We start from the raw sequence: 72,089 nt of genomic DNA on the forward strand, positions 1-72,089 counted from the left end.
TAAATATAGATAGAAGTCACTATTAGAAATAATTATTTTACACACATGATGTAGCATCATCTAGATCACACATCTTCTAAATCTAAAATAAAAAAATAGAGAACTAAAAAGAGTCATGTAATGAATACAAAATATATACTGTTATAATAGTTTCTCTCTAACATTACTATGTTGCATTAAACGTCTTTGTTGATGTCTAGTCTTTTGCTTTCAATAAGAGAAATGGTATCATGCCTGCCTTTACTCTGCATTGAAAAGAAGTTTGTGGTGGTTGTGTTTAGCCTTTTTCTGAACTACTGGCCGGGCATCGGGCCAATACGTACAGGCGAGAAATGCCCTTTTCAGTGGCTGCCTTATTAATTTATTTGTTGTTTAATTTGGCAATGTCTTGTTACCAAAACTTAATATCGTTTGGTACCACAAATATCCGAGTATGAAAGTAATATCGTTTGGTACCACAAATGATTTAGAGCTAGCATGCCCCAAGCGTACGTTTCTTTGGTCAAACAATACTAAAAGCTATATTATATGCATGAATGACCAAGTTTGTTAAGTACTTACTACTTGAGTCGTGGCGCCACTAGTGTTGCTAGCTCCAAATTTGAGAGAGAGAGAGAGAGAGAGAGAGAGAGAGAGAGAGAGATCAGTAGAATCCTGAAATATCAATCATCTTTATAGAACAAACGGACATAGCTAGCTAGGTTCCAGTCGGTTCGACCCTCGACCTCACCTTTTCTCCAGATTAGAATATTCACGATGGATTATACCTCTTTTCTTACCATATGGAAAAGAGCGTTTTGTATGCTTTATTCTGTTCCAAATTCTCCATCCAAAATGGAAACCCTATTCCTAACTCCCTAGCTAGCTAGGACCATACCTCACCAACTTGCAGAGCCAAGAGCATCATCTTTTTTTCAAAATCTGGAAAGCTCGATTGGTTTTGATGCAAGGACTGGTCAAAGATTGATTGTTACACATGCAGCATGGTTACTGCAATCATTCATCAGCATATATGGTTGCTGCAATCATTGAGTAGCATATGAAAGATCAGCATGAATCGATTCACTTATCTTACTTAATAATAAACTCCAACATAATAATTAAAAGATGTCCTCACTTATGTACCCTTTAGATGCCACGTATGTACCCTTTAGATGCAAAGGTTGAATGATGTGATTTCTTGGGTCGCTCTTTGTTGGGTTTGCATTTATAGAATCTAGAAAACACCTGTCTTTTTTTCCCATACGGAAGTATCCAGGCTTTACTTTTAAACTAGTTCCCGTAGTCTTATTCCAAAGAAAAATTATATTTGTAAATTTGTATAAAGGGTATTCTTGTTCGAGAAGTTGTACAATTATAAAGAAATTTTATAAAAGTAAAATTATAAATTGATATAAATACGTTAAATTTATTTTACAATAAAAATATGAATTTGATTATATCATAAAGAATATCTCTTTAATACCGAGTTATAAATAGAAGTATTTTAAGCAAAAATACCCAAGCTGGCAATGCCCTTCATTCTCTAATCTACATGCATGCTTTCAGAACCCGGCCTGATCCCTAGTTCAGCACTGGTTTTACACCCACGGAATGCAACTTTTTGGTTGTGCTAGAAATATTCAGAAATTACAGAAAATTAAGTCTAGCTCTGGATCATGGATCATCAGATGCATGCAGGCCAGTCTCCTAATTAATTTTGCTGATATATAGAGACAAACACAAAAGATCGATCATGCATGACTCACAAAAAAAATTGTAGATATTTTGAGATTCATGTTGTCGATGTTCGTCATGAAGTGAAATGAATCGGGACGCCATATGTTGTACTATCCATTATAATGAAAAGATTGATAAAAAAGAGAATCTTACTCCAAAAGCAAAATGCATCTCATAATATGTTAAGTCTGTGCATGACCCCTCATGATCTAACAATTGTAAAGGGTTTTGTCATGATATCTATTTGAATAATTATTGCATGGTACGTACGGTCATCCTAAATAATGGAATTTCTTGAAACTTCTTCCACAAAGATCAATGATCAGATTACATGATCAGAGGATTTAATTTATATACATGATTCTGATCAGTAAGCTGGGCTTCCGTAAGCTTGTTTCCTTTCATTGCCTTGAATTATGTGAAGTATAAAATCTTTTCCCCCTGACATCAATTAACATGCATGATCAGTGATCAAAATAATTTTCACCAATGCTTTAAAAAAGAACAATATATATCATGATAACTTTTATATATATATATATACACTATAATAATGATTGTTGTTGCATGGGTACGTGAAAGCATAAGATAAAGATAATGATAGAGCAACATTAATTTAACATATATATATAGAGCGAGGAAGCAAAAAATATAAAATCTTGCTAGCTATATATGTTTGGCAGATGATCAATATTAATATTGGCACCCAATCATCTGTCACCCAACTGATCTTTCGGTTTCTCTTCATTTTTTGGCAAGCTTTCAGGCTAAGGTAGCTAGGACATGCATGCTTCAACGATCGATCAATGGTGGTGGTGGGGGACCCCTTAATTGGTTCTTATCATAGATGGCCACAGGCGGGCTATCTATCTACTACTTCTGCACCACTTGAATACAATCAGCCACCGCCCATAAAGTACGTACCCAACAATTGACCAACATAATTTGTTAGCAATATGTGTACATGTCTGCATGTGTATATATATAAATACTATATATAAGTTTTATACCGTATATTTCTATTTAATTAATATGTGATTTGTGATTTTTATTTTTTTATTTAAATATACACATATTTAAGTATTAAAATATAAGAGTAAAAATGACAAATCAAGTGAAGGTATATGATATAAGATTTTTACATAAAATTTATATATATATATATATATATATCTGCATATACATCTATAAAATATTGTTAGATCTGTCACTGGATTTTTGCCGAGGAGATATTATTTGAGAGTTTCCAATCAAATGCAACCAAACTGCTGTTGAAAGTTGTTTGGAATGACACTTGGGAAAAGGAACAACGCGAACATAATAGTACTGAAATATATTCACCAGCTTGTACCCTATCTGTCATAAAATGATTCCAAAGTAGAGGCTCTTTTGGTCTTTTTTTTTTTCTTTTTTCTTTTAATTAATAAAAAGATAGGTTTCCAATGGACCACCTCAATCGGTGCAAATGCATAAAATAGTAGGTCATGTGAGTGCCTAGAGATGAGAGTTAATAATCAAGTCTCTATTTGTTACACAGTTCACTGAAATGAGATAAAAAAAAATTAGGTATATGAATAGTAATGAAATAATGTGTAAATAGTATTGAAATAGTTTGAGTTAAAATTTTTATGGAGTTTTAGAAAATGAGAGAAAAAAAGTTGAATAAAAAAATCATAAAGTTAAAAGAAAATTATAATATAATTTTTGTTTTGAAATTTGAAAAAGTTGAATTATATTCTGTATTTTGTTTAGAAGTTTGGAAAAGTTATAATAATTAGTTAATAATTAGATGATAAAGTTGAAAATTGAAAATTTTAAAATTGAAAAATATTTGTATTTAAATAGTATTTGAATATTGAGATGAGATAGTTTAAAATGATTGTAAAACCAAACCAGACCTTAGTCTGATTTGAGGAAATATGACATGTGTAAGAAGAAATTGGTTGAATTCGATTGAAGGGAATTCTTAAGGTATTGATCTATATATCACGTCCTAACATGCCAACTACTGTCTCCAGCACAAGACTTATCACCTCTGCAACTCACTGAAGGGAATTCCTAAGGTATTCATGCTAGAAGACGCACTGAAGTTGAGCCCGACTTTAGTCAATATATCATGTCCCAATATGCCAGCTACTGTCTCCAGCATAAGTCCTATCACCTCTACAAGTCATTGAAGGGAATTCCTAAGGTATTCATGCCAGAAGATGCATTAAAGTTGATCCCGACTTTAGTCTCTCACGTACATCACCCTCAATCAGCACATTTACTGGACGACTCACATATCCCACTGCACTGGAATATCCAGTCTTGAATCGACCCTGGGAAACATTATAGAATTTATTGTTGACGTCCACTTCTCTAATCTGGGCAACTAATCCCATCTCTTATTGCTAACATGTTCTGTCTTCAGTTGATGTGCCCATCTCTTGTGTAGTCTCTACTTCCTCCCTAGAAGTCCAATTAGATTCCTCTCAGCTAACTCTCACTTGCTCGATCATCTCGCAAGATTTTACCTTTGTACGGTGGTTCACTACCTTCAGTCAGCAAGATATAATTCAAGGTGGGTGACCACTGTGGAGGTCTAGTCTTCCTAGTAGCTCTGCAAGCATCACTGTAGGTGTAGACATTCCCGTAACACTAGACGCTCTGTCCTAGTCTCTCATACCTCTACTTCGCACCTTGGTCTCTGGACCAAGCCTGACTCCCTTTCACTTCCCCATCTGAGACGCGCGACCAAGCTTACTCTACTGCAACCCTGTATTTTTATACACATTACTGGACCCTGTTGTCAAATACAAAGTATCAGTTCTATTATCACGCACTAAAACCAATGCACTCTTCGTGACTTTCCACGCTTTTCTAGAAAACGTCGTTGTATGATCGATATCGTCAAGTTGTCCTATAGAGATCAAGATTTTCTTCAGATTTGGAACATGTATGACTTAATGGAAAGTCCACACACTCATCTTCGGGAGTGCAATGCGCACATCATCCATTCCCATTGCATCTAATGCCTCTCCATCAGCCATTTACATCTTTTCAAAATCACCAACAACATAGTTGTAAATGATCTCTTGATGTGAGGAGCCATAAAACGAAGCCCATGTATCTAACACCCAATCGTCAATCAAACTATGCACTGCAAGAAATAGAGCGTCCTATATTTTTTCAGCAGTTGCGTTCACACCATCATCCTTGATACTTTTTTGATTCTGAAAATCTCTTTAGATGTGGCCTAACTTGCCACAATTCCAGCAAGTGATTTGCCGCTTAGATCTTGACTTGCTCTTGCCTATGTTCCTGAAACTTGACCTATCATGTCCCTTGTCCTGATTGCCAATGTTCAGGAACAAATTGATACCAGAAAACTCCCAAGAGCCTTTCCTACATACCTCCTCAACAAGAATCACATCACTTACATTATCGCAATTCAATTTCATATTGCTAGTTGAATTACTTACCACTATTTTCATGGTCTCCCAACTATTTGGCAATGATGCTAACAAAATCAACAGTCTAATCTCATCATCAAATTCAATTTCTAAAAATGACAATTCACTTGTGATTGTATTGAACTCATTCAAATGTTGGGTCACAGACATACCTTTTGTCATTTTTAGATTGAACAGTTTATTTATCAAATGCACCTTGTTATTTCTCGACGACTTTTCATACATACCTGACAAAGCCGTTATGAGATTCTTCATGGTTCTCTCCTTAATACTATTGTGCACCACTGATCTAAATAGGGTGAGCCGAATAACCTCGAGAACCTGTCGATCCAACAGATTCCAATTAGCATCATCCATAATTTTTGAATTCTTTCCCAACAGAGGAAGGTAAAATCTCTCCCCATAGAGATAATTCTCGATCGGCATTCTCTAATAGTCAAAATATGTGTCATCTAACTTCTCCATTCCAACCTTGATGTTTTCTCTTTCCATCATTCAACCCTGAACTCTAGAACCTTAGAGCTCTGATCCAGTTGTAGGGGAAAAAACATCACACCCACAAACTATGATAACAAGACAAACAATGAAATAAATGTAGAAACACAAGAATCAAGCGCACACACACGACACATAATTTAATGTGGTTTGGCAACTTGCCTAGGTCCACAGAGCTACAGTGAGTTTTATTCTAAAGGAGATTACAATCACACACAATAAGTTACAAGAGATTTCTTCTACTCACAAATCTCAACTCTCTCTCTCTCTCTTTAGGGCTTTTTCTCACTCTTTTGTGATCAACATGCTGTTCAGTCTCTCTGTTCACAATTTGATGGTATCAAACAAATAACATATATATATATTGCACAATGTCAGAAACCCTAAGGCGGCAAAATAAGGTTATTCACTTAAGCGAAGTGTCGAGTGCGCCTTGAGCGAATAGCCTATCCAACATTGGCCCAAGCCAATTATTGAGCGAACACTAGACTAGTTGTGCTTCACTCAAGCCTACTGTTGTGCGTGCCTCGAACGAACAATTTATTTGAGTTTTGCCCGAGTCAACTGTCGAGCGCACCTCGAACGAACTCTTTGTCTGAGCTTTAATTGAATGCCTTGTCGAGTGAGAGTCGAGCGAACTCTCGGCTTGATGTCTTCTCAATTGAAAACCAGACTCTAGGTGTAACCGGTCCAGTTCGGTCTGGTTTTGAAGAAATTTTGGAACCAAATTGGTATATGCCGATTTTGGAAATCTAAAAACCGATATGGACCAATTCATTACTAAAATCGAAACTTTTAGTTTTTCCAATTTTAGTTTGGTCCGGTCCGATTTTTCGGTTTACTATTTACACGTGTGACATTATATATGTTTAATATTATAATTTTTTAATACTCAACCTAATTGTGAAAATTTAGTATTTATTATTAACAATTACTAATTCTTTAATGTTCAATTATAGTATTATAATATAAGTAGTGTCTAACTTATTAGTGAGATTAATAAACTTGAATAATAAGATTAAAATAGTATAATCAATGTGTAATTTTAATAGTATATTATAAGATTAATAGACTTGAATAATAAGATTAGAATTTCATGTTATATTAATTAGAAATGTAGCTTATAATATATATAATAATAATATAAAAATATATATAATATAAAAACTTAAAAATATATATGTACCGGTTTGGTTCGGTTTAAATCGGTTTTTAAAATATGAAAACCGATATCGCATCGATTTAGAACCGTTTTTCATTTTTAAAAATTGGTACTGCATCGGACCCGTTACAAGCCAGACCAAACCCACCAGCTCAGTTAGGTCCGGTCCAATTCAACCAATTTTTTGATTTTTTTCTTACACCCCTACCAGACTCCATAACCCAATAGTGACAGCTTCCATCAACATATATTAGTTGATAGAAGTAATAGGTGTTGAAGTGATAGAGATATTGGTAGTTCCGATTTTCTAAAAGGCTTGGGCGTATTGATCTAATTGCAGAACTCATAGCCTGATCATTGGGCTGGGATTAAAATCGTGAGAGTATTCTTTATAGGGACAATGCTAGTGTGCACTCCAAATTTGCATACCAATATAAATCATTTTTATTTTTATTTTTTTAAATATTTTTTAAACATCTTTAATCATTAAAAAAATAAAAAAATACAAATCCATGCATGCATCACTAATAGTCACTTTCTTAATCATTAATAAAAAAAATTAAAATATATTAACAGGCATATTTGATAATCATACTATCATTTTCCTTCTCTACAATATGCTAATCCTCGACTCACCTTTTTTTAACCCAATGAGGCGTCCATAAAGTCAAATTTCTTGTTTTTAACTTCGAAACCAAGGTCGGTTTGTTGCTTGGAACAAGTTAAGATTGTCTCAAAATATGACTTAAAAAAGGGTATTAAATTGAATATTAATTGTATTTTGTTAAAACAAACGTTTTAAAATGCAGATAAAAATAGATCCTAAGTATGGTTATAAAGTGTCAAAATAAATAAATAAATAAATTCGTGATTGCTTTCAAAAGCCCAATAATGCCAGAATTTAGTGAGCCGCGCAATGATTTTAAGCCCACAACTGTGTACAATGGATTGATCCATGTGTGCAAATTAGTTCTTTTAGCTTTGATTAATGGAAGGCCCACGAGCGATTTAGTTATGTTATATATTATAGTTCTGAAGTACTATTGTTCACTAATCATTGAATTTCATAAAAAAAAAAAAATTATACATCCATGATATTTTTAAAATTTTATTTCAAATAAAGGACGTTTATATAAATTTGAAATTAAAATCATATGGAAAACTCAAAATTTGATGAAGTGACGTCATCACATTAATTGGTATACGTAAGACGAAGAATAAAATAAGAGTAATGCTAAGTACAAGTTTCAAATAGATAAGTTTTATATATACAAGTGCTTTATAAAAGGGTATATCCCACTAATAAATAATAGTTTTTTCTTTTATTTTTTTAAGGTGGAGTTTATTTTTTTATAAGGACTTACATGTGACTTTTCTATTTAAAATTTATACAGATCATTTCTCGAGAAATAGTTATGTCCATATCGATATTAGAATATAATATATAATATTTTTTCGAGAGACTACAGGAAATGATAAATTATTTACAAAGATGTAATTAGATTATGAGAAACAGTAGTACAGTGGTACTCTTTGTTGGATTGATCGTATTTACATAGCCGAGCAGTCTTATCAGCAACAATTACAAACAAGAATATTATGCCCAGCATCTCGATCTATACAGTTGATTAAAGGTGATGGACGTGCCATATGATATGTGTATGCCAGCCATCGACATTTGTCAAGTTGTGACATATGGAATCTATTTAAGTGTACTAATTAAAAGTAAAGTCGAATATGAATTAATGGAAGTGGGTATCCTATGATAAGAAAATTATAAGCACGTGACAAATAATCTGTACACATTTGCAGTCCTTTCAGAATTATGGAGCACTATTTTCATCAACTTCTACAATTAATTTTTATTCGAGTTTTGTTGGAATTTTTTATCTATCGATTTTATATTGAATAATACTTAGATAATTGTGTAAATATTGTGTATTTATTTTTTTAAAAAATAAAATTAATTATAAAAAAATAAATATTTCATATAGATTTCATAATTATTTATTTTTTTTAAAACATTTACTCACTTAATGACTATAAATATAATTTATCTTCTACTTTATAAGAGAAGAAAAACACTACTCCCAGGAGTAGTGTCATCGATTTTTTGTACCAATTTTTTTTTTTAACGGAAATATTTTTTTAATAAATTTGTAATATTTTATAAATATTTCAAGTGTTTGAAAAATGTTTAAAAGAAAAGCAAAAAATAAACACTTTTTTGACCATTCGATGCGGTGAGAATCCTATGTGAGTGTAGCATCACTCGAACGGTGGAATCTAATATTTTAAAAATTATTTATAATTTTAAAAATAATGACTGATTGACTGATTGATGAACGGTATCACGTTAACAGTACGATATATATGAATATTTAACAATTTATAGGTTAGAATTTGTTTGATTAAGATTTGAATTTATATTCGGGCAATGGGTTGTATCCAAGAGTTGGGCTGCTCTGCTGCCCAAGCAGCCCGCTCAAATTGACTGCATATTTTTTTTTTAATATATTTAAATATTTTTAAAAAAAAAAATCTTAATATAAAATCATTATTGCTATATATATATATATATATATATATTCCATGATGCTTATGAATAAAGCAATCTGGAAGCCATGAACTATTCATTTCATGTCAAATTTCGATCATAAATCTTTAAAATTAAAGAAAATAAACTTATGTTATTTTCTTACAATATATTTCAAAAAAGAATAAACAGATTATTAACAAGAAGATCGGATCGAGAAACTGACAAATGGAAAATTATTAAAAAGACATTAGGAATCATTCGTACACAAGTTGGTCCACGCCATCAACTATTCAGCTTCGTTGTCATCCACAAAAATCTGGAATCAACCCAATCTTAAAGAACATGTGGGTCCCAACACTCATAGCATCTTCCCATGTCATCAGACCCATACCATCCCAAGATGATACTTTCTATGCTTCTATATATAGATGGCCTCACAACGTCTCTCCTCTTCAACTCTATTATATATCTTAGCTTAAAACACAATCACCATTGTTAAAAAGGCCGAGTATGAAACCTTCAGTACAGATCTCCGGCGATGGTTCTCTGGCTGAAGAACCAAAGAGAACTACTGTCGGAGAAAAGCTCAGGCAGGCTAGAGAGGTGGCTGTAACAGCCATAGCCAAGTCCAGGGCTAATTGGGAGGCACGTAGTGTTCCAATTTCCAAAGAACTTGAGAGACGAAAGTGGAGCTACAGAGCTGAAGATCCAATAAGAACTCTGATGTTCTTGGGAGCATGGAGTCACACTTAAACAAATTATTTTTAATCGCAGCTTGCATGAATTCGAGTAGTATTGACTTGGAAGATCAAGTAAAAAGATTTATGAGAAAAATCTCTACATTATGTATGATATATGGAGGTTAGTACTGCAGGGCGGCTCATGTAGAAAGAAATTAATTAATGCACATAATGTATTAATTGAATTCAATATATATAGTTGTATCAACCAGAAATCAAGAGCTAGCTAGCTATGTATAAAATGGGGCCAAAAAAAAAAAAAAAAAAATGAATTGTTGTTGTGTCTTTAATAAAACCTATATCTCATGTGCTTTCATGATGTGTAAAGTGGTTGATGTTTTGGTTAGATCGAATTTCATTTACAAATACAAGAATATATATATATATTATATATACAAAGCTGTCTAGATTTTCAGTGTATATATATATATATATATATATATATACATATTTTTTTTTCCTTTTATAATCAAAACTGAGCCAATTATTAAATGGGAATTATTGGTTCCAAAACGAATTAGTGAAGAAATTACAATAAGAAGAACATAGATCACTCTTCCAAATAAAAAATAGTATCACTTCTCGAACGTACAGGGGAGAAAAAGATATTGCCAGTTACTGGGCCAAAGTCTGCTGCATTATTTGCTTTAACCAAACAGCTGTAAAACCTAAACAGTTCTCAATGACTGTTGCAATTCTACTGATCAAGGATACTTTGGATGCTGCTAAACGAGTGATTAAAGTCATTATCTCTTTATTCACTTCATGATAACATGTTGCTCGTCATGTCTTCCCGATCGAGGGTGATCTAATGTTCCAACTTTTGAGTGCATATAATATTTAGTTAATTAAAGGTCACATCCTAAAATAAAATATTCATGAATTTTATGTTCTCTTTCTTGACACAATGTCTATGGTGGGGCTTCAATTCTATTGAAAGGGCCTAACGACATCTAGTGTAAAAATCTCATAACACAATGTATGATGAGACTCCGTGGGATAATTAGAAGGGTTTTAATACCATCATAAGGGCTTGCAGGGTGCTACCATGGGTCTGAGTCATGGTGGTCCGACGAATCACTCCACTCAAACCTCAAAACCCTCTGGCACGATAGGGCTCATGCCAGTTTGTTAAGGATATGAACGCCCACCCGCTTATCCTGAAACAGGTGGGATATTCACTCATTCAAAGTGAGTCAATAGCCCGAATGTTCTGGAGTTCAAATTTCAAATAGTGGGCAAAACAGTTAGTCTAGGTGATCCTAAGAAGTCCGAAGCTCTATTTAAAAAATTCAGATACGCTAATGAAAGCTCTCGAAGAATTTGGCTCTAAGAAGATTCTTATCATTACTGACTTACGCATCAGAGGCACCCTATCAAACCCCCCAAGCCACCTTACTCTTTGGTTGCAGAAGATCGGGAGTGCATAGTAGTGAAACACGTCTTTAATAGTCTGCTTGTATGAATTTTATGAATTGCAAATATTTTTAAGTGCAAGTAACTATATATATTTTAATCACGATAAATAAAATGTCATAAAGGATGAGAGTGAGGATTACATGACCTGAATTAATCTTGATGATTGAAAAGGGAGTTAGATTTATGCCCTGTTTGGATTTATAGATGGTTTCATCTCATCATTACAACTTTCTCTCAAATTTTCACATAAAATATAATAAATAATTCAACTTTTTCAAATTTCAAAACAATAATAATATTAAAAAGTAATATTCTAATAATATTTAATTCAACTCATCTAAAACTATCTCATCTCATCTCATCTCATCTCACTATCCAAACTGGCTCTTAAAATTTTACAATGAATTTGGGCTTATCTATTGAGTGGAAGCTATATATGATAGTATGAGTGCATGCATGCCCTTAGACTCCAAGGTGGATTGGAAAAATCATGGAAACCCTAACTCAAAGATAGATATTTAATGTTATTAATGTGTGGGAGAATTGCTTGGGATGTTTTACCAGTTGGAGAGGGTACCGCATCATGTAGATTGTGGCGCCCTCGACACCGGGATGATGACCACACGGATCACGCACCCCAATAACTCTCAGTGCTCAAAGTGTGTACAACATACATAAAATGTACAGTAATTTTCGTAACGGTGAAAATAAAAGGGTCTTTCTTTATTAAGTACCAGAATTGTTCATAAAACAGCAAAATAACTTTACAAATATTTTACAGTCTTCCGTCAGATAATTTAAAGAAAGCAAATAACATAATGGAAACAAGTCCCAAAACGCTGAACATAACAGCGACTTAAGCTTTTGGCAGAGTCGGTCTTTCAGGTTCATACTCGGGCTCTGCGTCAAACTCTACGGTACCATAAAACGGAACCGTAGGGTAAACACCACTATGAGATTATAACATCTCAGCAAGTAATTAACTAAAATAACATCCAAGAGATTTAAAACATATTTATACAAACACGTGTTCCTATGCAGACAAATAACAACTTACATTTCTTTCCCAAAAATATCATTTGTATTATTTTACCCCAAAAATCCCATTTTTGTCCCATTCATATTTATTATGAATTCACGCATGCACCATGGTCTCCCCTATGGACCGTCCGCACACCCTGGCTCTCTTCGTCACATCACGGGTAACGTCCGTGCATGAGACTTCGTAACGAGCGATGCTCAGTTTCGCACCTAGCGCGTACATGGCCAAGCATCCTCTAACCTCGCCAGCCAAAGGTCACGGAATCGGTACGAGAGCGTTACCGTCTCGTCTGTTCCCGTCGTCGCCCTGCGACAACTCAGAGGATGTCACGTCAGTCTGTTACGCTTCCGAGTGACCAGAGAAGCTCCACTGAGATAATGCCCCATCTCGGCTTGGGGTCGTGAAACACACGCATCCACACAACAGTATCAATAACCAACAGACTTCGTGACATTACCGCATAATTTAACAAAATGATAATTTATGCATTTCAACAGTTTTATTAGAAAACGCATTTAAATATTTCATTTTACAAGTTCTCAATAAACGCCGAAACACGATTTCATAAATACACCATAGTCCCATCCACTAATCCGGCCCAAGGCCCAATTACATTTAAAATCCCAACAACTTTGACGGCCCAAGACCCATTTTTCACAATACCATTAAAGCCCAACACTTCAACAAATACAATACATTTTCATCAAACCAATAATGTACAAATAAACAACAGTTTATAAAGCCAATAAATATAACAATTTATTTATAAATTTGAGAAATTACAATTAATATTTAAATAAAGAGAAAATTACATACACACGATGAAATTGATAAAAATCTGGAAGATCACGTGAAAGGAAGTGCTGCCAACAGTGGCGACGGCGTCTCACGGCTGAAAACCGTTTCTCTCAACTCACGGGTTGAACAAAACAGATGAAAACTCAACAACAATCCCAACCAAAATACAAGATTTTTGAAAGCACAAAGAGCTCGGCAAACATCACAACACCTCACGGATTTACAAACCAAAAACCCAGAAATTTCAAGAGAAAATTGTTCTCGGATCACACCAAAAATTCCGATTAATTTAACCCAAGCAAAACCAAACACACTCCAATGGAGATCCCCAACCCATGAGAAGCCGTGGTCTACTTATAGGCCAAAAATGGCGGTTCGCATGGCGTGCGTGTCGCACGGTGGAGGAAGGAAATAACGGCAGCATGCCGTGGAGAAAAAGAAATCCTCTTGCGGACGCGTGGCACGGCGGCACTCACGGAAGCCATGCCCATCGCCACCGAGGAGCTTGCGGAAGAGCTAGTGATCGTGCGATGCCACGGGTTGACAGCAAACCTTCAGGGTGCATGCCGAACGACACGAGAGAGTGAGACGTAGGTGGAGGTGGCTCTCGGCTGGGATTTATTTCGGCAGTAGCTGCGTGGAGATCCGGTGGGAGAAGTAGAAATGAAGAAGAAAAAGGAAGAAGAAGAATCGGGAAGAAGATTGCAGAGTGCGGCGCGAGAGAAGGGAAATAAGATGGAGCTAGGGCTCCATCAAAACGACGCCGTTCCACAAATGAGAGACTGGGCTCTCACGGGCCGCACGGCTGGGCCGTGATCCGCACAAGGCCTGGGCCCCCTTGCTGGGCTGGGCCGGATTTCGGGTCACCAAAAAAAATACACACACACACCCACGGCCCACAGAGAAAAACACACACACACACAGCCCAATAAATAATCAAGCAAATAAAAAGCCCAAAAATAAACACAAGTCCAAAAATAAAAACAATACAAATAATAAAAATAACATTCTCTAAATTAAATTAAAATAAAATACCAAAACAAATAACATATTTAATTAATACAATAAAATAACACCTTAAAATAATATGGATAAAAATCAAGTGAAACTAGAGATCTCACATAGATGGTGCAGTTTCTTGCAAAGTGGGCAACGTACACGAGATTAGAGAGAACAGCGTTTTTTGTCCCAGCTCCCGAACCGGCGACTCTAGATCTCCCAAGACCGACCGTCGATTTTTCCTTCCGAGGCGTTTTTTGTGCACTGTTTTTCTCTTTTTACAGTGTTTTCTCTATGTAATTTATTTATGCATTGTCTTTATTTTCAAGAAAACAAAAAAATCCAAAAACATTAGTCCCTTCGGACCTAAGTCCGAAGGGTGTTGTCCCCCCTCCGCTTAGTCGGTGATGTTGGGGTTTGGTTTCTCCATACCCAACCTAGTTGGGTTTGGAGTTTTATGTTTGGTTACTGTGAACTCTGTTGGGAACAGAGGTGTGCTATCTCTTAGACTTCGGTCTTTAGAGATAAGTCGTCTGGACTAGACCATGTCAGTCACAATAGTGTACTGAGATTCTACTAACGTTTGTAATTGACTTGTTGTTTGAAGTCAAAGTTATATGTCCTCTTAAATGAATGGAATGAGATCCTTTTTATCAAAAAAAAGAGAGAACAACACTAATGGTTCGTTACATTATTTCAGTTTGGCATATTCCAAAGGATATTATGAATTCTTACCATACGGCTAAAAGACAAAATTAATTCTAGACGCAGACAACATTTCATCTCGAACCGCACTTTCCAACAAGGGTGGGTCCACTTCGCCCCGCACCATGCAGGTTTCATCCCTATTTTTCATTTAGGCCTTATCATCCTACGAGATACAGATATTTCCAAAACCCAGATTCTTTTGGGTATTGGCCCTGGTTATAACCCAAGTTAATTCGAGATGCACTACACATCGAGCTCTAAGTATAGTCGAGTACCTAGATCTATACTCGAGTGAATAGTCTCACTCTAAAAGACACAAAATTAGAAAGAGTTACTTCAAATGATCTAGCATGTTTAGATGCTCATGATATCTTCAAAGTATCTCAAAATTTTGTAATAATAAAATAGTTTGAGTGAAAATATCTTATTGGGTAAGGAGGAAGAAAAGATCCAATAAAAATATTTCTAAGAATAGGTATTGTATTGGAGTTTGTGAAAGTTAATAGATAAAATTAAAAAGTTGTTTGAATAATATTTTTTAATATTATTTTTATTTTAAAATTTGTAAAAATTGTATTGATTTTTTATGTTTTATTTTGAAGTTTGTAAAAGTTATATTGGTTTTTTTGTTTGAATAATGCAGATTAGATAATGATTAAATAAAAATGCCGAAATTTTGAAAATGAAAAATGATGTATTTGAGTGATGTTTAAGAATGAAATAATGAGAAATTTTGAAAATTTTGATAATTTTAAAAATTTTATAAAGTGAGATAAGATATAGAATACGTTATTTCATATTGTATCTGTGAGGAGATACGATAAGGAGTAATTATTATATACACTTGTAATATTGACATATGGTACGTACTCTCATCTTATTATAAAAGGCATTGTCATTAATAAATAGTGTTTATATTAATAATCTTAATAGCATAGTATCCTAAGAACTTAGGATGAGAATACAAAATTACGCGTGCTTCAAGTTGCGTCCTATCCTACGACACTTGCCCATGCCGCGTCCTAGCCTATCACACTTGCCCAAGGTGCGTCCTATCGTACGACACTTGCCCTTTAATTTGTTTTAGGGTCGATATGAGTTTATTTGTAAATAGTAATAAGTTAAGATATTTGAGTGAGTTTTGTGTAATAGTGTGGTGTTGCGAAAAACGATGACAATAAAGAAAGTATAAACAAGAAATAATCAATCAATCAATCACATGACACAGATTTTATGTGGTTCGACTACGTGCCTCGTCCACAGAGTTATAGATAATTTTATTAACTTGAGAAATCACAAGGTACAATATTTGGGGCGTATTACTGTGCATATCGTACGATCACAGTGTTTAAAACACATATTTATAGGGTTACACGGCAGAAACCCTAATTTCCATTTCCTAGGATATTCGCTTGAGTATCGTATCGAGCACACATCGAGTAAACTCTCTGTTTAGTCTTTTGCTCGAGCCATATATCAAGCGGCTAACGAGCAAACTCTCTGCTTAGACTCCATTCGAGCCATCTGTCAAGTGAGTAACGAGCAAACTCTCTGCTTGGACTGTGCTAGGCTCGAGTGGACTGAGCCAGGCTGCATAAACCCAATATGTGGGTCCCATTTAAAGTAATTTCAAACATGTTACATTTATTTGGAAACAATACAAAAAAAGAAATGATATTTGTAATTTTAGGGCACTCTTTTGAAAAAATGGATAAATCTGAGACCTGCATGAAAAAATTATTTTTTAATGGTGGACCGCACTTTTTTTTAAAGGGAGTGCATAAAGAGTTGCACACCTTAAGACTGTATCTAGTATTATTCATATAAAAAAATATTTTTTGAGGTAAAAATGACATAAAAGGTCATTTGAGGTAGTGTCGTGTCTATGATATATAAGATCAAAGGACAAGGCTATAATTATCTAAAAGTTATATGTATATTTTTACTTTTTTTAAAATTGAAACTACGTTTCACATTATTCGAAAAAGACTAATCTTTTTCCTTAAACAAACTTTTTAGTTTTTTTTTTAAAATTAAAAAGTACTTTAATATATAACAATCAAACAACATAATTTTATCATTAAAATGCTTTTGATCAGATTATTTAAACATTTTTTACTACCCTAATGCAACTCCAAACAGGCCATGCATCCAGGAGGAAACTCATGGCTCGCCTTGGCCTTTTTCAATATTGGCCGTATAATTTGTGGCGCCCCCAATCCCCCTTATATAAATACACAGGGATCGAGACGCCAGGATGGTGACAACACGGTCACACATCCTAACGAAGTGCCAGTGTGTGTACATGCAACAGTGTACAAATAAAATAACGCAGCGGATAGTCAACTAAGTACCAGAATTTATTTACAATCAAACATCAGTAAAGATTTAAATAGCAGTTATACAGTCATCCATAAAATAATTTACAATAGTTCCAGATATACAAACGAGTGATCCCAGATCACTCCTTAGGCAGAGCCGTCTCCTCAGGCTCGCCCTCCTCCTCCTCAGCATCAAAATCTGCGTTACCACAAAATGGTATCGCAGGTAAGTATGACCTCAAATAACAACGTAATATAAAATGCATTAAATGCAACTAACATGCATGCACATGATGAAATATGCAATTTTCTACAAACATCATTTTCCCCGAAAATGATAATTTTCCAACACACGCCAAAATCCCATTTTGACCCAAAATATCCGTAAAACATTTTCCCAGAAAATGATTTACCCAGAAATCCAACTCGCACTATTTTCCCAGAAAATAGTGAAATAATTCCAAATGCACCATGCATTATTTCCATATGCACCATGGCCTCCCCTATGGACCATCCGCACGTCCTGGCTTCGCAGCGGTGCTCAGTTCCGCGCCCAGCGCGTACATGGCCAAGCACCCACACTACGCAACGAGCGATGCCCAGTTCCGCGCCCAGCGCGTACGTGGCCAGACATCCTCTAGTCCCCGCAAGCAGAAGGACCACGGAGTCGGCACGAGACCATCTCGTCCGATCCCATTGTCGCCCGGCGACAATCTAGGGGACGTTACTCAGTATATTCCGCTCCCGAGTAACCAGAGGAGCTCCACCGAGTTAATGCCCCATCTCGGCTTGGGGTCGTGATACACACGCACCAAAAATCCATTCTCACATAAAAACCCAGTTTTCATAAACACATGAACATGAATGCAATACACGAAAACCCAGTTTTCTTTCACAAACATGATCATGCATGAAATAATGAAATGCACATGTACCAACACAATATCCAAACCAACAATTACCAATCCAGTCAAATCCAACCAAACAACTCCAATCACAAATCCATCCGACCCCCGAACTCCTCGGACTCAGTCCGGCATGCCAAAAAATACAGTGAAATGGGTTAGTGCAAAAATACATTTAAATTACGAAAGTTCTTTGGAGAAATACTTACAGTGCAATATAATAATTTCCGGAGGATCACGAAGCTGCAAGTGGTGATGTCTGAGCAACACCACAGTGTAAAATACACTGTGGCCGTGGGTCACAGATACCCACTTTTCAACGAGGACAAACAAAGACCCAAAAATAGTAGGGTATGGCCTAGAGAGGTCGGTGAAGCTAGTGGTGGTGGTGGTTTGCCGTGGGTGGCGGCGCAAGGGCTGGTTTTAGGCCAAAAATGCACAAATCGGAAATGGGCTTGGTGGGGCTTCACCGGTGACGGATCGGAGCTGGGGTTGGGTCCAATGGATTGCCAAGAGGTCGGGGATGAAGTGGTAGAAAGATGGTGGCCGGAGGTGGCGCGACGGCGGCGCAGTGGTGCATGGAACGCCGCGGCTTCAATGGGTTCGTGGTGGTTAACAGCGGCGATGGAGGAGCTGGAAATGGAGGGGGGTGATCGCCGGCGGCAGGGGGAGCGGAGGAGCCGGGCGGTGTTGACCACCGTCGGCGCATGGCGGCGGGCTGGGGGAGAGAGGAATGCACGGCGAGAGAGAGAGAGAGAGAGAGAGAGAGAGAGAGAGAGAGAGAGTCGCGCACCGGGTAGGAAACCGGGAAGAAGAAGAAAAAAAAAAAGAAAAAAAAGAAAAGAAAAGAAGAAAAGAAAAAGAAAAGGAAAAAAAAATAGAGGGAAAAGAAATGAGGTCCAATCCTCATAACTTGGGTCACAAAAATGATCCAACGGAAACGATTTCAAAACCTCAAGTTAAATAAAATAATTTAAACGTAATGGTAAAGTCAAATTGAAATAATTAAATCCCACAGTAATTAAATAAATATTAAAAGCAATTTAAATGCATAACAATAAATAAATATTAAGAAAGCACATAAAAATAATTTTCACCAAATTAAAATCATAGAAATAAACTCATTAAAAATTCAACCAATTTTAAAATACGAGAATAAAATTTAAATAAATAAAAATAATCCTTTAGTAAAAATACACTAAAATGCGGGGTGTTACATCCTCCCCCCATTAAATAAAATTTCGTCCTCGAAATTGGCAAGGTCAACATTAAGACTAAGACAGGAATAACATTCAACTAAGAGCAGACTAAGAACATACCACCAAAATAGTCTGGCAAGGCCACTCTATAAGCAACAAACCCAACCTTCTCTACGATCTGAAAATGGCCAACATATCTTGGACTAAGCTTTCCTTTCTTACCAAAGCGCTTAACGCCTTTCATAGGAGAGACTTTAAGATAAACCCAATCACCTACTTCAAAGGATAAGTCTCTTCTTTTTGTATCTGCGTAACTTTTCTGGCGACTTTGCGCTTCAGCCATCTTCTTCCTGATAAACTGAACTTGATCCTTCATGGAATTCTACTATTGAAAACCTAATAGCCACTTCCAATGTTAACCATCAATAACAAATTGCACAACTAAATGATTAATCTCCAATTACAAGTATCTTCTCAAAATTCAAGTCACTATTAATTCTTCAAATCAGCACAATTTGAACTCCTGACTACAACAAAAATACCACGCTTCTGCTGCGCACTCTGATATTCGCCACATGCATAAAACTTACGTCCTCATGAAACTAACACCAAGAGTACAAGGTGGCTCCATTCCTACTAACCAAAACTCTTATCACAATTTGGTAGAAAAAATACTCTCTCCCAAAACCACGAGTTCTAACTCAAATTCCTCAATTAATTTCTACTGCCTTGATCAAAATCAAATTCTATAAAATACATCCATGATCATTGACAGAAAACCAATATCAACCAACCTCAGCATCCCAAATTAAAAAATAAGCAACCTCAACCCAAAATACATCCGTCTCATCTACGATAAGGAACATACTTTGAAAGACTCAATTCCAACCTAGCGAATCAAAAAGAGTGCCTAGAGACTTCTACCTAACAACCTAAACCCAAAAGCTCATCATCTACATTCTAAACAACATCTAATCTAACGGTGACTAAACTCACAACGAACCACCATTGACTTCACCAAAACATTAACAAAACCTCCTTGGTAACTCGCCCACCTATTTCTACTCCAATAAGCTAGTATTAACACAACTAGTTCCTTCAATAGCACATCACTATTAAACCTCAGGGCAAACCATACTGATCAAATCTTCAATCTACCAAAAGCCATTGCAAAGCACCCAAGGATCCTAATGCTTTATTACCCCCACATACTTGATCATATTATCCACTGTTGATGCCTAAGCTTCAATTTCGAATATCTTTTCATACACCATACATGACATCCCATCAATCTCTCTTCAAGTTAAATAACAATGTCCTTCATTCAACCAACTAGATGCTCAAACTCCAAAAGAAAGTATAGCCTCAAAAATTTAAATTCCTAGGTAACCTCAAGTCACAATTAATTCCTGAAGATAATCACAATAACTATTCCCAACCATGATTCATTGAGTAACCCACTTCAATTGCACACTTCGATCGACTCACCAAAAACTCCAAGCCAAGGTCTCTTGAATTACTACTATTGTGTTGACTCCTCTTCCACACCAACCAAAACTACTTCTTCCAAACCAAATGAGACTAGGACCTATACTCTCCGAAATCCATAACCACTCACCACTACTATACATCAATCTTACGCACCCTTAGCCAAAACCAATAATCCTCCAAACGTGCATGTGATCATCATTACCATTTCCATCACTAAACCTATATCCTCGAAATCAATAAGAATCATTTCTTAAATCATCACCATCTATTATCCTTAAAATTGATATAGATTAAATCATTAACCTGTCACTGTAACCTCAAGCTAAAAACAATTATTAACCGAACTAGATCAACATCCTCCATCTCCAAAGAAATTCTCCCCTAAAAAAATTCTCATATCAGTAACTCAACTCAGATCAATCCTATTTTAATTCAGCCATTCAACTCTGCAATTCTAAAACCTTAACCCAGATATAAATCATTTCCTGAAATCCTCAAGATCGATGAACTCAAATCTAAAACATTCGCCTTATAAAACTTGTAAATTCTAAAACCCCAAATGTTATCAAATTGCTTATCGAGGTCGGCAAGATCAAAAACTTCTAGTCTAAGTAATCTCTTAATTGCTTGTTGAACCTACCAGCTTAAATCCCATTAACTTATTTTCTAAAAAACTATGGGGCCACAAACCTTAGATGAACTTCTCATAAATCTAACATTGACATTCGTTGAACTTACAACCTCCTACCCCAAAGACTCATTACCTAAATTCTACGGAACCTAAATCCTCAATTATCCTAAGCAATTAAAAATTATTCCCCTCCTTAGCAGCAACTTGAGTACCTAATCCAAAGAGTCCACCCAGACCCTGATGTTCAAGCCTTGATATTAAAACAACCAATCACCAAGAGTTCAGGCCTACTATACCAATGTTTAAGCCTAACAATGGCCTTCTCAGTCGTACCATCTTCCTGTCATAACATAACCCTTAACCCGCCTTTCAATTTCGAACAAAACAAAATAAAATAAAATTCCATAAATAAAATAACATACGACAAAATGCATAAAACCAATGAAGTAGTTCACCATAAAATAAATATAACAATAAAATAATCCGCCATAAAATAAAACAATTAAATTAAAATGACATACAAATAAATAAATAAACAACAGAATTATTATACAATAAAATAAATAAAGCCAATAAAACCATACTCAACCAAAGGTAAACACTAATTAAAGCAATAAAATCAAATAAATCAAATAACATCAGTTAACATAAAATAAAATAGCAATAAACTCATAATATAAAATAAATAACTTAACTTACACCACTTAAACAAAAATTTTATTATTTTAAAATAATAATAAAAATAATTTTCTGGTACAATCCTAAGGGACATGTGGTTTTACCCAGAGCCGAACTGCTCTGATACCACCTGTGGCGCCCCCAATCCCCCTTATATAAATACACAGGGATCGAGATGCCAGGATGGTGACAACACGGTCACACATCCCAACGAAGTGCCAGTGTGTGTACATGCAACAGTGTACAAATAAAATAACGCAACGGATAGTCAACTAAGTACCAGAATTTATTTACAATCAAACATCAGTAAAGATTTAAATAGCAGTTATACAATCATCCATAAAATAATTTACAATAGTTCCAGATATACAAACGAGTGATCCCAGATCACTCCTCAGGCAGAGCCGTCTCCTCAGGCTCGCCCTCCTCCTCCTCAGCATCAAAATCTGCGTTACCACAAAATGGTATCGCAGGTAAGTATGACCTCAAATAACAACGTAATATAAAATGCATTAAATGCAACTAACATGCATGCACATGATTTTCCACAAACATCATTTTCCCCGAAAATGATAATTTTCCAACACACGCCAAAATCCCATTTTGACCCAAAATATCCGTAAAACATTTTCCCAGAAAATGATTTATCCAGAAATCCAACTCGCACTATTTTCCCAGAAAATAGTGAAATAATTCCAAATGCACCATGCATTATTTCCATATGCACCATGGCCTCCCCTATGGACCATCCGCACGTCCTGGCTTCGCAGCGGTGCTCAGTTCTGCGCCCAGCGCGTACATGGCCAAGCACCCACACTACGCAACGAGCGATGCCCAGTTCCGCGCCCAGCACGTACGTGGCCAGACATCCTCTAGTCCCCGCCAGCAGAAGGACCACGGAGTCGGCACGAGACCATCTCGTCCGATCCCATTGTCGCCCGGCGACAATCCAGGGGACGTTACTCAGTATATTCCGCTCCCGAGTAACCAGAGGAGCTCCACCGAGTTAATGCCCCATCTCGGCTTGGGGTCGTGATACACACGCACCAAAAATCCATTCTCACATAAAAACCCAGTTTTCATAAACACATGAACATGAATGCAATACACAAAAACCCAGTTTTCTTTTACAAACATGATCATGCATGAAATAATGAAATGCACATGTACCAACACAATATCCAAACCAACAATTACCAATCCAGTCAAATCCAACCAAACAACTCCAATCACAAATCCATCCGACCCCCGAACTCCTCGGACTCAGTCCGGCATTCCAAAAAATACAGTGAAATGGGTTAGTGTAAAAATACATTTAAATTACGAAAGTTCTTTGGAGAAATACTTACAGTGCAATATAATAATTTCCGGAGGATCACGAAGCTGCAAGTGGTGATGTCTGAGCAACACCACAGTGTAAAATACACTGTGGCCGTGGGTCACAGATACCCACTTTTCAACGAGGACAAACGAAGACCCAAAAATGGTAGGGTATGGCCTAGAGAGGTCGGTGAAACTAGTGGTGGTGGTGGTTTGCCGTGGGTGGCGGCGCAAGGGGTGGTTTTAGGCCAAAAATGCACAAATCGGAAATGGGCTTGGTGGGGCTTCACCGGTGACGGATCGGAGCTGGGGTTGGGTCCAATGGGTTGCCAAGAGGTCGGGGATGAAGTGGTAGAAAGATGGTGGCCGGAGGTGGCGCGACGGCGGCGCAGTGGTGCATGGAACGCCGCGGCTTCAATGGGTTCGTGGTGGTTAACAGCGGCGATGGAGGAGCTGGAAATGGAGGGGGGTGATCGCCGGCGGCAGGGGGAGCGGAGGAGCCGGGCGGTGTTGACCACCGTCGGCGCATGGCGGCGGGCTGGGGGAGAGAGGAATGCACGGCGAGAGAGAGAGAGAGAGAGAGAGAGAGAGAGAGAGAGTCGCGCACCGGGTAGGAAACCGGGAAGAAGAAGAAAAAAAAAACAAAAAAAAGAAAAGAAAAGAAGAAAAGAAAAAGAAAAGGAAAAGAAAAATAGAGGGAAAAGAAATGAGGTCCAATCCTCATAACTTGGGTCACAAAAATGATCCAACGGAAACGATTTCAAAACCTCAAGTTAAATAAAATAATTTAAACGTAATGTTAAAGTCAAATTGAAATAATTAAATTCCACAGTAATTAAATAAATATTAAAAGCAATTTAAATGCATAACAATAAATAAATATTAAGAAAGCACATAAAAATAATTTTCACCAAATTAAAATCATAGAAATAAACTCATTAAAAATCCAACCAATTTTAAAATACGAGAATAAAATTTAAATAAATAAAAATAATCCTTTAGTAAAAATACACTAAAATGCAGGATGTTACATAATTAATTAACTTGGATCTCAAGTCTTGAAAATTAAAAACTAGTACTTGAGTCTCAATATATAATGTCTTCAAGAAGTCAAAAGATACAAACTACAAGTAGTGTGTCCTGATCATCCATTGTTTAAAAAGTTTGAAAGGAAATCAATTTTATGGTATCTTGTCAATATGGATATTAATTGGCAAATAAATTTGTGCGGAGATAAAATCAGCAATTATTTTGTGGACCTCAATGCATGAATCCATAAGTGAAAATGTACATTTTTTTAGACTTTTCTAAAGTCACAAATTAATAAATTAAGGGGTTGAAAAATAGAGGAATGTAATTTATTACTAAAATTTGCTTATATGTATTAATTAAGTATGAAAAGCAAGTGGGGTTTTGGTTTTGTAATAAGTACAACATTTGAAAAAGAGATAAAAAAATAAATATACAAGTCGCTCATCCCATTTATATCAAACGAGTTAAACGAGTTGAAGATGGTTGAAATGGGTTAAATGAGTTATCTCTAGGTTAACTCAATAAAAATTACTAAATGGATTCAGTGGGTCGTGTCGTGTTATCTGTTAATTAAAATAGGTTAGATTCGGATTTTAAAGTCTGATCCGTTTAATTAAACAGATCAAGTTCGGATTGATCCATATAATATAATATTTATGACTTAACATGACACGAATACAATCTGCAAATATGAATTATTGTACCTCTATATAGCGTAAATCAAATCTTACCATATAAACAACATATGAAGATGTATTTTTCTCTCTGATTGACAAGTTTAACTGTCGATATATTAATATCATTTGAATTTTTCTATACAATCTTAATAACCAGGCTTTGGTAATTAGACAGTACATTACTTCACCCAAATGGGTGGAACGATTACTTCCACGTAATCAGTTGACTTTAAACTCTTTATTGGCAGTTCGACATATACTATTTCTACTGATCTAGCTAGTACCTTAATCTCGACGAAACAGTTTGGTTTATTTAGCTAGTACAACCACTTTTATAACAAGCAGATAATATTCTCCGTTACCAGGCATGCACTAATGTCGTCCATATTATATAATATCGATCGCACCATCTTTTTCTTTTAGTTTTTGTTTAATTCCTGAAAGAGTAAAGTTATTAGATAAAGTCTTAGGTTGTGTAAGATTTACACATTTTATTTTAAAAAAATATGAAATTCGTCACTAAATTTACTTTTTTTTCTCACAGAATGCGTAAGAGTTGCATATTTAAAAACTATAAAAATAATTTCTCTTACTAAAAATAGAAAAATAGATAATACTATTTAGCCATATAATTTTATCCCCTAACTTTGATCTCTCGTATATTTTATTTTATTTATTTTTATTAATTAAGAAAGTGATTATTAATGAATTTATATATATTTTTTAAATATTTAAAGATAATTTAAAAAATATTTAAAAGAAAAAATAATATAATTTCGATGACAATTTTGAAAACGTAAATTCATGGAGCTTACTAGAGCACTTTGGACAAATTCCACATGACACGTAAGCGTCAGACTCGCATGTCGAACGCATATTGATGTCTGCAGGTGTAGCACGAGACGGTCGAGCAAAAAAGTTTTTATTTTTATTTTTTTCATTCAATTTTTTTATATTTTTAAATTTTATTTTTAAAAAAATTTACAACGTCATTAATTTTTTTTAATTACTAAATAAAAAAAAAATTGTCGTAACTGATCCAACTGTCGGTATATTAGCATTTTTGGATGCCTATATAAGCCCGTATCTTGCCAAACATGTACTACCCAACTCATTATTAAGATATCGATAAACAATGGCCAGACGTACTACTGCTTTCCTTATCTTTCTGGTTTCAGCTCTGAAACTCAGCCTGGTGGTCATGGCCACTACTGCTGGTGATCACAATTGTCAACCAATCGTCGCCGGTGATACTGACCGGATTCAGTTTGCTCTTAATCTGGAGTTCCTCGAAGCAGAGTTTTTCCTGAATGGTGCAATTGGTAGAGGACTTGACAGCATCGCTCCATCTCTGGCTAGGGGTGGTCCTCCTCCGATCGGTGCTAGGAAGGCCAATCTCGAACCTTTAGTCGCTAAAATAATCGAGGAGTTCGGTTATCAAGAAGTTGGTCATCTCAGGTACTATTTATATATACCGATACCACATGATACTTGTTAAGTTTTAAAAGTATTCTCAGATTTATCGTGGTGCCTTTTTCCGATTTGCTGGAAACTTAAACCCTTTATGAACAGTGCATGAAGGGGTATCCGTTTCTTCCATCATGTAATTGTCGGTTTTTCCATGCATTCATGAAATTATTGTTGTTGTTCGTTGATTAGAATGTCTCTTAATTTAACAGATTGATGATGATTTTTCAGGGCTATAATTACTAGTAGAATAGGAGGGATTCCAAGGCCGCTGCTGAACCTCAGCGTTCAGAATTTTGCAAACGTATTTGACAATGCAGTCGGTTTCAAATTGATCCCTCCATTTGACCCTTACGCTGACACAACCCGCTATCTCTTAGCATCGTATGTGATTCCCTATGTAGGATTAGTGGGTTATGTTGGCACCATTCCAAGTCTTGTCAGAGCAACTTCTCGAAGTGTAAGAGTCTTATCTATCACTATCCGGGATCTCTGCAACATGCATGAATCCTTTAAATTCTAAGTATATGTATTTTTGGTACGCAGTTGGTTGCTTCGCTTCTGGGCGTGGAGGCAGGACAGGACGCGGTCATAAGAACACTACTGTACGAGAGAGCCAACCAAACTGTGCGGCCATACAACCTTACGGTGGCCGAATTCACAAACCGTATCTCAGGGCTTAGGAACAAGCTGGCCGCATGTGGCATCAAAGACGAAGGCATCCTGGTTCCTCTATCTCTTGGAGCAGAGAATCGTACGAACAGTAACATCCTGTCTGCTGATCCTAATTCTCTTTCATATGCTCGGACGCCACCGGAGATATTAAGGATAGTGTACGGAAGTGGCAGTGAGCGTATACCTGGTGGGTTTTTCCCTAATGGTGGAGGTGGGGACATCGCAAGGAGGTATCTTCCCAGAGCTTAATTAGGAGCTTCCTATAGTTCTGGCCGGGATGGGATGCTTTCTAATTGGTAGTTTTATTGCATGGTATGGAACCAGCTGAAATTTACAATAAAGATCAATCAATAAATTGATGGTTAAAAGGAATAAATCATTAAATTAATGTTTGTAGTTTCTACAATATTGCAATTACGAGCCATGATCAAGAAATCCCAATATATTATATTTTGCTGAGTAAATTAAGCACTCCCTACTATATATATATATATATATGTCAATTATATTAATGTTGCTGCCGTTGCGTATATACATATTGGAAATGGTTAAAGAAAAAGTTGCCCACCAAACGGCGCCCGTTACTTAAAATGATCAAATTTTTAAAATTAACCATTTGTTGGAAGTTTTATGTTATATATTAATTTGAGTAACAATACGTATCGATTTGTGTAATAATACGTATCGATCTCATAATGGATTAAAGAGTATGGGTCGACTCATAACATTTAATGTTGTCCAAAATAAAGTAACAATAAATAATCTCTAATTCAAAAGTTATATTTTATGATCTATCTCCGATCAACTCTTACCTAAAAAATCAGATTAATGAATATTTTAAGGAATCTCAGATTTTCAAATTCAGTCTTTGTCACAAAGTACATATGACTTGAGTGTAAGTACTACAGATGAAGTTGATCATCAGTCGGGGGAGATCAAGTTGGTTTTCACGGAAAACAACATGTCGTCGTGAGATAAACCGCTGATTAGTGGCAATATCTAAGAGCTTGTAATCTTTGATACCAAAAAGGTTTCTAAGGAATATACATTTGCAAGTTTTAGGGTCAAATTTGGTTTGAGACCTATATATGTAATATGTAAAAGAAAAGCACATACGACCAAAGGTTCTCAAATGGACATAAGAAGGAGAAGGCCGAAATAACATCATGTCGAAAGGAGACTTGTGTTTCAAGACAGGAGCTGGTAGCCTATTAATGATATGAGTGGTTATTAGGACAACATCACCCCAAAATTTGAGAGGCATATGTGACTGAGACTGAAACAGTAGGGCTCGAGCTATATTCATAATGTGTTGATGTTTTCTTTACACAACAGAATTTTGTTGTGGAGTTTCAACACAACTATGTTGATGAATGACCCCTTTAGAATTTTGAAATGGGGTCGAAGAAATTTCACACTACAAGAAATTAGGTCTTTTCCAGCTATTTTAAAATCGCCGCAACAAAAATCGCCGCAAATAGACCTTATTCATGGCGATTTCCAAGTCATTGCTGAATTGCAATGCGAATTTGGAAAATGAATTTAGTCTTTATTTTTTGCGGCGATCTTTTTACTTTTTGCGGCGATTTTTGTCGCCGCCAAAAACTTTTTTAAACTTTATTTTCGTCGATTAGGAAAATCGCCGTAATATATACCATTTGCGGCGAATATTGTCATGCGTCGAGGCTGTAATATATACCATTTGCGGCGAATTTGTTTCCCTCCAGTTGCTACCCACTCCCCCCATCTTTCCCCAATCCCTCTTCTCCCTCTAGCCTTTGCCATGCACAACTCGTCGCCAATGACCCTACCACGCCACCGCCACCTCACCTGGACGTCCACCCCCTCTTCTCCCCCAGTCCCGACTCTAATCTATTTCTGGCCTCACCTCTCTCTCTCTCTCTCTCTCTCTCTCTCTCTCTCTCTCTCGGATTTCTCTAAATCGCCGCCTCTAGGGGCCTCGTTCGCCAGTACCCACACCTTTGTTGCCGTCGCTAGTCTAGCAACCCGAGGCCCTCCCTCTCTCCCTTGCTCTGTTCGCAATCCACGGCCTCGACGCGATTTACTAGTCTACCACTCCCTTGTGAGTTTCGCTTCTTCTTGTAGTATGTCAAGGTCGCACAGGCATGGAAGAATTTAAGAAACCGTTCTTTACATGTATTTGTCACAAATTTTTAAAGCATATTTTCAGAAAAACAATGTGGTTTCAATTTCTTGGAAAGGCTAGAGAGGTGGCTGTAACAGCCATAGCCAAGTCCAGGGCTAATTGGGAGGCACGTAGTGTTCCAATTTCCAAAGAACTTGAGAGACGAAAGTGGAGCTACAGAGCCGAAGATCCAATAAGAACTCTGATGTTCTTGGGAGCATGGAGTCACACTTAAAACAAATTATTTTTAATCGCAGCTTGCATGAATTCGAGTAGTATTGACTTGGAAGATCAAGTAAAAAGATTTATGAGAAAAATCTCTACATTATGTATGATATATGGAGGTTAGTACTGCAGGGCGGCTCATGTAGCAAGAAATTAATTAATGCACATAATGTATTAATTGAATTCAATATATATAGTTGTATCAACCAGAAATCAAGAGCTAGCTAGCTATGTATAAAATGGGGCCAAAAAAAAAACAAAAAATGAAATGTTGTCGTCTCTTTAATAAAACCTATATCTCATGTGTTTTGATGATGTGTAAAGTGGTTGATGTTTTGGTTAGATCGAATTTCATTTACAAATACAAGAATATATATATATATATATATTATATATAAAGCTGTCTAGATTTTCAGTGTGTGTGTATATATATATATATTTTCCCTTTCTAATCAAAACTGAGCCAATTATTCAATGGGAATTACAGGTTCCAAAACGAATTAGTGAAGAAATGACAATAAGAAGAACATAGATCACTCTTCCAAATAAAAAATAGTATCACTTCTCGAACGTACAGGGGAAAAATAGATATTGCCAGTTACTAGGCCAAAGTCTGCTGCATTATTTGCTTTAACCAAACAACTGTAAAACCTAAACGAGTGATTAAACTCTTCCAAATAAAAAATAGTATCACTTCTCAATGACTGTTGCAATTCTACTGATCAAGGATACTTTGGATGCTGCTAAACGAGTGATTAAAGTCATCTCTAATGTTCCAACTTTTGATCGAGTGCATATAATATTTAATTAATTAAAGGTCACTCCCTAAGTAAAATATCGATGAATTTTATGTTTTCTTTCTTGACACATTAATAATGTATGCTAGCTTATATGAATTTTATGAATTGGAAATGTTTTTAAGTGTAAGTAACTATATATATATATATATATATAATATTTTAACCACGTACGATGAATAAAATTAATGTCATAAAGGATGAGTAGGGTGAGGATTACATGAGCTGAATTAATCCTGATCATTGAAAAGGGAATTAGATTTAGAATTTTAAAGTGAATTTTGGCTTATGCTATGATAGTATGAGTAGTGCATGCATGCATGCCCTTAAGACTCCAATTAGGTGGATTGGAAAAATCATGGAAAGCCTAAGTACTCAAAGCTGACGTACAGATATTTAATTTTATTAATGTGTGGGAGAATTAATGCTTGGGATGTGTTACCATGCATGTAGAAAACTAAGGATATTATGATAACATCCCAAGACAAAACTAATTCTAAACGCAGACAACATTTCATCCCGAATCGCACTTTCCAATCCGCCCTTCCCGTCGTACGAGGTACACAGCTAGATTTCAAAAACCCAGATTCTTTCAATCCGGGATGCATTACACGTCGGGCTCTAGGTATATTCCGGGGTAGTGATGGGGTTATACTACTCTATTACTACTCATTTATTATTCTAATACATTTTAATTTTTTTTATCATTTTCTTTTAAATATTTTTTAACGTCCTTAATCACCAAGAAAAAATTAAAAAAATATATAACTTTACTGATACTCACTTCCTTAATCATTAAGTAAAATAAAAAATTAAAAAAAATCAAATACAAATTGGATAGTAGATGAGTAGTAATAGGGTAGTAACCCTATCATTTTTTATAGTCGGGTACCATACTTTGGTGAATAGTCTTACTCTAAAAGACATAAAATTAGAAAGAGTTAGTTAAGGTGATCTAGCATGTTTAGATGCTTATGATATCTTCAAAGTATTTCAAAATCACTACAAGAATTATGGCATTTTTCCATGAGGGGGTGCGGTCGAAAAAAGTTCATATTTCGTGGGAAAAGATCTATTTCCCACCAATTTTTGTCGTGGGAGGCTCGTGGAATAAAACAGGTGACGAAAGATACTTTCTCCACCAAACTTTGATTTCATGGGTACAACCACACTTTTTTCCACCACATAAACGGTGGATAAAATATTTTAACTTCGTGGCAAATAAGTTTACTAACATCAACTCGTGGTCAGTAATAACGTCATATACTATGGCAGTAGTTCGTGGAAAATCTACTATATCCATAAATTTACTTCGTGGCAAAAGTCATGTATTTTAAATTTTCCTCACCAATTCATTCATGGGAAAAAAATACTCCGCATGGTGACTTCTCGTGGAAATAGGATATTCCAACCACAATCTAATTGGTGGGAAAAGACCACTTGCTATGAACTGAAGTGATTATAAATGGTTATTGCCGGTTAAGCTCATTTCATAGCAAAAGCGATCATTACAATATTCCACGGGTATTATTTTATGGCAAAAGAGGTTTTCTCATTACAATTATTGGTGAGAATAAAATTTTTTACTCAGTTTTGTTAAATATTTTCCATCAACGTCATCGGTCGAAAAAGAGGATTACCCATGAATAATAGTCATGGGAAATACAATTGTTTCATTAACCTGTTTTCCCACCAAATCAACTCTTCTTAAAAAGTTTACTAATTAATGTCTGCCACTATGAAAAAAATCAGTTTTCTGTCAATCAATCCCACAAACAATCCAACCAAAAATCACCTATTCCTATATTTATTCCACAAATAGGCCTGTATTGAACCTTTCTCAACACAATAATCCATCAACAAATGTAACCAACACCCAAAAAACTAATCCAACCAAAAATTCATATTACCAACATATATTATACATAATTAATATTGTACTTTACAACTCTGTCCACTGGGTTAACCAATCAATTAAGACCATCAAAATACAATTATGTCTGCAAATATAACCAAAGTACAGCCTAAAAGCATGGATGATATGTTTGGGACTAAAAGACGTCACTGTAGTAAACCTCTCATGTGATAGTAATGCTGATTCACTGAGACAGTCTTCATTCTTGAAAACATTATTAATATTCCCCTATTGATCCACAAAGCACTTGTGTCCTAAAATCCACCTGAAAAATTTTTTATCCATGCTTGACTGTATTAGCCAATAGAAAATATTTATTTAAGGCAAAGGTAGTAGCTAGAACATTACAATAGCCATTACCAAAGGCAAATTACAGCAAATAGTTAACAATTATATTAAAGAACTGGCCAAATAAAAGCTGACGGTTTTCTTCTGAATCCCCCTTCATTTCATACACCAATTGCTAAGTCTGTACATTCATGTTGGGAGTGGATGGGAAATGTTTCTGATGAGAACTATGTCCATTGATATTAATACTTATATGGCCAAGGAAGTGACATGGGCTAGGAAGCTTACTAGTACTAATGATATCAAGAGTTGAATCATAAATAATGAGGCTTAATTATCCATATAAATTTTGTTGTAACATAATAATTGTTGTAACATGTTGTACACAGGTTTAATTATTTTCATAGTGCATTAATCACAAATCATGAGGCTACCCAAAAAGAATATCCTAGGGTCATGCATGGAAAATGCCAAATCTGTGCGAGTTGAATCTCAAAATAATTTCGAGCAAGTTGGTAGATATATTTGCTTTTTTTGATAAGTAATAAGTCATTGTATTCATATAAAGCATGAAAGTATATATATATATATATATATATACATATATATATATATCTACCAACTTTTATGCTATTTTAAATACTGCAGTGACGTATACATGATGATTTCTTCAATTTATTCTACTATAGCAGAATACTTGGTCCTGCCCGTCACTACATATTTCTTGTCAATTAGTTATGGTTCTCATGGCTGACAAGTCATCAAGCATGGACCAAATTAGAAAAAATAGATCATCATGCATGGCTAATCTAGGTGACTTAATGCAGGTAATTAAAGCATGCATGGAATAGTCTTTGAGCTTGGTGCCCCCACAAACCAACTAGTTTAAACCAACGAAACTACCCAATGGCTTACAAATTATTTCAGTTAAGTATTTGTAAATGTCAATAACAACCAATCATGAATTTTCTAACACCTACCACATCAACATAACAACCACAAGTCTCTCTGGGATAATAGAATAAAGTTATGAAACTATATCTTTTTTACATGGCCATTAGTCTCATGTAACTTTGGCTCAACTATCAATATATATACACATCTATATATAATGTAAACTTTATTGATGACCATGTCTGAGATGTATATATGAATTATATGTAACACCCCGTATTTTAGTGTATTTTTACTGAAGGATTATTTTTGATTGTTCAAAAATTTATCATCTTATTTTAAAATTGGTTGGATTTTTAGTAAGTTTATTTCTATGATTTTAATTTAGTGAAAATTATTTTTATGTGCTTTCCAAATATTTATTTATTGTTATGCATTTAAATTGCTTTTAATATTTAAATTAATTACTGTGGGATTTAATTATTTCAATTTGACTTTATCATTTCGTTTAAATTATTTTATTTAACTTGTGGTTTTCAAATCATCTCCGTTGGATCATTTTTGTGACCCAAGTTATGAGGATTGAACCTCATTTCTTTTCCCTCCATTTTTCTTTCCTTCCTTTTCTTTTCTTTCTTTTCTTTTTTCTTCTTTATTTTTCCCCTTCCCGTGTGCGCGAACCTGCCCTCTCCCTCTCTCTTCCATCCGTCACCTTCACCCAGCCCGCCGCCGTCCCGACGCCGTGCGTGACACCGCCCGGCCGACCAGCTCCCCCTGCCGCCGGTGACCTCACCCCCCAAATCCCAGCCCCTACCTCGCCGCCGGTAGCCTGCAAGCACCCCACGAAGCCGCGGGCCACTTTCACGCCAGCGCCGCCGTGAGCCAGCGGTGGCCTTCACCGCCCACCCCATTGTGTTCCCCTGCCGCCGGCGACCTCACCCCACCAACCTCACCTCCATTCGTGCCGACGTTAACCACCAGTAGCCCTGCAAGCCGCGGCGTCATTTTCTTTCCAGCGCCGCCGTCGCGCCACCTCCGGCCACCATCTTCACACCACATCATCCTCGACCTCTTGGCAACCCATTGGACCCAACCCCAGCTCCGATCCGCCACCGGTGAAGCTCCACCATCTACATTTTCGATTTGGATATTTTGGTCTTCTACCGCCCATTCCGCCGCTACCCAAGGCAAACCACCACCACCATTGGCTTCACCGACCTCCCTAGGCCCTACTCTATCGATCTTGGTTCTTCGTTTGCCTCCGTTTGAAAGTTGGTATTTGTGACCCACGGCCACAGTGTATTTTACACTGTGGTGTTGCTCAAACGTCGCCTTTTTCAACTTCGTGATCCTTCGGAAATTGTTATATTGCACTATAAGTATTTTCCTTAAAGAACTTTCGTGATTTAAATATATTTTTGCACTAACACATATTATCTGTGAATTGGTTTGTTTTGCCGGACTGAGTCCGAGGAGTTTCGGGGGTCGGATGGATTGTGGACGGAGTTGTTGTGTGTTTTTGCATTGTGAATTGTGGTTGTTGGTTATGGCTTGTTCATGTACATCGCATATTGCACGCATGATCATGTTTGTAAAGAAAACTGGGTTTTCGCATGATTGCATACATGTTCATGTGTTTATTGAAAATTGGATTCTCATGTGAGTAAAAGGAAAAGAGATTGTAGGGATGGTGGTAAGCAGGGATGGTGGTAGAGTCCCGCCTGCGATTCCCGCCTACGGTGCACGCGATAGGGATGGTGGTAAGCAGAGATGGTGGTTGTGTCCCGCCTGCGATTCCCGCCTACGGTGCACGCGATAGGGATGGTGGTAAGCAGGGACGGTGGTAGAGTCCCGCCTGTGATTCCCGCCTACAGTACATTGTTAAGTATTCATTGTGTGGAAAGGAACTGTAGGGATAGTGGTAAGCAGGGATGGTGGTAGAGTTCCGCCTGCGATTCCCGCCTACGGTGCACGCGATAGGGATGGTGGTAAGCAGGGATGGTGGTTGTGTCCCGCCTGTGATTCCCGCCTACGGTGCACGCGGTAGGGATGGTGGTAAGCAGGGACGGTGGTAGAATCCCGCCTACAGTGTCCGATAAATGGGTTGTTTGTGTGAATCATTTTCTGGGAAAATGACAAACTATATTTTTGGGCCAAAATGAAATTTTTGGTGTGTTAGAAATAATCATTTTTCAGGGAAAAATGGTATTTTATGACTAAATGTATTTTGTCATATTGTTGGTAGCATTAATGCATTTTTATCCCGAGAGTTGTTTGGTTTATACTTACCTGTGGTACCATTTTATGGTATCGCAGATTTTAATGCAGATGATGATGACGAGCCTTAGCTTGGCTCCGTTGGTGGAGTGATCTGGGATTGCTCCTGTTTAGCGAGTTATGTTTTTATCAATTTATGTATTTACCTTTTGTATTATATTTGGGATGACTGTATAACTTTTAAAGATAAATTATTTTGGACACCTGTATTTAAATTTCTGGTACTTAGTTGACTTATTTATATTATCCGCTGCGACTTTTATTGTGCACCTTTGCATGTTGCACACACATTTGAGCACATCTCGTTGGGATGCGTGACCGTGTTGTCACCATCCTGACGTCACGATTCCTTTGTTTTTGTATGTGGGAGTCGGGGCGTCACATTATAACCTGAATGTAACATGTGAACATTATATCTACTGAGAGAGAGACCAAAATGGAGTTATATTCTGACCAGATTGCATATCCAACTAGTTTGAAGTTGGTCTAAGCTACTTGAGTCTTATAATAAGATGGGAATAACACTAACCAAATTCCATTCTGCACCTTAACACCTTCAGATATGTGCCAACCAAGGATGTAGTATGAAAAGTCATCCATCATGTAGACAAACATGATTAACTTGAATCAAAAATAGGAAATGGGCTGAAAAATTGATACTTACTGCTATCAAATCCTTCCAATGCGAATGTTGCCAGCAACCTTAACTTACTGTATCTCCACCAACTATTGTTGTATCATTCCATCAATTTTCCAGTTAAGTTATACTTGAGACAGCTTAAACCTGCAAATGAAAGTAAAAATCATATTAGCCTACGTGGTCTGGTTTAATATATACACAGATGCAAAACTGAGAATAATATGCACAAATTATAGCCAGGAATTACCCATTCATAACCACATGTCTCTCTGAAGCAGCAAGACATTCAAAATGTCAGAAACTTACATTTCATAACCCAATACAAAACGTTAGCAAAAAATATACCGAAACTGTAGTTAATTTTCCTGCACTGGTTCTAACATACCCAACCTAACAAATAACAATATCCACTGCAAATAGGAAAATATTTGCATTTCTACAAACCCCAATGGCCATTGGACTGTTTTCATCCATAACAAAGATATACTAGACTTGGGACGCCTAAGCATCTTGCTGAGTCTCTCTATGAGACTCAATATTTTGCTCCAACTCCGATACCCAAAAGTTCATCTCTTTCTCGTATTTAGAAAAATTCCTCCTTAAAGCCACAAGATCAGCCATCATCTGGTCTAGTTTGGCCTTATACATTTCCGCATCACTCTTATTCCGTTCATTTTCCTCCGCTAGACGCATAAAAGCTTTATTCTTCTTTATTGAATGAGAGGGGTTAGGAATGACCATGTGCCCCATCCCCTGTGCGTACCCTGATTTGAACCCTAATACGTCTTTGAAAATGTCAGCCGCTGCTTCATCATAGTCCTCCTTGGGATCTTATTCATTCAATCTCTCCACCATGATATTCTGAAAATAATATGAAAGAAAATCAAATATCCTGTTAATTTTGATCTAATTTACAGTCTAACAAAAGTTAATTCAAACACAAGTATTTTCCACATAATTGTGTTCAGTTGTGACATTCAAGAATTTGCCCTTCCGTGCTGACCAATGTGTTTGTTTATAGAAATCGACCATATTTGGTGTTGTCTTCCGCTGCCACACATCATTAACCATATATGTTAATATTCAAGTCTCTTCATATTTATAATACTCACTAAATACATCATAAAAGGCACAAACCGAGCTTCCAAAATCCTTACAAAGGATTTCCTCCTGCCGGTATGATTCACCTTTAATTTTTGCCTATTTGACGTGTTTCTTCTTCGTGACTTCTCCTGCATTTTTTATCCAGAAAATGTATAAACATTTTCCACATTAGGGGTTGTAATTTAAAAAAGGCAGCACTTTATATATCTATACGTATATGTATGTATATATATATATATACATATGACACAAACCAAAAAAATGGAGGGTAACATCGATAGTCATACTTGCTGAAATTTAAGGCATATATACATTGAATCTTTTGCTTGCCCACCTCTCACAAAGCAACTTCCAAACAGGTTTCTTCACCATGGGTGTCCCACCACGCAGGGCCTCCTCATGCGATCCATATTTTTGGTAGATTTTGTGCATTTTATAATGATATGCATTATACTTTTCGGATAAATGCAACACAACCATTTCTCGATGGTTGTCTTTCCCCCAATCCAATACAAAATCAGCCTGCAAGTTCAATATGATTGTTGTTACATATTTTCATCAAACTCACTATAAGCGAAATTAGTCAACAACTACATTTTAACAAGTTACAATAAAATAACTCTCCTACCCTAACCCGGTCAACCAACTCTTGTCTCTCTTCCTCAAGTACAAAACTCTAACTTTCATGTCTCATGTCGGCATATACTTTAACAATCCACGTAATTCGACCAGTGAAGATGGAGGCATTCTCGCACGAAGGACCTTGGTGGCCATCCTTTATATCCAAAGGAACCTTACCCACCTTCTAGAGGCGTTCAAATAATGTGCCCCGCGCAGTCCCTCGACCCCGTTTCTGAATAGGTGGATCTATATCTTCAAAATGTATGGAGTTAAATCAAGAATTAAAATACGATCCCACTTTCCAGAATAAATGCTCCAATTTGACTCGTCTATAAATTGATCACAAAAGATGCATAAGTTATGAATACTATGAAAGGCTTACCTGTATTAATATTCCCCTCTCCACCCTGTGCTGCTTCCATGCACTCTTGTACGCCTGCACCTCCTACTACCTGAGTCAATTTATTTGGGTCCACCTCGTCTCATCAAATATTTCTCGGAGGTAATGCTTCTGAATCTGGAGTGCTACATATGATTGGTCTTGAGTGTCGGAGTCGCCCCCTCCTTCCCCTCTTTACAGATCTCCACATCTTTGCCTTTACTTGAATTCAATTGAAGAACGCTGTGTTGGCTTGTTGCCAACAAAACACTAGTAAGCACTTATTAATATACCTTTTACATACTAAACCCAGATAAATCATTCATTCAGCCTCTGTATATAGAGTAAATCATTATAAATAGACCACTAGAGAGCATGCCTTTATAGATGACTAGATTTGGCTATGTTTGATGTTCACTGCTACACATATATGTATCTAGCTTATTACTAATATTGCAAGTAATATTCACCCACCTTAGATCATACATTTATTAACTAAGAAGCTTTAATGGATATAATTCCTGTTGTAATTCATTTTGTGGGGTTCATAGATAAATCAATAGTAATGAAAATGTGCAAATGTTGCCCCCTTGTAGACTTCTGAAGTGCCTTTCAGGTTATTGTCAAATCGATAAAAGTTAGAGGCAACTTCCACATGTGTTGCATTTTTTATTAAACCTTGAAAAATATAGTTGTTATTTTTTTTTTCTTGCTCATTGAACATGTTTTAAGCTGAAGCTCTTAATCTACCCAAAGGCTAATTCTGCTGGATGTATGACTTTATATACTTGTGGTTTTTCCATCCATTTAGAATGTTTATTAGGTTTTAACTTTTTTTTTTATTAGTAGATTTTAACTTAATTACTAACTTCTTATAAAGTGTATTACTATTATAGATATGAAATTTTCAAACCCAAAACTGCCATGAAGTTCTGTTTTTGTTTAACAATCAACCATGTATCTTACATCTATGTATTAAATAGAGGTGGATGACACTTTATAGTCTCTAAATATATCTCATCTTTAGAGGGAAACATTTAAGAAAACAGCCAATAATCTCTACTAGCTTTTACCAAAGTATACTTTACCCATTAAGATTTTTTCCAAATGCCAAAAGTGTTGGCACATCTGTGTTCTATATCTTTATGTTATATATTTTAAAATGATCAAAATTTTAAAATTAACCATTTGCATGGAAGTTTTATGTTATATATTAATTTGAGTAACAATACGTATCGATTTGTGTAATAATACGTATCGATCTCATAATGGATTAAAGAGTATGGGTCGACTCATAACATTTAATGTTGTCCAAATTAATAAAGTAACAATAAAAAATCTTTAATTCAAAAGTTATATTTTATGATCTATCTCCGATCAACTCTTACCTAAAAAATCAGATTAATGAATATTTTAAGGAATCTCAGATTTTCAAATTCAGTCTTTGTCACAAAGTACATATGACTTGAGTGTAAGTACTACAGATGAAGTTGATCATTAGTCGGGGGAGATCACGTTGGTTTTCACAGAAAACAACATGTCGTCGTGAGATAAACCACTGATTAGTGGCAATATCTAAGAGCTTGTAATCTTTCATACCAAAAAGGTTTCTAAGGAATATACATTTGCAAGTTTTAGGGTCAAATTTGGTTTGAGACCTATGTAATATGTAAAAGAAAAGCACATACGACCAAAGGTTCTCAAATGGACATAAGAAGGAGAAGGCCGAAATAACGTCACGTCGAAAGGAGACTTGTGCTTCAAGACAGGAGATGGTAGCCTATTAATGATATGAGTGGTTATTAGGACAGCATCACTCCAAGATTTGAGAGGCATATGTGACTGTGACTGAAACAGTAGGGCTCGAGCTATATTCATAATGTGTTGATGTTTTCTTTTCACAATAAAATTTTGTTGCGGAGTTTCAACACAACTATGTTGATGAATGACTCATTTAGAATTTTGAAATGGGGTCGAAGAAACTTCACAATACAAGAAATTAGGTCTTTTCCAGCTATTTTAAAATCTTCGCAACAAAAATTGTCGCAAATAGACCTTGTTCACGGCGATTTCCAAGTCATTGCTGAATTGCAATGCGAATTTGGGAAATGAATTTAGTCTTTATTTTTTGCGGCGATCTTTTTACTTTTTGCGGCGATTTTTGTCGCCGCCAAAAACGTTTTTAAACTTTATTTTCGTCGATTAGGAAAATCGCCGTAATATATACCATTTGCGACGAATATTGTCATGCGTCGAGGCCGTAATATATACCATTTGCGGCGAATTTGTTTCCCTCCAGCCGCTACTCCCCTCCCCCCATCTCTTTCCCCAATCCCTCTTTTCCCTCTAGCCTTTGCCATGCACAACTCGTTGCCAACTACCCTACCACGCCACCGCCACCTCACCTGGACGTCCACCCCCTCCTTCTTCCCCAGTCCTGACTCTGATCTATTTCTGGCCTCACCTCTCTCTCTCTCTCTCTCTCTCTCTCTCTCTCGGATTTCTCTATATCGCCGTCTCTAGGGGCGCCGTTCCCCAGCACCCACACCTTGACGCCGTTGCCAGTCTAGCAGCCTGAGGCCCTCCCTCTCTCCCTTGCTCTGTTCGCAATCCACGGCCTCGACGCGATTTACTACTCTACCACTCCCTTGTGAGTTTCGCTTCTTCTTGTAGTATGTCAAGGTCGCACAGGCATGGAAGAATTTAAGAAACCGTTCTTTACATGTATTTGTCACAAAATTTTAAAGCATATTTTCAGAAAAACAATGGTAATTGGGAAAAAAAAAAACAATTTTATGGGTGGGCTTGTATTCGTGGTTTCAATTTCTTGGAAAGGATGTGAAAATTAGGACCTCTTGAAAAAGTAACGAAATTTTAATTCCTGCCTCGTGGATTGAATAAATCCAAGTCATTTAGAACAAATGCACAATTTATTGAAAAGATTGAGTGGAGAAAAAATGCCTAAAAATGATTGCATGATACTCCATACAGAAGTGCATGCCCCAACGTACGTCTTATATATTTGTAGTCGTGGACGAATGCTAGTATCATTTTGTTAATTTGAAAATATTTTCTGCCATTACAGATTGTTCAATTTAAAGCTGCATGCTTAGTCTGTAAAAAGTGTAACATGAGTTGGTGGTTTATGCAACGCAGCCGCTCAAGGATTATTCTGGATGTCGTGCTTTTCAGAGAGATGATTAGGTAATTTTCTTTGAATCTTTTGCTTTGGCAATATTCCATTTCTTTTCCCTTTGTATTCTAATTTGTAATCAATGCTTTATCTATTTTGTTCACCTTTCTGTTATATTTGGACGAGTTAGGTAATCTTATTCCAAATGAAGAAAATAAACAATTAGGAAAGATAGCAATTAACAACAGAAATACAGCAAAACTTAAGGTACTACAAGAGAAGAGTGGTCCTTCAAAGGGAACAAACAAAGCGAGTACATCAATTTGCACAACCGGACACATCGAGTGCAACAACCAGTATTCAAAAGAGCTTGAATAAATATAACCATTCCCACCACCAACACAGCAGGCTTACATTTCCACCACAACAGCTAGGCCTAACAGAACCTTTTCCACCACGAACAGCACAAGGCTGCACTAAAAACTAGCCATAAGTTTGCCATCAAAGAAGAGAGTCATCCACTACAGGGCACAGAGAACCCAACCACAATCACACCAAGTTTTGAAAGCAATGCCCAGCACTTCAAAACGAGCCACCAACCAGCATATAATAGAAGCAAATCCACACAACCATAAGTAAGAGCAGTCCAATAAGAAGGCAAAGGAGAATCCCACCTAGATCAGAACTACCAGAACTAATAAAGAACAACTTACTTTTCCAGAACAAAAGGCTCAAAGATAAAAGATTATTAGTACCAACAAAGAGTGAAGGGGTAGTTTAATTGGCTGAATTGATCCCTTTATATATTTAAAAAAATATAAGATCATTAGTGCCATGCAAAGACTGATTCTCAAACAAGAGGTCAGAGATTTAACCTCGAAACATTAAACTGATGCAACCTCAGTATTTTTTTTTTCCAGTCTTGAAAAGGTTGGGTATTTGGCATGATTACTTGGTTTGTCCTTCATAGAGGTTGACATTACCGGTTAACTTCTAATGGCATAATATTCCATTGTCTTATAATTTAATCAAGCTCCCTATAGTGCTACTTGACTTCATTTCAAAGAAAAATGACTTTTGACTTGCATATACTCAGTTTCAATGGCCTTTTTTTTTTTTTTTTTGGTTTCAATGGCCATTGCAAGAAGCATTTCTTTTTTATAATAATGACATTTTTAAAGTTGATATTATGATAAAGTTTTGTTTTACAACTCTAATCGTTTGGTCTGGTGCTGCACTAAGGATTCTAGATTGTTCCCATGAGAGATACACACAACACATAGATACATGATTAAGATAAAGGTGCACACAATACATGATGCATCTCTTGTGAGGAAGACAATATATATAGATTAGTGAAAGAATAGTTCCAAAATAATTTGTAGTTACTTTTTTCTTTTCCTGTCAACTGCTGATTTGTTGTTTCTCATGCATGTGTTCCAAATGGGTCGATTTTGAGAACATAGAGAGCGATGTTAAAACTTAAATTAACAAGTTATCTAGTTAAGGTTTTGATGAATTACATGTATATGGTTGTAAACATGCTGGGGTAGTTGGTTGCTGCCGTGTTAAATGTAGGCTTATTGAATATTGATATTTATTTCTATTCTTTTTAATATTGAGAAGATCTTTTGTTTTAAATATTGAGTTTGAATAATGTTTTTGACTATGTTTAACCCTTTATGACTATGTGTTAAACTAGTGGAGATGAGAATGCATTTTTTTAACACTTTTCTTCAAGATTAATAGCCTAATTAAGCAACCAAGGATTTTATTCAAACTAGTAGGTTCAATTAGAATTTTATGGTTTGCCGAGAGCTACTCTTGCTATTTATACTATGCTTTCACAAAAAAAAAAAAAAAAAAAATGATGTTTCTTCTAAGGTTTTCTTCAACTCTAGTATGCTTGGTTCATGTAGTTGAGATTGTAGTTAAATGAGGGATGTTTAAGAGCATGAATGTACTAAAGCTGCTAGCTGTCTATGGTAGTGCAGAAAATTCTGCTATGCACTCTGTTTTGGGGCTTCAACCAGTCCATTTCATCCCCATTTTTCATTTGTATCTTTTGCTCAACCAAAGTTACTTGTTTGTATGAAAAACTATTGAAAACAAGGGACAAAAACCAGCCATCTTGTGAGGTTTAGCTCTTCATTTAATTTGTTTCCAACAAGTTACTAAAAAGCTGTCAAATGCCATTTTAATGGTGAAAATTCCAGACTTTTTCTACTTCTTTGTTCTCTTCCATTTCTAAGTAAATTCCTATCATTTGTACATTCTTAACCCATGATTTTCATATATCTTTTATGTAGAAAACTCAATGGCCTTTATTGAACAACAAGCATGCTATTAGTCATGTTCATGAATTCCTTTAGAATACTTGAAATGAGGAGTTTTAAATTTTTGGCTTAGTGCTAAGTATGGAGAGAAGTTAAATGGGTTGAGGTTGTGCTTTGTAGTTGATTTTCCCTAAGTGAAGAGGAGGTAAGGAAAGTGTTTTGTAGTTGATTTTCCCTAGTTGGTTTATGTAGTTAAGATTGTGATTAAAACCATTACTCCTATAATTTTTTTTTTTTTTTTTATTTTGTTTGTGTTAGATTCTGGTATTGAGTTTAGTTCCATTTGGAGATTGGGTTTTGTATTTATATCTATGTGGTCGCTAGCTAGTTTGTTTATGGGTTGTTGATATCATGCATTTTTCAATTATAACTTTAGTGCGCGCTGATGATATTTCTTATCTTTGAGCGATTCAAGTTTATTTGATGACCATTTGATCAGATGCCAATATGTTCACAATTAGTATGTAAATATACTAAAGTTTTTCATTTTCTTTCATATTTCTTTCTTTCTTGCTGATGAGAATTGGAGAAGAAGAGATGAAGCTGATTGTGATTTAGGCTACGTAATTTGGATGTTGAATTGAGTTGAGTTGAGTTGAGTTGAGATGATAAAATATTGTTAGAATATTATTTTTTTAATATTATTATTATTTTGAGATTTGAAAAAGTTGAATTGTTTATTATATTTTGTGTTGGAATTTGAAAAAGTTGTAGTGATAAGTTGAGATGAGTTTGGCTTCCAAACGAAGCCTAGTTAGTTTCTAGCTTGAGAGCTACTGCAGGTTTGATATGGTTCGTCTTTCTTCTTCCAGTTTTTAGGAAAAGACATTGATAATTATGCTAAGAGGAAACTAGGTTTTATTAGTTTTTGTCTGTGAATGGTATAGTTTCTTCTATCAAGTATTGGTGAATGGGGTATTAATAAGTGAAGCATTCTTCATATGCTTGAACTCCCTTTAGTTGCAACAAGTAAAGGTAACCATGGAAAGGTGAGAATCTAATGACTGCTCAGCTGGTGATGTTGACCATTTACCCCTGCCTTCCTAAGTTATTGATTCAGTTGGAAAATTTAAAACTTTTGTGGTCTATTGTGAGGTGTCCTCTTTTTTGTTTTTACTCATTTTTTTAAAAGATGCCTTCTCATGAGCTATGCAACCAAAGGTATGCTATTATTCATAAGAAAAAGTGTCTTAGAATTGGATGAGTTATATATGCCTTTAGAGGAAAAACTGCATGTGTTTAGCTCATTATGGATCTGCTGGTAATATTGTTATAAAGCTCATTGTTGGATTCTTCAAATATACAGGAGAGCTCTTGCATGAGATTCAGCTGGGAATTCCTCCAAGATGCCACCAGCTCAAGTTCTCTCATTTTCCCTTTTTGGGTTTTGGCTTGGACAGACCATCCTCCAGTCTTCTCTCTCATGGTACCACTTCCTTCCCATTTTCTTTATTTTTATTACAAGGAATGGAATCAATTACTTGTTGAATGTGAATGAGTATTAAAGGAGGTGGTGTAGTAAGTATGTATTGCATGTTGGGGACAGATTGTGTTTAGTTTTATGGCTTATGGATTGATGTTTTATGAGATAATGAAGCATACTAGTTGGATAGATTATCTCTTGTTTGGAAACTGTATCCATGTAATGTATAAATGTGATGTTTAGTGATTAAAGTTAGTTTGAAGTTAATAAGTTATGTTTGTTCAATGGAAGGTCTTGAATGAATATGTATTATGTAGTATTTTTGGGCTAGCTTTTGTGTAGGAATGGAGGAATGGCTTTTTACATTGAATTTGAATTAAATTGTGTAGCTTGGATTGATGTTTTAAATTTAAAATGGGCATTTGGATGGAATGATGAAGTTCTTGGATCTTTGTAAAGAACTATAAAGTGAAGCATGAAAGCTCACTTGGAGGCTTACTTTGAGAATTAGATATTAAATGGTGTTGTATTGAGAAGATGCAAGGGATGTATAGGGTATGTAGTAAGTTGGAAATGCGTGACTTTAAGGACTCCTAGATTGTGGCTCTGAAGTTAAGAGTATGTAGTGAATGGAGCATGGAGTTTGTTTAGAAAAAATGGTGAGTTCTAAGTAAGTATTATGATTGTGGTTGGATTCAATAAGTGGGTATGCAATAGGTGGGTATGCAGTAAGCTCACTTGGAGGCTTGCTTTTTTGACATTTTATTTGATTTTCATTCTCAAGCTTGGTTTATCTGGATGTCTTGGTTTTAGTTTATTTATTCTTAAGCATATACTATAGTCCTTTCATTTGAGTTAAGGAGATCATAATATGGTCATATTAGGAGTAGGGATCTTTTTAGAAAATGTCAAAAGAGCTATAATCAAAAGAGCTATGAACCAATCTGTATGGTAAGGTAAAATTCTGTTGGTGGTGATATTTTTTTTAAAATTTTGTGAAAACCCTTTTCTGGCGAGTTTTACTTGCCAGAAATAATTTTTTCGTAAAGTAAAATTTTTTATGGCGACACATTATTGTTGCAAAAACTCAATTCCAGCGACAATAACTTGCTGGGAATATATTCTGCCAACGATAAGTTAACATCGTCAGAAATACTTATTTTTGTGGCGATTTTAATAGTATTGGCGACGATAAGTAAGTTCCGGAAAAAGTTTTACCAGCGATTTAATTAGACCGTTGGAATAGATTTATTCATTTGCTGCGATTTATTTAATATTTGTGACGACCAAAATTTGCCGCAAAGATATTTTCCCAACGATTTAATGGGCAAACCGAATGGGCATTTGCGGCGTTTGAGTTGATATTTGCAGTGTAAAAAAATCGCCAATAAAGATAACCCTTTTAGCATCCATTTTTGGCTTCCATTGGGGTATATCAGAAGTGGAGGAATAATACCGACAAACATGCAACGATATGAAAATTGTTGGGAAAAGGTGGGGGCGGCGATTTATAAGCCTTTTTCCGGCAAAAGAAATTGTTGGGAAAAGTCACTTCCCTTGTAGTGTCAGCATCATAATCAGTACTAATTTTCTTGATTTTAGTATGAAATTGTGTCTTAATCATTCAAAAGAAATTTTGTACGAGGGATGCAACTTTTGACTTGCTCTTAATGAGACAAATCCAAGTTGCACGTGTACAATCATCAACAATAATTAAGAAAAATCTGTAACCTTCAATAGTGTGGATGGAGAATGGTCTCCAAACATCACAATGTGTAAGATCAAAAGGAAATTCAGAAAAGTGAGTATTATTTGGGAATGAGAGCTTTCCTTGTTTGGCTAGTGGACAAACTGTATATGGGAAATCAAATACAATCAAACTAGGAACGAATTTATTCAGAAAATGCATCATTGAAACATAAGGATGTCCTAGTCTATTGTGCCAAAATTCAATCAGAGAACATTTTGAAGATGCAGAACAAACAGATGGTTGCAAAGTTTAATTAGAACTAGAGGATGTAATAGAAGAAACACAAAATGTTTTTGGTAAATAACAAAAAGAAGAGCCTGATTCTTGCAATATGTAGAGGCCTCGTCTTTGTCTACCTATTCCAATCAACTTCCAGTGGATCACGGCCTAAATAAAGCACACATGAGACTCACTATAGAGAAGACAAGTTGCAAATAATGGAAATTTAGTTAGCTTGCTAATGGAAATTAGCTTGAAGGTAAAAGTAGGAACATATAAAACATCTTGAAGAATCAGATGTTCAGAAACTCGAACTGTACCAACATGTGTAACGTAGATAGAATGACCATTAGGGAGTTTGACATTTGTATTAACAATAGAAGTGATAGAAGAAAAAAAGGTAGTGCAAGGAATCGTGTGAACTGATGCTCCCATGTCAAGGATCTAGGAAGAATAGTCAGAAATAGAGAATTCAATTTGAGCAGAAGAAAAAATAGAATAAGTATGGTTGAATGAATCATGAGAAGATATATCGGAAATTGGAGAGAAAGTGGAGGCTATGACATTAACAGAATGGGTGGATTAAGAAGATGTGTCTGAATGAAGCATATCAAGAGCTATCGATATGAAGTCTCAGTTAAGGAAAGTGGAGACGCAATTGAGGAAGAGTTACCACCAAAAACAACTTGATTTGCCATGGACTGCTATCTTGGTTTGGACTTTTATCCTGGAGGAAAACCGTAAAGCTTATAACACTTCTTGATTACATGGCCAATGAGTCCACAATGCTTACAAATCGACCGTCCTTTCTTGAACAAGGGCTTCGTAGAACGTGGTTTGTCAAGCTTCGCATTAAAAGCATGAGCTTCTGTAAAAGATGAATAGTCAACTGAAATTTCTTGTTGTTCTTCTTCTTGCAATACAAGTGAAAAAACTTTGTTCACATTTGCAGACCTTTCAGAATTATGGAGCACTAGTTGCATCAACTTCTAGAATTAATTTTTATTCGAGTTTTGTTGGAATTTTTGAGCTATCAATTTTATATTGAATAATACTTAGATAATTGTTTAAATACTGTGCACTCATTTTTATAAAAATAAAGTCTACTATTAAAAAAATAATTTTTTCATATAGATTACATAATTATTTATTTTTCTTTTAAAAAAGAGTGAGGAACGTTTACACATTCTATGATTACAAATATAATTTATCTTCTACTATATAAGAAGGAAAACACTACTCCCACCGAGTAATGTCACTGATTTTTTTTTTTTACTTAATAATTAAGGAAATATTTTTTTAATAAATTTGTAATTTTTTTAATATTTAAAGTGTTTTGAAAAATGCTTGAAAGAAAAGCAAAAAAATAAAAACTTTTTTCACCGTTCGGTGCGGTGAGAATCCTGGTGTAGCATCACTCTTTTAAGAATGGTGGAATTTAATATTTTTAAAATTATTTATAATTTTAAAAATAATGACTGATTTAATGATTGATGAACGGTATCACATTAACAGTACGATATATATGAATATTTAACAATTTATAGGTTAGAATTCGTTCGATCAAGATTTGAATTTAATTATATTCTGGAAATGGGTTCTATCCAAATAATACTTCCACATCTTTTATACATGGTTTAAGAATTAAAAATGACTGCTATATCTCTCCTTATATTTAAAAGCGTCTATAAAATATGAACAGTATTAAACAATGATGAACAATATTGAATAGTAGTTCTTGTTTAACATTTTTATTCCATCAATGCCCTTGGTAGTTAGGTGTTATTAAGATTTTAGCCTTACCTTTTGTGTTTTACTTTTTCTATTTGTACTTTGTCAGCCACTTTTATTTGATTTGTCATTATGGTTTTGGTCTTTTGGTTTTGTTAGCCAACCCTTTATCTTGATTTTTTAAATTTAATCTAATAGTAGAGATTAAAACATTGAAAATAAACTTACTTAAATAGATAATTAAAATATAAATATCATATCATACATTTAAAATTAACATTAATTTATAAAATACTAATTTTTCATCATTAAATAAATAATGAAATTTTGCTAAATATTTTTAAGAGAGTAAAACCATATAAATAATTAGAAATTTTAACATCATTTAAATCTCATAATAATTAGGCTATTTATTAATTAATTTTGTGTATTCTTTTAATCTTGATGATTGTGAACTAACATCTAATTCAATTATTCAAAATTATGTGCTGCATGTAGGGAGTCACACTTTATTTATGGTTTGGACACATTATTTTCAAGAATTTTATTTTTTCTTCCAATTAGGCAAATGTGGCAAACGTGCTTTGCACGTTAAACCACTGCTAGTGTGTGTGTGTGTATATATATATATACATACATATACATATATAAATTCCATGACGCTTGTGAATAAAGCAATCTAGAAGGCATGAACTATTCATTTGTCGAATTTTGATCATAAATCTTTAAAATTAAAGAAAATAAACTTATGTTATTTTCTTACAATATATTTTAAACAGTTCTTATACAGGCAGTCGATGAATGTAATCACCATGCAGTCGACTGACGTGACCAACTGCCACATCACTTTTATTTAAACAAAGGAAATGGGAAAATTGAAAGACTGAACCTTCTCGCAAGAATGGGGCTTCTGCAATATTTTTGCTCTTGCTTTTTCTTTGATTCATCACAAACAAGGAAGACGACAACGTAGACAGATAGCTTTCGAAAGAAATTGAAGCATTTGAGATAAGTAGCCCATATTACCTTCAACTCCATATATGATATCTATGGGTCTGTATTGATTCTATATTCTCTCAGTCTGACCACTAATTTTCACCGGGTGAAAAAGATGATAAAAAGTCTCCTTTCGGATTGGGCATTGCAAACAACGATACATATACTAGAAACAAACAGAGGTAGCCAGTAATATAAGCGTGGGTAACTCAAACCAGAATGCATTCATTCCAATATATAGTATGCATAATAGTAATATGAGCTTGAAGCAAAGTTATCACCAGGTAAGAAGTTATGAACTATATATACAATAATTCCAAACAGTTGGCCCAAAGAAATGCCAGTTAAGCGAATAATGAATGGGGAATTTGTTTTAAGGAAATAGATAATTTTGCATATAAAACCTAAATATAGTTATGAATATAAACAGCAAGACCATGAAGAAAAATCAAACTCCATTTCTCCCATTTTCATTCATTAATCCATTCATTTGTCTGAATCAAATAGCCATATTTGCATCTTTCACAAGTCAAGAATTTAAAATATAAAAGATAAATAAAGATAAATTTGGAAATGGAATGAGGGATGGGGATTAAATATTACCTCCTCTTTATATATATGAGAAATGACAAACTCTAAAGATGACCAATGGACCTTTGTATACTTATTGAAACTATTGTATAAGAAATTATTTTCCAGAATCTTAGAAATGTTGAATTTTTTTCTCTTTTTGTTTGATAAAAAAAAAATCGATCATATGTTGCTAAAAGGCTAACTAGACCCAACAACAGTTAACCCTTCGATAGTGACAATTTCTGCATTCCTTGTCTCTGCATCTTAAATCACCTTTGCTATATAATTTCTCTTGAAGTTTTAATTATTAATTTTCATTTACTGCAAGCGTAAAAGTTTCAATTTCTACAGGGAGGGAAGTGGGTTCACGAAGAGAAAAAGAAATAAAGAAAATCAGGAGAAACATAAGTCTGAGTTGCTTGAAATGGAGTGCCGTGTTTTGTCCATTTTAAATGAAACAGTTGGTTTTATTTTTGTCTACGTGGACACCGATTATGCAGTTCCCCCATCCGATTAAAATAAGAATTTCTCTATTTTAAATGAAAGAATAAACAGATTATTAACAAGAAGATCGATCGAGAAACTGACAAATGGAAAATTATTAAAGACATGAGGAATCATTCGTACACGAGTTGGTCCACTCCATCAACTATTCAGCTTAGTTGTCATCTACAAAAATCTGGAATATATCCAATCTTAAAGAACATGTGGTCCCAACACTCATAACATCTTGCCATGTCATCAGACCCATACCATCCCAAGATCAATACTGCCATATACGGGCAAAAAATAGTGCCTGTATGCACACCCCACTTGACGTGGCAACACGCCACGTCCATGTTTATTTTATTTAAATAAAAAAACGAAAGAGGTCGAACGGAGGAAGAAAAATGAAAACACTGAGAGTTTTCGTTTCTCTCTTGGCTTCGTTTCTCTCTTGGTGTTGCCTCTCTTGGTTCCGTTTCTCTCCCGCTCTTATCGTGGTAGAGTCTAAGATCGGTGTAGCTCCATCGTTGTTGATCAGTTGCAGCGACCCACGCCATCCTTAGCTGCTACCCACATCGTCGAACCTGGTAAGAAGCTTTTTCTTTTGTTTATCTTTTCTCTGACTTTGGGACTGTGTGAGTGTAAGTTGTGAAATTTGTCAAACGATTGGGTGGGGAACCATGGGGTAGAGATGTAAGAAATTGGATGCTGAGCATGGAGCTTGAAGCCCTACTTCTCATTTTTTGTTGTTGAATGCATTCGAGCCCTGAGAAAAAGCCGATTCATTGCAGGATTTTTGTTGATTATATACATATTACAATAAGAGAGAACAAATTCAGCTTTGAAAGGTTTTAAGTGAAAAGAGTGAGAAAATATAAAAGGAGAGAGCTTTTGAGCAAAAAAAAAAAAAAAAAAAAAAAAAAAAAAAAAAAAAAAAAAAAAAAAAAGAAAAAAAAGAAGATAGAGACGAGTCAGTGTATACCTACTGCTTGTACCCAAATTTTATCTCCTCTTAAAATAATTTATAGCTACATTTCTAGTAATGAATTTGAGGTTTTTTGAAATCTTTTTTTATTAGAAATGATATTAATGAGCTGATCTTGGACATCCTCTCTGTAATATGTTGAAGATAACAATGGAGACGTGGGATTGTGTCGGTTTATATGAGTTAATGAGCTGATCTTGAAGAAAGTTCAAAGGAAATTCATTGTGTGGAACAGGATGCTGGAGAGAATTATGGTTATAAAATTATTTGTGCATTTGCAATTAGGTTACCTTGTGTTTTGTTATATGGATGCAGGCGGATGATGCTCACCGCTACAAGTTCAAGACATGTGGAAGAACTTGAGGAGGTCACACCAGATTTGAGAGAAGTTGAATCACTGTCTATTTGTGCACTTTGAGTGTCATTCTTGATGCTATGTACTAGTCCTTGTATTAATTTAGGATACTGTTACTTTCATGTATTTTGTACTTTGGGTGCCATTCTTGATGCTGTACAAGGAACTTATGTTAATTTGGGATACTGTTACTTTGATGTAATTGTACACTTTGGGTGTCATTCTTGATGCTATGTACAAAGAGCAATGTGTGGATTGTTGTGTAATCTAAGTTACATATAATTTGAATGCCCCCTGATTTATATTCTGAGTCTCGTGTTTATGCCTCTTTGTTGGGAAATAAAAAGAGCAGGTTGGTGAATGGTGAGGCACATGAATGTTCTTTTCTTGAAGTCACTGGTGCAAGTGTTCGTCAGTGGGAGTCTGGGACAAGTGGATCCAGATATGGTGAAACTGAAACTTGTCAAAGCTGGTGGTAAAAAATGAGGATCCAGATATATAAGTACATAATATATTTTTAACTTATTCTCTTATTGTACTCTTTACAGGTATCACCTCAATTTGAGGTCTCGACTTACATGAGTTTTTTCTTTTTTCGGTGGCTTGGCAATCTGAAGTTTATTCTCTTTGGGATATGGTTCTAGAGTAGTAACAAATAGAAAATCATAAAATAAAGTCTGCATTAGAAACTCAAGCATCCCTGCCAGACATTCGACATTCCAAATTTAACACCAAGTCTATATCAATATACATAAAGTCCCTAACAATGAAGTCCCCAATAATTGGCCCCCATTACAAAACTAGTGTGCTTGAACGCAGCTGTCTACTTCTTGCCTTCTTCGCAGCTCCACTTAATCTTTATGGAGTCTCAACTCCTTTTTCCCAATTCCTTCCTCTCGTTTGAAGCTCTTCTTCATTCCTTAACAATTCAATCTCTCTTTGTCTACACTATATCTGTCCATTTGAATCTCATGTAGCTTGACATGATGCAAAAGCTAGATTAGTATTATCCAACACATTTATTAAAACAACAAATACTTTCTTCTGCACACAGCTTTCCCGTACAAATTAAGTATCTATGTTCAAGAGCTAGTAGCATACAGTTCAAACTAGCTACAGGCCTGCTTGATGATGAAGATTTGAAATGAAGAGGTGAAGCTGCTGAAACTCCTATAGCTTTATATGTTCTCTTACTCAATGAAGAAAAGAAAGAAAATAGAAACAACAACTAAAAACAGACGTCTCGTCACCCAAAAATAGATCGAAGATGCTCAGTACGTATTGTGTATATATATAATGCCTTCTGTTTTGCAGCTAGTAATGGAACTTGTCCTTAACCATTTGGGGAGTGCAGGACACATCCTCAACAATGGATTTAACCTCAGCTACTAAATGAGGAGAAAAGATCAAAAGAACACTCAAAGCTATCTTTTTATTTTATTATATACCATTGTTGAGGATGTGTCCTGCACACCACAAAGCCACCACCTCATAAATCCAGACTTATAAATTGCATTAATCATACTCTTCTTTCGATTCTAAGAAATACAATTTTGAGGTTTTTTTCTAATCTTACTGATTATTACTATTAATTTGATGAGAATTTAATCTTTAAGCTTTTCTTATGGGTGGCAGTAATATCTAAGAGAGCTTAAGACAACATAGATACTAAACATCACTATTTCGACAATTTTGAAGTTTTTTTTAATCTTATCAATTACTATAAATTTTAAGAGAAATTACTGTGAAAATTCTATGCACAAGACAAGGACATGATTTCAGTTTCAACAAATTTCCAAATGATTTTCCGTGGGTTGAGAATGTAAAGTTGTCCACCATAAGGCGTCGCACAGTTGTCCACCCAAAAAAAGGTAGAGAATGGAAATTTATCTAGGATGGCATCGCACAACAACAATCTAGACTGTGAATAATTTCTTCCTCGGCATTGCACAACTCTCTCGCGTTAGGGTTAGGGTTGGGAGAGAGATCGAGCTGGGGGAAAGAAACCAAGAAAAAAAATGTAAAAGGGGAATGAAAGATGGAGTCGTATCTATTAGAGAACAAAAGAATATAGATCGAGCACGGGGAAAAAAGAAGAAAGGTTAGGGTTAGGATGTCATCACCTAGAAATAGTGGCTGGGAGAGAGATCGAGCAGGGGGAGAGAAAACAAAGTGGAAAATGATAAATGCACCGTTTTGTAGAAGCCAAACCCCATTTCAACTAGTTTCTAAATGCACTGTCAAAGAAATTGAGAGACGAAAGTGGAGCTACAGAGCTGAAGATCCAATAAGAACTCTGATGTTCTTGGGAGCATGGAGTCACACTTAAAACAAATTATTTTTAATCGCAGCTTGCATGAATTCGAGTAGTATTGACTTGAAAGATCAAATAAAAAGACTTACAAGAAAAATCTCTGCATTATGTATGATATATGGAGGTTAGTACTGCAGGGCGGCTCATGTAGAAAGAAATTAATTAATGCACATAATGTATTAATTGAATTCAATATATATAGTTGTATCAACCAGAAATCAAGAGCTAGCTAGCTATATATGTATAAAATGGGACAAAAAAGAAATGTTGTCTTGTCTTTAGTAAGTTGAAGGAAAACCTATATCTCATGTCCTTTCATGATGTGTAAGTGCTTGACGTTTTGGTTAGATCGAATTTCATTTACAAATACAAGAATATATATATATATATATATATATATATTATATATAAAGCTGGCTAGATTTTCAGTATATATATATATATATATATATATATATATATATATTCCCTTTCTAATCAAAACTGAGCTAATTATTAAATGGGAATTATAGGTTCCAAAACGAATTAGTGAAGAAATGACAATAAGAAGAACATAGATCACTCTTCCAAATAAAAAATAGAATCACTTCTCGAACGTACAGGGGAAAAATAGATATTGCCAGTTCCTGGGCGAAAGTCTGCTGCATTATTTGCTTCAACCAAACAACTGTAAAACCTAAACAGTTCTCAATGACTGTTGCAATTCTACTGATCAAGGATACTTTGGATGCTGCTAAACGAGTGATTAAAGTCATCTCTAATGTTCCAACTTTTGATCGAGTGCATATAATATTTAATTAATTAAAGGTCACTCCCTAAGTAAAATATCGATGAATTTTATGTTTTCTTTCTTGACACATTAATAATGTATGCTAGCTTGTATGAATTTTATGAATTGGAAATGTTTTTAAGTGTAAGTAACTATATATATATATATATATATATAATATTTTAACCACGTACGATGAATAAAATTAATGTCATAAAGGATGAGTAGGGTGAGGATTACATGAGCTGAATTAATCCTGATCATTGAAAAGGGAATTAGATTTAGAATTTTAAAGTGAATTTTGGCTTATGCTATGATAGTATGAGTAGTGCATGCATGCATGCCCTTAAGACTCCAATTAGGTGGATTGGAAAAATCATGGAAAGCCTAAGTACTCAAAGCTGACGTACAGATATTTAATTTTATTAATGTGTGGGAGAATTAATGCATTACACGTCGGGCTCTAGGTATATTCCGGGGTAGTGATGGGGTTATACTACTCTATTACTACTCATTTATTATTCTAATACATTTTAATTTTTTTTATCATTTTCTTTTAAATATTTTTTAACGTCTTTAATCACCAAGAAAAAATTAAAAAAATATATAACTTTACTGATACTCACTTCCTTAATCATTAAGTAAAATAAAAAATTAAAAAAAATCAAATACAAATTGGATAGTAGATGAGTAGTAATAGGGTAGTAACCCTATCATTTTTTATAGTCGGGTACCATACTCTGGTGAATAGTCTTACTCTAAAAGACATAAAATTAGAAAGAGTTAGTTAAGGTGATCTAGCATGTTTAGATGCTTATGATATCTTCAAAGTATTTCAAAATCACTACAAGAATTATGGCCTTTTTCCATGAGGGGGTGCGGTCGAAAAAAGTTCATATTTCGTGGGAAAAGATCTATTTCCCACCAATTTTTGTCGTGGGAGGCTCGTGGAATAAAACAGGTGACGAAAGATACTTTCTCCACCAAACTTTGATTTCATGGGTACAACCACACTTTTTTCCACCACATAAACGGTGGATAAAATATTTTAACTTCGTGGCAAATAAGTTCACTAACATCAACTCGTGGTCAGTAATAACGTCATATACTATGGCAGTAGTTCGTGAAAAATCTACTATATCCATAAATTTACTTCGTGGCAAAAGTCATGTATTTTAAATTTTCCTCACCAATTCATTCATGGGAAAAAAATACTCCGCATGGTGACTTCTCATGGAAATAGGATATTCCAACCACAATCTAATTGGTGGGAAAAGACCACTTGCTATGAACTGAAGTGATTATAAATGGTTATTGCAGGTTAAGCTCATTTCATAGCAAAAGCGATTATTACTATATCCCACGGGTATTATTTCATGGCAAAAGAGGTTTTCTCATTACAATTATCGGTGGAAATAAAATTCTTTACTCAGTTTTGTTAAATATTTTCCATCAACGTCATCGGTCGAAAAAGAGGATTACCCATGAATAATAGTCATGGGAAATACAATTGTTTCATTAACCTGTTTTCCCACCAAATCAACTCTTCTTAAAAAGTTTACTGATTAATGTCTGCCACTATGAAAAAAATCGGTTTCCTGTCAATCAATCCCACAAACAATCCAACCAAAAATCACCTCTTCCTACATTTATTCCACAAATAGGCCTGTATTGAACCTCTCTCAACACAATAATCCATCAACAAATGTAACCAACACCCAAAAAACTAATCCAACCAAAAATTTAGATTACCAACATATATTATACATAATTAATTTTGTACTTTACAATCTGTCCACTGGGTTAACCAATCAATTAAGGTTATCAAAATACAATTATGTCTGCAAATATAACCAAAGTACAGCGCAAAAGGATGGATGATATGTTTGGGACTAAAAGACGTCACTGTAGTAAACCTCTCATGTGACAGTAATGCCGATTCACTGAGAAAGTCTTCATTCTTGAAAACATCATTAATATTCCCCTCTTGATCCACAAAGCACTTGTGTCCTAAAATCCACCTGAAAAAATTTTCATCCATGCTTGACTGTATTAGCCAATAGAAAACATTTATTTAAGGCAAAGGTAGTAGCTAGAACATTACAATAGCCATTACCAAAGGCAAATTACAGCAAATAGTTAACAATTATATTAAAGAACTGGCCAAATAAAAGCTGACGGTTTTCTTCTGAATCCCCCTTCATTTCATACACCAATTGCTAAGTCTGGCCATTCATGTTGGGAGTGGATGGGAAATGTTTCTGATGAGAACTATGTCCATTGATATTAATACTTATATGGCAAAGGAAGTGACATGGGCTGGGAAGCTTACTAGTACTAATGATATCAAGAGTTGAATCATAAATAATGAGGCTTAATTATCCATATAAATTTTGTTGTAACATAATAATTGTTGTAACATGTTGTACAGAGGTTTAATTATTTTCATAGTGCATTAATCACAAATCATGAGGCTTCCCAAAAAGAATATCCTAGGGTCATGCATGGAAAATGCCAAATCTGTGGGAGTTGAATCTCAAAATAATTTCGAGCAAGTTGGTAGATATATATGCTTTTTTTGATAAGTAATAAGTTATTATATTCATATAAAGCATGAAAGTATATATATATATATATATACATATATATATATATATATCTACCAACTTTTATACTATTTTAAATACTGCAGTGACGTATACATGATGATTTCTTCAATTTATTCTGCTATAGGAGAATACTTGGTCCTGCCCGTCACTACATATTTCTTGTCGATTAGTTATGGTTCTCATGGCTGACAAGTCATCAAGCATGGACCAAATTAGGAAAAATAGATCATCATGCATGGCTAATCTAGGTGACTTAATGCAGGTAATTAAAGCATGCATGGAATAGTCTTTGAGTTTGGTGCCCCCACAAACCAACTAGTTTAAACCAACCAAACCATCCAATGGCTTACAAATTATTTCAGTTAAGTATTTGTAAATGTCAATAACAACCAATCATGAATTTTCTAACACCTACCATCATCAACATAATAACCACAAGTCTCTCTGGGATAATAGAATAAAGTTATGAAACTATATCTTTTTTACATGGCCATTAGTCTCATGTAACTTTGGCTCAACTATCAATATATATACACATCTTTATATAATGTAAACTTTACTGATGATCATGTCCGAGGTGTATATATGAATTACAACCTGAATGTAACATGTGAACATTATATCTACTGAGAGAGAGAGACCAAAATAGAGTTATATTCTGCATATCCAACTAGTTTGAAGTTGGTCTAAGCTACTTGAGTCTTATAATAAGATGGGAATAACACTAACCAAACTCCATTATGCACCTTAACACCTTCAGATATGTGCCAACCAAGGATGTAGTATGAAAAGTCATCCACCATGTAGACAAACATGATTAACTTGAATCAAAAATAGGAAATGGGCTGAAAAATTGATACTTACTGCTATCAAATCCTTCCAATGCGAATGTTGCCAACAACCTTAACTTACTGTATCTCCACCAACTATTGTTCTATCCTTCCATCAATTTTCCAGTTAAGTTATACTTGAGACAGCTTAAACTTGCATACAATGAAAGCAAAAATCATATTAGCCTACGTGGTCTGGTTTAATATATACACAGATACAAAACTGATAATAATATGCACAAATTATAGCCAGGAATTACCCATTCATAATCACATGTCTCTCTGAAGCAGTAAGACATTCAAAATGTCAGAAACTGACATTTCATAACCCACTACAAAACGTTAGCAAAAAATATACCGAAACTGCAGTTAATTTTCCTACACTGGTTCTAACATACCCAACCTAACAAATAACAATATCCACTGCAAATAGGAAAATATTTGCATTTCTACAAACCCCAATGGCCATTGGACTGTTTTCATCCACCAAAAACATCCACAAAAAAAGTCCACAAAAAATATATACTAGACTTGGGACGCCTAAGCATCCTGCTGAGTCTCTCTATGAGACTCAGTATTTTGCTCCAACTCTGATACCCAAAAGTTCATATCTTTTTCGTATTCAGAAAAATTCCTCCTCAAAGACACAATATTAGCCATCATCTGGTCTAGTTTGGCCTTATACATTTCTGCATCACTCTTATTCCGTTCATTTTCTTCTGCTAGATGCATAAAAGCTTTGTTCTTCTTCATTGAAGGAGAGGGGTTAGGAATGACCATGTGCCCCATCCCCTGTGCGTACCCTGATTTGAATCCTAACACGTCTTTGAAAATGTCAGCCGATGCTTCATCATAGTCCTCCTCGGGATTTTTTTCATTCAATCTCTCCACCATGATATTCTAAAAATAATATGAAAGAAAATCAAATATCCTGTTGATTTTGATCTAATTTATAGTCTAACACAAGTTAATTCAAACACAAGTATTTCTCACATAATTGTGTTCAGTTGTGACATTCAAGAATTTGCCCTTCCGTGCTGACCAATGTGTTTGTTTATAGAAATAGACCATATTTGGTGTTGTCTCCCGCTGCCACACATCATTAACCATATATGTTAATATTCAAGTCTCTTCATATTTATAATACTCACTAAATACATCATAAAAGGCACAAACCGAGCTTCCAAAATCCTTACAAAGGATTTCCTCCTGCCGATATGATTCACCTTTAGTTTTTGCCTATTTGACGTGTTTCTTCATGACTTCTCTTGCATTTTTTATCCAGAAAATGTATAAACATTTTCCACATTAGGGGCTGTAATTTAAAAAAGACAGCAGTGTATATATCTATACATATATGTATACATATATATATATATATATACATACATATGACACAAACCAAAAAAAATGGAGGGTAACATCGATAGTCATACTTGCTGAAATTTAAGGCATATATACATTGAATCTTTTGCTTGCCCACCTCTCACAAAGCAACTCCCAAACAGGTTTCTCCACCATGGGTGTCCTTCCACGCAGGGCATCCTCATGTGATCCATATTTTTGGTAGATTTTGTGTAGTTCATAATGATATGTATTATACTTTTTGGATAAATGCAACACAACCATTTCTTGATGGTTGTCTTTCTCCCAATCCAATACAAAATTAGCCTGCAAGTTCAGTATGATTGTTGTTACATATTTTCATCAAACTCACTATAAGCGAAATTAATCAACAACTACATTTTAACAAGTTACTATAAAATAACTCTCCTACCCTAACCCAGTTAACCAGCTCTTGTCTCTCTTTCTCAGGTACAAAACTCCAACTTTCATGCCTCATGTCGGCATATACTTTAACGATCCACGTAACTCGACCAGTGAAGATGGAGGCATTCTCGCACGAAGGACCTCGGTGGCCATCCTTTATATCCAAAGGAACCTTACCCACCTTCCGGAGGCGTTCAAATAGTGTGCCTCGTGCAGTCCCTCGACCTCATTTCAGAATAGGTGGATCTATATCTTCAAACTGTATGGAGTTAAATCAAGAATTAAAATACGATCCCACTTTCCAGAATAAATGCTCCAATTTGACTCGTCTACGAATTGATCACAAAAGATGCATAAGTTATGAGTACTATGAAAGGCTTACCTGTATTAATATTCCCCTCTCCACCCTGTACTGCTTCCATGCACTCTTGTATGCCTGCACCTCCTATTGCCTGAGTCGATTCATTTAAGTCCACCTCGTCTCGTCAAATATTTCTTGGAGGCAATGCTTCTGAATCTAGAGTGCTACATATGATTGGTCTTGAGTGTCGGAGTCGCCCCCTCCTTCCCCTCTTTACAGATCTCCACATCTTTGCCTTTACTTGAATTCAATTGAAGAACGTTGTGTTGGCTTGTTGCAAACAAAACACTAGTAAGCACTTATTAATATACCTTTTACATACTAAATCTAGATAAATCATTCATTCAGCCTCTGTATATAGAGTAAATAATTATAAATAGACCACTAGAGAGCATGCCTTTATAGATGAACATATTTGGCTATGTTTGATGTTCACGGCTACACATATATGTATCTAGCTTATTACTAATATTGCAAGTAATATTCACCCACCTTAGATCATACATTTATTAACTAAGAAGCTTTAATGGATATAATTCCTGTTGTAATTCATTTTGTGGGCTTCAAAGATAAATCAATGGTAATGAACATGTGCAAATGTTGCCCCTTGTAGACTTCTGAAGTGCCTTTCAGGTTATTGTCAAATCGATAAAAGTTAGAGGCAACTTCCATATGTGTTGCATTTTTTATTAAACCTTGAAAAATATAGTTGTTATTTTTTTTTCTTGCTCATTGAACATGTTTTTAAGCTGAAGCTCTTAATCTACCAAAAGACTAATTCTGCTGGATGTATGACTTTATATACTTGTGGTTTTTCCGTCCATTTAGAATGTCTATTAGGTTTGAACTTTTTTTTTTTTTTTTTATAAGTAGATTTTAACTTAATTACTAACTTCTTATAAAGTGTATTACTATTATAGATATGAAATTTTCAAACCCAAAACTGCCATGAAGTTTTGTTTTTGTTTAACAATCAACCATGTATCTTACATCTATGTATTAAATAGAGGTGGATGACACTTTATAGTCTCTAAATATATCTCATCTTTAAAGGGAAACATCTAAAAAAACAGCCAATAATCTCTACTAACTTTTACCAAACTATACTATACCCATTAAGATTTTTTCCAAATGCCAAAAGTGTTGGCACATCTGTGTTCTATATCTTTTTGAAATGCAAAATTTAAAATTGAAAATGTCTAAAAGTGTGTTGGCAGACTTGCAATTGCAGCCCAATATTCTAAATAATCCCAAAGTCAGGATACCCAAAACAGTTGAAATGAAGCAACCTAATTATCGAAGTTATACGGTGCATAAATTATCAATCAAGGCAGAAGGATGATAAGGAATAAATTAGAAAAGCAAAACTGCTTGTACCTTGTTTTGTGTCTAGGTTACGTGTACCTGATTCAAGGAGAGAATGTACTTGTTATTCTCTATTTAGTGGAAGAAGAGAAGCAGCTCTTCTTGGTGGAAATGAAGATAGCCTCAAGCTTTAACCACTGGAATTGGGAGCTTTCTCGCTGGAACAAGAATGATGGCAAATGAGCTTGAAGTTTCTAGACTACCAAAATGACTTCACTCCGTTTCTCCCCATCTGGAAAAGCAGATTACATATTAAGTCCAAACAAACCATCAAGAAACTGCCAGCTGTCCAGGAAACAGATGAAGCCATCTGCTCTAGGATATGACTCCTGGCGTCATTTCCCCCCAAATTAAAATGACTATCCCACCCTTATACTCAATCTCCCGCCTCTTTATACATGTCAATTTATCTACTGCTCTAAAGATTTGGACGAATTCAAAGTTATATGCCAAATTCTCATTTTGCACCTTGCATTGCAATATTTACCAAAATAAGTTATAAAATTCTGCCCAGAATATGGAAAACTGCAGTGTCAAATAAAATTATCATTTTTGCCTTTGAGCCTAATTTGTACCACACCTTTGGAAATAATATAACATAATACTTGAATATTAAATTTGTACATAATATAACGTAATACACCTTTATACAACACCTTTGTACATAAATTTTACTGCAGTGTGAAAAAAGATTTAAGTGCATGAATATTAAATTCATTTCATTTGTAATACATGACTACTTTTTGTCTTTTCTAGATTTGTTCATAATACCTAATTCAGCCAGCAAAACCTCATATTTAATGTGTCTTTTCTTATTTTTATTTTCATATGTTAAAAATTAACATGTGTCACATTAATAACATATATGGTTAGGTGCATGAAATTTAAGTTATTTTCATTTTGGGATCTCTTCTTAAATTGTGTGCTTAGGAGATTTGTTTATATTCTGGAAAAAGCCAGCTTAACCACACCTAAATATCTATGTAGACTTTTGGGGTTTTTGCATATAGCTGTACTATGTTTGCATTTCTTGATTTGCATTCCCAGCCCTTTTTTCATAAAGTCTAGCCTAAATTTTCAACCCCCTGTGACAATCTATGTTATCCATCTGGAGTGCAATCTAGATACTATGTCATCATATCCAGTTTGAATATTATTCACTCTTACATTTACACATTATCCCCATTTAATGACCATATTACTCCATTTAACGAAATATTGCATGGTAAACACATGGATCTCCTACATCCCCTAGCTGGCACTTCAAATTAATGGCTCATCATCCCACAGCAACAACTTTCGTGCCTCGACCTTGAATAGGTGGACCAAGAACATCTCTTGATTTAAAGTAACCATTGTATCTGTACACAATATAATTCAGAATCACATGAGTAATTCTTTACTTTCTTTACGTAGCTAACAACCTCGTATGCTTTCTAAGTTTAAAATGCCACTGCAAGATTTGTCTTTCTTCATCCATATCACTATTAACATGTTATAGGCACATGTTACAGCTCTTCTTAAATGTAAAACAACAATTTTGTACAGCCTCTAGTAAAATTTAATATCTACCAACAGCCTAGACGCAACACTCATCTAAACTCATTTGGTAAACTTAGATGTCTAGACATATGATATCCAACCAAGACTTATACAATATATAATACAAGAATCCCACGTGTTTCTCCCGGGAGGCTATTGGCTAAATAGCTCTTGAATCCACAAACTTCCAATAAAAATAATCACATGTTTTACGCAAAACCTACCCCCAACGATGAACCAACAACAAGATGGGAATAATAGTACTCATGTAGTTAATTATAAAATACCTGATGTATTGGGGAGCAAATGTCACAACTTCTCCATGGACTTACATCTCACTCATCTTCATCGATATCGACAATTAAAGTCATGCGATGTCTACGATAGCCACGTATACAGTAGTTAGCTATTAGAATAGGTTATCAATACATTAGTAAGTTGTAGATAACAACTTTACTGATAACATGGGTTGTGAAATGGAAATCTTAAGCACAAAAATGCATGGTACCACAATGGGTGCTCATGGATGGTTTATTCATGCATGAAGGGAGAGAGTGGATGCAGGCAACCCAACTGTTCATCACACATATGGATTATATATCATGTTGCTCTAAATTCAATATAGTATATATCGAGCAAGTCATTTCTGCCTTATGAATTTGAACTTAAATTAACATACTCAATACATCATTAATATTACCGTCATCATCATCTGTCTCCTGATGAAGATGTTGCCTAGACTCGCTACTGGAGCTATCATCATCATTTATGTCATCCATCCCCAACTCATCGTCTAGTGGGTCATCATCAATAAATGAATCATTGTCAACTGGTTTGGATGGGACTCGACGTGATATGATTGCTGGATCAACGGGCAAATTCTCTTCATCAACTCGATTCAATAGATCGCCCATGATTGATTCACTCTCGAGAATAGGGGGATGGTTATGGAGATCTGTGTAACCATCATCTGCTGCTTCACCCCCAGACGAGTCGTCATCATCATTCTCATCATCAATAGTAGTCATCAAGCGAATGTTGTAAATATTCCTATTTGTAATCATATATACAACCTGTCAACTTCCCCCCAATGTTAGATCCGTGAGATAAAACACTTGCAATGCTTGGCATGCAAGGGCAAAAGACTCATCTTTATACATGTGCCTAGCAGTATTCACTATCGTCAAGTGGTCCCTCACACGTATCCCCTTCTCGGGTCGCCAACGTCATACCAAGCACAACTAAACAAATAAACCTTGCGCCAACCTATATAGTGTAATTCTATAATATCATGCAACACTCCATAGAAGTCAACAGGGGATCCATGGTGCTCGCCATGAACCACCGCCCCGCTATTTTGAGTACAGCGATGCCTTTCACGCTCTTTTGTATGGAAGCGAACTCCATTCATTATGCATTCGGCATATGATGCGACTCGCGGATCTGGACCACATGCTAATGCATATATGTCATTGGTTACCTCACTTGGCCTAATAGCACGTAACTCTCGAATCTAGGACATAAGAAAATACAAAACAATCGTTTTTCCATCATTATATGTAGAAGGGAAACATGTGTATGGCAAGTAGTAAGGTATCTTACATGTGATTTGAACCATTATGGGAATTGACTTTGGTACCTACGATCGATATTATGAGGGTCCTCTTCTTTCAATATGTTAAAGTGCTCCCTGCATATGTGTGAGCTAATGTTACCAGGAGAGTAAAAACTATAAACTGAAGTTAATACAAAAACTTTCCAAGTATGTTGTACTTACTCTATGTATCGTTTAACCTCCGTGCAATTATTAAGTACATACCATCGGGCCTTGGCCATTAGTGTGTCAGACAATTTCTTAGAGCTTGCTATCCCCAGTGGTTGAACCTTTTGTGAGAAAATAAATAAACAAGGCTCATTTCCCGACTCATTCGAACCACCAACAACGTCACTGTTGCGTTCCTCTCGGTTATATCTAGTCTTAATATCGCTAAGATACATAGAGCAAAATGTAAGACACTTGAGATGAACATATGCCTCAGCAATTGAGCCTTCTGGATGGGCTTTGTTGCCAACGTACCGCTTGAACTTCTGTAGATACCTTTCAAAAGGGTACATCCATCTATATTGCATGGGTCCTGCTAGCAATGCCTTCTCTGGCAAATGAATGGTTAGGTGCACCATGATATCAAAAAATGCGGGAGGGAATATCATTTCCAGTTTACAAAGGATAATAGGAATATTAGCTTGAAACTGATGCAACACTGATAAGGGCAAAGTTCGTGAACATAATTCTTTGAAGAACGAGATTAAGTCTATTAAGGCTTGACGCACATTAGGCTATAAGAACCCACCAATAACAACCGGCAACAGTGCTTGCATAAATATATGACAATCATGTCTCTTCATTCCTTTGATTTTTCCATCACTAACACTAACACACCGTGCAATGTTTGAGGCAAAACCATCTGGGAATTTCACTTCTGACAACCATGCACAAAATTTCCTTCGCTCATTTAAATTTAACATGTAGCAACCAAGACTCATAGAAATACGATTACCATCATGTTGTAAATGCAATTCTTTTCTTAGTCCAAGATTAGCCAAATCCCTACGTGCATTGGTGGAGTCCTTGGTTTTCCCATCAATATTGAACAAAGTTCCCAACACGTTATCACATATGTTTAGCTCAATATGCATACGTCCAAGTTATGTCTCAACCCCAAGTCTAGCCAGTATGGAAGCTAAAAAAATATAGATTTTTTTGTCCAATTTAGTTGATTGGGAGTTCGTTTCCTCTTCAAAGAAGATTTACCAAACTGGACATGTGACACCCCATGTAATTGTTCTAGCAAATCCTCTCCCTCGACCCTTGATGGTTGGAGTCGATGCTCTTCGTACCCATTAAAAGAATTCTTTTTCTGTCTCCAAATGTGATCTGGTGGCAACCATCGTCGATGACCCATATAGCAATGCTCGCGCCCATGTACCAACCATTGTGAATTTGTGTCAACTGTACATGAAGAGCATGCCATCTTGCCCTTTGTCCTCCACCCGGAAAGATTAGCATATGCGGGGAAGTCATTGATAGTCCAAAGTAGAGCTGCATGCAACCTAAACATTTGCTCACTATACGCATCATAGGTATGAATACCCGCTTCCCATAACTCCTTCAACTCATCGACAAGTGGACATAAGAACACATCAATATCATCCCTGGTGACTTAGGGCCAGAGATTAACAAGGACAACATGGTGTATGGATCTTTTATGCATGACCAAGGGGGCAAGTTGTAAGGAACAAGTAGTACTGGCCATATACAATACGGTTTGCTCAAGTTATTGAATGGGTTAAACTCATCACTCGCCAAAGCAAGTCTAACATTGTGAGGATCTTGGGAAAACCTCTCATGTTTGTGATCAAAGTCTTTCCATACGCTAGAATCTACCGGATGTCGCATGCATGTCGGATCGTCAACCCGAGCTTCTACATGCCATCTCATGGCTTGGACTGTCTTCTTTGACATAAATAGCCTTTGCAATTGCAGCTTCAGGGAGAAATATCAGAGAAATTTTTGTGGTATCCTTCGTTGCTTACTTGTGCATACAGTCCACCTAGATGCGTTACATTTAGAGCACTCATTTAACGATGCATTTTCCTTCCAAAATAAGGCACAATCATTTGGGCACACATATATCTTTTTGTAACTAAAGCTGAAGCCACGCTGCAAGCGGCGAGCATCGTTATATGAGTCAGGGAATAGAGCGTTGGGAAATGTAGCTTGCAAGAGCTTTATCACCATGTCAAATGACTTGACGGTCCAACCACCAATGCTCTTGATGTGAAGCAACTTGATGATGAATGATAGCTTTGAGAACTTATCACATGAAGGATAAAGTGGACGTCGTGCACCAGCTACCAACTCCTCAAAATTAAAGTTTGGAGTATACGAGGTGGATGACTGATCGTGTGGGTTTGCATTTCCTTCATATCTAGCTGAATTATCCATAAATGAGCCATGACGAATGTCATCTAACATCTCGTCGACATCATCAATGTAGTCACTGAAAGCAGATACATCGTCTGCTTCTTCGTCAAAAAATGTAGCATCTAGGAAAGGATCATCTTCTCTATGGAATATCCTTTCCATATAAATAGGATCAATCCCTATGATGAACAAATGATCTTCAACTATATGAATAGAGTAGAAAGATCTATTCCTGCATCTCTTACATGGACACCTAATGTGATCAGATCCGGGTGTGTTGGATTGCGCCATAGCCAGGAATTGTCTAACACTTTCAACATACTCATTGGATTGCAATCTATCTTCAATACGTATCCAAGCCTTATCCATCTTATGCAGGTGACCAACTAGTAGAAAAGAGATTGTTAGGTCCAAGAAAACTTAGTGCAATGACTAGGCAAGACTAAAAGTGTAAATATTAGTCTCCATACTTGGAGACAAGCTTTGGAATTCAAAGACATTAGAATAAGGGATATGAAATAGCTGAATAGATCTTTTAGACAATGCTCATTGTTTCTGATGAGCATTAAACAAGGGAAACGTGCCACTACGACATAGCTCAAAAGGTTTTTATAGTTGTGGGGTAACAAGATTCCATGTTATTCCTTTTTCACATGAACTAGCTTAGAGTTCTTAATCTTAAGCACTTATTTTGCCTGCTTGGGGGTTCACTACAACAAAGAACAATCAAATTGCATGGAAAACTTGACACATGACTAATTATTTTTCATTTTTACCTATAAACACAACAGCCAGTAGTAAGTATCACTATATTTAGCTACCATTTTGTTCTTAAAATCTAAATTGAGAAGAAAATGTTGATTGCCAGGTCTGACGTATGTATATGGAAAAAGGTTATGTCAAAGTGCAAGTTGGGATTTTCTTAATTATCTGTTGAGGAGATATGGCTTTGGAGTTTAATGGTACTCGTGGATAAAGCATTGTGTATCAACGTCAGAATTTTCTATCTTGGCGGGAAAGGAACAGGCTGGTTTCCTTTGTAATTCTCATGGTTTGAGGCAAGGTGATCCCATTTCCCCCATTAGTCTCATGAAGTTATGATTATGGAAGCCATGAGTAGAATGATTGAGAAGGCTGTGGAGGTTAATTTTTGTCCAGTTTTGTGGTGGGTGAATGAGACAAGGTAATAGTTACAAGATTTGTAATGTATTATTGGATGATGATTCCTTTGGTAGAATTTTAGTTTGCCTAATTATGATAATTTACATGCGTTGAGGGCATTATTGCTATATTTTGAAGCTGCTTCAGGGTTAAGAGTTAATTTATCAAAGTCTGAAATTGATGGATGTGGAAGCTGTTTTGCTAAATTTATCAGTTTTGGCTTAATTACTGGGGTGCAGAATCTCTTCACTGCCTTTAAGATATCTTGCATTAATAATGTAATTAATAAAAATTGGTTTGACTATTTTTTTATAGGAACTTTTAATTGGCCACACTTCAATTTGCGAAGCTTATATATGTAGTAAAACTTAGTACTTCCAACATTATTTTTTTTATTTATATATTCTTTGACATGGCAAATAACTCTTGTTAATAATCTAACGGGTGTTACCTTAATTAAATCGCATACATATATGGGGCCACCCTAGCTTACTACATACACCAAAATATGTGAGATTTACCCAACTTTCCAAAAGGAGGCATTAATATTGGTGATTTATAAGATGTTGACATGGAAATAGAACAACCGATATCACTGCAGGTTACCAAGCCAAGCACAAAAGAAGTAGGGGAAAAGTGCATGGGGAGAGATGAATAGTCGTGATAAAAGATATCATCATCAAGTTCATGTGGTTCAAAATAATTATAGTTGAGTTGAACAATGTCCACATGACTCTGTGGGTTGTTCTCCATTCATACTCGATGTAACGTTTACGAAGATCATGTGTTGCTTTAGTACTACATAATACAAATACATATATAGATCAGAGATTGAAATAGTTACACCGACAATGCTAAATGATCGATTTTCATCAGCTGACCAAGTTAATAACGTGGTCCATGGATCTTATGATGTAGCCAAATCTGTTTGTGAAAAACGATCATCAGTAGCCTTTGTTAAAACCCTAGACCTTCCTTGATCCATTCTTGGGCCCTTTTTGTGCTGCTATTTGTGTTTGGGATTCATAGCTCCCACTTTATATTAAGTATTATTTATAATATAATACTAGTATTAATTACTAATTAGGAAAATAATCGGTATATGCACTTTAGTTACATCTATTTTTGTTGCACCAAAGCGATACAAGTTTTAATCATGGAAAGGCATATATGGGTCTCCTATAATAGTTTTAGAAAGTATATATGGGGTAAAAAAGTAGCTAGAACCAAGACATTTTTCCTAATCATTATGGAAATATGATTTAGGGTCAGGTACAAGCAAAATGGTTTAAGGATCTGTGTTTAGGAGAAACATGTAGAAACAGAGCAGACCAAAACTAACAATAATATGAGACTCAGTCCTTCCCTAGTATATTTTGTTTCAATCAGAAACAAAGGCAGGGTTTCATTCTGAGAAAAATTATGGAAATATGTTTTACACAACCATGCATATCATCCTCTTCATAGACAGAAATTACACAACCATATGATGGCAAATTACACAATATGTTACACAATCATATACACAGATTCACATTACACAGATTTACAAATTACAGAGAATACACATGACACAATAGAATCAACACAAATTTCACAGATTAACATTACACAGATTCACAAATTACACAATCATATCATCGAGGATTACACAGAAAGAAGAGGAAGGGAGAAGAGAGAGAGGCTCACCGTGTGGAACTGGAGTGCGTCTATTGGACTGCGGCAAGCGGAGGTGATTGGGGATCGCGATGGGTGGGGGGACAGGCTCTAGGTGACTGGGTGAGGTCTCAGGGCGGGGGGGAGAGGGTCGGGTTGTAGTGGCAGCGAGAGACAGGCCGTGAGGTCGCAGCTCGCAATCGTCGGGAAAGAGAGAGACGAGAGCGGCGCGGGTTGGGGGGAATGGGGGAAGAAAGGGAAAGGGGGAAAACGCGAGGCAATTAAGTTTATTATCTATTGCAGCGACTTTTAATCGCCGCAATATTAGAAAATATCGCCGCAAGAACCAAATAACCCAAGTAAGTTTATTTGCGGCAACATTGTGTCGCCGCAAAAAGTCAATAACCTCGTCGTAACAATAAAATAACCCACGAACGGATAAAATATTTGACCAAACTATTTGCGGAGACCAAAATTCGCCACAATAAACCATGTTTCGCCAGAAAATCCTCTTTTCCCCCCACAAAGTTTTACTTGTCGACTAAATTTTGTGGGAAAAAGGCTTGTTTTATTTTCCGTGAACGGTTTTCGTGTGATTCGGTGATTATTTGCCACCATCATCTGTCTTGGAAAAAGAATTCATGGCAAAAGGCCATAATTCTTGTAGTGAATTTTGTAAATAATAATAAAATAATTTGAGTGAAAATGTCTATTTGGGCTAGGAGGAAAATAAATCGAATAAAAATATTTTTAATTAAGAATAGGTATTGTATTGTAGTTTGTGAAAGTTAATAGATAAAATTAAAAAGTTGTTTGAATATTATTTTTTTAATAAGATTTTTTATTTTGAGATTTGTAAAAATTGTATTGATTTTTTGTGTTTTATTTTGAAGTTTAAAAAAATCATATTGATTTTTTTTATTTGAATAATGATTAGATAATGATTAAATAAAAATGTTAAAAATTTGGAAATGAAAAGTGA

At 35.5% G+C, this 72,089-nt stretch overlaps 1 protein-coding gene and 1 long non-coding RNA gene across 2 annotated transcripts; both read left to right on the forward strand.

Moving 5' to 3' along the window:
- The first annotated feature begins 9,809 nt into the window (after nucleotides 1-9,809).
- LOC121259331 lies at nucleotides 9,810-30,223 on the forward strand. Its single transcript, XR_005939565.1, has 2 exons — nucleotides 9,810-9,973; nucleotides 29,704-30,223. It is a non-coding gene; the product is annotated as an uncharacterized LOC121259331 (long non-coding RNA).
- LOC121259330 (desiccation-related protein PCC13-62-like) lies at nucleotides 26,439-27,936 on the forward strand. The gene is made up of 3 exons (XM_041160879.1): nucleotides 26,439-26,788; nucleotides 27,029-27,257; nucleotides 27,344-27,936. Exons 1-3 carry the CDS (start codon nucleotides 26,466-26,468, stop codon nucleotides 27,719-27,721), a joined length of 930 nt encoding a protein of 309 aa, XP_041016813.1. The 5' UTR covers nucleotides 26,439-26,465; the 3' UTR covers nucleotides 27,722-27,936.
- Nucleotides 30,224-72,089: the final 41,866 nt, after the last annotated feature.

This window comes from Juglans microcarpa x Juglans regia, chromosome 4D, assembly GCF_004785595.1.
Source record: "Juglans microcarpa x Juglans regia isolate MS1-56 chromosome 4D, Jm3101_v1.0, whole genome shotgun sequence".
Lineage (NCBI taxonomy): Eukaryota > Viridiplantae > Streptophyta > Magnoliopsida > Fagales > Juglandaceae > Juglans > Juglans microcarpa x Juglans regia.

Coding starts and splice junctions, on each gene's coding strand:
- LOC121259330 (XM_041160879.1), top strand. CDS start 26,466: ATGGCCAGACGTACTACTGCTTTCCTTATCTTTCTGGTTTCAGCTCTG. Junction 26,789..27,028: donor CAAGAAGTTGGTCATCTCAG/GTACTATTTATA, acceptor ATGATTTTTCAG/GGCTATAATTACTAGTAGAA. Junction 27,258..27,343: donor TCAGAGCAACTTCTCGAAGT/GTAAGAGTCTTA, acceptor TTTGGTACGCAG/TTGGTTGCTTCGCTTCTGGG.